General features: G+C 35.3%; 2 protein-coding genes across 3 annotated transcripts; both read left to right on the top strand.

Annotated features, from left to right (window-relative positions):
- Positions 1-37374: 37374 nt before the first annotated feature.
- On the top strand, positions 37375-40912 carry LOC121219794 (vacuolar protein sorting-associated protein 26A). 2 transcript variants are annotated; one of them, XM_041098127.1, is made up of 11 exons: positions 37375-37609; positions 37710-37784; positions 37919-37993; positions 38136-38208; positions 38352-38396; positions 38616-38727; positions 39088-39154; positions 39534-39578; positions 39734-39789; positions 39962-40137; positions 40313-40912. In XM_041098127.1, the coding sequence occupies exons 1-11, from the start codon at positions 37607-37609 to the stop codon at positions 40486-40488; spliced, it is 903 nt and encodes a 300-aa protein (XP_040954061.1). In that variant the 5' UTR covers positions 37375-37606; the 3' UTR covers positions 40489-40912. The 2 variants fall into 2 exon arrangements, with proteins under 2 accessions (XP_040954061.1, XP_040954062.1); XM_041098128.1 differs by lacking the exon at positions 39962-40137 and having other exon boundaries at positions 37387-37609; positions 39487-39578.
- Positions 40913-58756: 17844 nt separating this feature from the next.
- LOC121220326 (uncharacterized) lies at positions 58757-61032 on the top strand. The gene is made up of 2 exons (XM_041100005.1): positions 58757-59207; positions 60857-61032. Exons 1-2 carry the CDS (start codon positions 58757-58759, stop codon positions 61030-61032), a joined length of 627 nt encoding a protein of 208 aa, XP_040955939.1.
- Positions 61033-72089: the final 11057 nt, after the last annotated feature.

Genomic DNA, 72089 nt, shown 5'->3' with positions numbered 1-72089 from the left:
AAATTTCGAGGATAACAACTACGACGAGTGAGTCCATAAATATTATTATTTAATATTTGTGAGTCAAGTATGATGGCATAGTGAATTTTTATTTGATAATTTTATTTAGTTAGGTAATTAGTTAAGTACAAGTAGTTGTCCCTAAAGTCAAGTGGTTTTGGAGAATGAGGTATCAGGATCTCATTTCTGTAAACCAATCCCGTAAATATTTAAAAAAATATTTATGAAGTTACAATACATGTGTATTGAAGTTTGGTCAGGAAATTTTAGCGATTTGAGAGTTAATTAAGAATAAAAGACTAAATCGTAAAAGCTGCAAAAGTTAACCGCTATTAGTTTTTAGGGATTAAATAGTTCTAAATTAATAAGTGGGTGGTTTTAAATGGAAAATATGCCATAACTATTGTTAGTGGATGGTAAATGGTGATTTTTAATTTAAAATAGTGTTTAAATTATAATAATTCACTTAAGTAAAAATAAAAAATATTAGTTAAAAATAAAACAAAGACATCATCTTCATGTTTTTGTTTTCTCCCACTGAAAACCACTATGGAAGGAAAGCTTACAAAAATTTTAGCGTTCGGCCATTGCATTGTAAGGTTTCAGGTTTCCATTTCTTGTAATTTTTATGTTTTTTAAGATCGTTGTAACTAGGTTGTACCTCTGTTTTCAAAACTGTTAAAGATTTTAAAACTTTCCATTGATGAATCTTAGATGTTTTTTTATAGGAATTGTTAGATTTGGAAGCTATAAAATGTTTACAGGCTATTTTATTAAGTAAATTTTGTTAATTTTGTGTTTAGGGAGTAATTTGTTAAAATAGTAAAATTGTATAAAAATCTTGTGAAAATGTGTTAAATATGAGTTGTACAAGGACTATATGATATTTGGTTGGTATGGTTTGGGATAAAATATGTTCAATTTGAAAGTTTCAAGTTTAGTGACTAAATTAAATAAAAGGTAAAAGTGTAAAATATTAATAGATGGCCAAATATGTGAATTTAAGTGCTTTAAAGTATTTGAATTGGTTAATTGAATGAAATATTATATTTAAATCAAGAAACAAATCAATTGGTTGATAATTGTAGGAAAAGAAAAGTCTTCGAGTAGTCGTCATTGAAGTGTTCGTAGCTATTGTGATTAGGTAAGTTCAAAACTTAGTTAAATTAATTAGTTGTTTTTTGATATAATATATATCTATATATATTGTGATTGAGTTCATTTACTGGTTAGCTGGTAAAAGATGAAATGGACTACGTTGAAATGCTAATGAAATTAAAGGTTTTGAAAATGGGAAACTATAAGGATGAATTCTTGTGATGAAATATTGTGTATATGACTAAACGATATAGATATGAACATGGCCCATATGAACCTCGTGAATGCTTAGGATACAAATGACATGTCATTAGGGGTTATTTAAATTTTCAGGTGTTGGTCTTTAATGTCCTAACAATGGTTGGGATCTTGCATTTGTTGTGGATTCTCCACAGCTTGTGTGAGCAGCATTGTGTAGCCTAGCATCCCATCCCACAGCTCGTATGAACAGACTCATTTCATAATTCGTGTGAGCATTTACAGTTACAGTACAGATATAGTAACAGTCACACTTTGTGTGAGCATTGTTCCCAAGTATCAGACGTTATTTCATTTGGTTCATCGAGTGTTAAATGTATAAAACAAAACGACTATAATGAATGAGACATTGAATGGAGAAATTAATTTGAATTATTAAAACGAAATATGGTATACAAAATGATTATGGGCTAAATGTGTAAAATGAAATGGTTATATGAAATAGATATACGGAATGGTATATGAATTAGTTACATGGAAACAAATATACAAAATGATTATAGGCCAAAGCTTCAAGCTTTCAAAAATGGTGGAAACAGGTGGAAGTGAGAAAAGAAATAAGATTATGGTGTTTTGTTCATGTTTTAACTAATATTATTATCATTTTTAACATTATTTTACTTATAATTTAAATAAAAAATACACAGAATAACCATCCACTATAACTAATAGGGATAATTGACTCGTAAAACCCTCCAATCATTATTTTATAATCATTTAGTATATATAAACTAATAGTGATTAAATTTTGCAGCTTTTACAATTTAGTCATTTTTTTCTTAATTAACTAGTCAAACATCAAAATTATTGGTCCAAACTCTAATAGGACACCATAATAACCTCGTAAATATTAAATAAATAATATTTATAGATTCACTGGTTGAAATTGTGATATCAAAACCACTATTTCTAACACCATTAAAAATAGGTTGTTATAGACACTCCAGACAAAACGGGATCATCTAAACGAAATAGTGAGTAGTGTGTGTTTGGTTATTTTCTATTTAAACCCCTGCACGATGGGGTCTATTTTTTATTAATGAAGTAAATAAACTCACTAAGTTCATTCGAATTTACAAGGGTTTGGCTTATGATTGCAGGATTTGCAGGTTAAGGAACTTGAGCAGGGACCAAGCCAGATCGTGTGGGATCAAGGAGTTTCATTAGGAAGGTTTCATGCACATAGGGAGGGGATACCTTTAGATACTTCACAAATGAGACAAATCCGTTGTAACCAAATAGTCCTTTTAGAGTCCGAAGTTGAGACAAATAACTTTTATTTTAGATTTTATAACCTTTGTTGCATAGGTTTTTAAATAATTAGGTAATACAATTTGATATTAAAAATTAGTGAGTTCTAAGTAAGTGCAATTGTAACACCCTTTACCCGAGACCGTTGCCAGAGTCGAGCACGAGGAGTTATCTGACTTAACTTACTAGCTCGGAGCATAAAAATTTGCTTTTAAAATTAATTCGCTCACGTTCATTCAATATATCCCAAAAAAGAACCCTTGAGACCCTAAAACAAGCAACGGAAATGGTTCGGGTCCAAACTAGGAACATTAAAAATTTTCCGAATACTTAAACAAATCAAAATAATTTATTTCACTATTCAGAATAAAACTGTCCATCTACGCAACAATCACTAATTTAACTATAACTCAAGTTATGAAACTCAAAATATAGATCTGTAAATTTTCCCTGAAACTAGACTCATATATCTTCTTATCATAAAATTTCTAAAATTTTTGCTTTAGCCAAATAGTACAGTTTATTCTTTAAATTCTCCCTTGTTTCATTGCTCAACAGTTCTGACCCCTCTTCACTAAAAATAAATTATCTCATTGTACCGGATTCATATGGTGCTTCCGCTTGTTTTTATTCAAAATAGACTCACTAAGGAATCTAGAAATATAAATTATGACTCATAATTCTTTCTGTATAATTTTTAATGATTTTCTAAAGTTAAAATAGGGGACTTCAAAAACCATTTTGACCCTGTCTCACTAAAATTCTACTATCTCATAATATATAATTCCTTTGCCTGCACCGTTTCTTTCATGTGAAAATAGACTCGATAAGTTTTAATTCTATCTCTCATTAGCTCTTTAATTTTATTACTACTATCCTTGGTGATTTTTCAAAATTACGTCAATGCTGCTATCCAAAAACTATTCCATTGCAAATTTTTACTTTTTTATAATTTCTTTGTATTAACTATCATTTAGGAATACATAACATCAAAACATGTTCTTCAATAGCCATTTCAATAGCTATTCGTTAGCAATATCATAAGGAAATACACAAAATGACTAAGTCCCTATACATGCCTTAACTTAAAATGTTTCGATCACAAAATACGGAGAAGGTCTGTTGATAGTGTGAAACGATCTCCGACGTCTTTACGATCCTAGAATTGGCTTGGCGATACTATAATAAAGAAGGAAAATAAAAGGGGGTAAGAATTAAAGCCTAGTAAGTTTACAAGCAAATAAATAACAACATTTATCATAAATAATTATACTCATAAATTATCATCAAGTATCATGATCTTTACATTCTTCTTTACTTACTCTCTTACTTGTTCATTTACTTGCTTACCTAAATAACTCATGATTATAACTTACTCCTCTCTTGCTGAAATTTCTTTCTCAACTGATAACTAAGATATTCTTAACCCTTATAACTCACCTGAATCTATTTGTTATGCTTTTACCTGAACTTTCATGTAACATAGTTTATTTACTAGCCCGTTGAACCACTGGGAATACTAAGGATACTCGGGTCTCCTGTCTGATAATAACATGCCAAAGTCATGTCCCAGACATGATCTTACATGAGATGTTTCAAGTACTGCCAATGCCATATCCCAGATATGGTCTTACATGGGATGTTTCCTATACTGCCAATGCCATATCCCAGATATGGTCTTACATTGGAGTTCTCATATCGGTGTCCATGCCATGTCCCAGACATGGTATTACGGGGGACCTCTCATCTCAGTGCGAATGCCATGTCCCAGACATGGTCTTACATGGGATGTTTCCTATACTGCCAATGCCATATCCTAGATATGGTCTTACATGGGATGTTTCCTATACTGCCAATGCCATATCCCAGATATGGTCTTACATGGGAGTTCTCATATTGGTGCCAATGCCATGTCCCAGACATGGTCTTATGGGGGACCTCTCATCTCGATGCCAACGCCATGTCCTAGACATGGTCTTACGTGGGACTCTCATAACCTCAATAATGCCAATGCCATGTCCCAGACATGGTCTTACATGAGATCTCATTCCCTTAATGTCATGACATTTGTATACGATACATTTCTAATGTTTCAACGAGACTTTTTAACACTGATTCTCTGTCATCTCATACTTGAGTCAACATTAAAAAATCATAATTGCTGGAAAATAACAATATTAATAATAATTATTGAAATATTACATTTATTTACCGTAAACTTACCTCGGTACAAAATACGATCAAATCTAGAAACTTAGTCCTCAACCTTTTTCTTTCCTCGATCTAACTCCGGATTTCGTTCTTCTTGATCTATAATAGAAAATTACGATTTTGCCCCTAAACTTTTGCATATTTACACTTTTGCCCCAAGGCTCAGAAATTAAACTTCATCCCTTATTTTTATGTTTTATGACATGCTAAACATCTTTCCCTTCTATAGCAACATCAAATTCCCACTCTAACATTTACTTATGAACATTAGGTATTTTTACTAATTATGTCGGTTTACTCTTTTCACTTAAAATCGCCTAGCAAAAGTTGTTTAACATAATTTCACCTATGGGTATTTTTCCAAATATGAACCCTAACATGAAATAATGGTAGAATAAGCTAAATCGAGCTACGAGGACTCCAAAAACGTAAAAAAAAATTAAAAATGGGGCTTGGATGCACTTACTATGAGCTTGAGAAAGTGAAGAAACCCTAGCTATGGTGTCCTTGAAGTTTCAGCCCTATGGAAGAAGATGAGCACATTTTGCCATCTTTTTCCCTTTTAATTCTTTTTATTACAAAATGACTAAAATGACCTTCATCAAAACTTTAGTTATTTTTATCTATGCATGCCCATTTTTGTCCATAAAAATATAATGGTCTAATTACCATTTAAGGACCTCTACTTCAATTATGCACTTCAATTAAATCATTTATCATTTAAGACTCATATTTACCCACTTTTGCAATTAAACCCTAATATTCAATTCAGACATGCAATCACTGAACACATGCATCCAATCAATCGGTAAATCATAAAAATTAATCACAATAAACTTTTCTATCTCGGATTCGTGATTTTGCAACCACTGTTCCGTTTAGGCCCTATTTCAGGATGTTACATTTCTCCCGTCCTTTAGGGATTTTCGTCCCCAAAAATCTTACCTGTGAAGAGATTTGGGTACTATTTTCGCATAGCCTCTTCGAGCTCTTATGTAGCCTCGTCCACCCCATGCCTATTCCATAATACTTTCAAAAGTGCAATACTTTGGTTCCTTAGTTGCTTGACCTCTCGAGCTAGAATCTTTACCGGTTCTTCACCGTAAGTCATATTTGGCTGAATCTCAACCTCTTTCTGAGAAATCACATGTGACGGATCTGAACGATAACGGCATAACATAGACACATTGAACACATCATGAATCTTCTCTGACTCAGTCAGCAAAGCTAACCGATATGATAAGGTCCCAAGTCTTTCAGTCACCTCGAACGGTCCAATAAAACATAGACTTAGTTTGCCTTTCTTGCCAAATCTGAGAACTTTCTTCCATGGGGATACTTTCAAAAATACCATGTCATCAACCTGAAACTCAATTTCTTTTCTTTTCAAATCTGCATAGGATTTCTGTCTATCTGAAGCTGCTTTCAAGCAATCTCTAATGACTTTTACTTTGTCTTATGTTTCTTTGACTAGATCAACCCTGTAAATCTAATTTTCGTTAAGCTTTGTCCAATACAAAGGCGTGCGACACTGACGTCCATACAAAGCTTTATAAGGTGCCATCTTTAAACTCGACTGATAACTATTATTATAGGAAAATATTTCTCCCAACTACCTTGAAATTCTAAAACACAACATCTGAGCATATCCTCAAGTATCTGAATAACTCTCTTTGACTGACCATCGGTTTGAGGATGAAAAGCTATACTAAAACTCAACTTTGTGCCTAAAGCTTCCTGCAATTTCTTCCAAAACCGCAAAGTAAATCTCGGATCTCTATCTGAGATAATCGATAACGGTACTCCATGTAGTCTAACTGCCTCTGAAATATACAACTCAGCCAACTTTTCAAGTGACTAATCCATATGAACTGGGATAAAATGAGCCAACTTTGTTAGCTTATCAATCACAACCCATACTGCATATTTCGGTCTTGGTGTCAACGGCAACCCTGTCACAAAATCCATGGTAACTCGGTCCCATTTCTACTTAGGAACTAACACAGGTTGCAATAAATCTAAAGGTATCTGATCTTCGGCCTTTACCTACTGACAAATCAAGCATCTAGAAAAAAATTCTGAAATATGACTTTTCATTCCTGTCCACCAGTACATTTTCTTCAAATCATTATACATCTTTGTACTACCTGGGTGAATAGACAAAGAACTACTATGTGCTTCTTGTAAAATCTTTCGAATAAGCTCATCATTCTTCGATACACATATCCAATTTCTGAACATCAAACAACCATCAGAACTGATTTGAAAATCAGACTCAACACCTGACTCGCACTGAGCACTTTTAGCTTGTAAATCACTGTCATCTTTCTGAGCTTTACAAATTTCTTCAAGAAACATCGAGTTAGCTCTCAACTCAACTAAAATAGAACCGTCATCTGATAAAGCTAAACTAGTATTCAAAGCTCTCAATATAAATAAAGACTTTCTACTCAAAGCATCAGCAACAACGTTTGCGTTTAATGAACTTTAGTCATCTTCTTTGCCTCAAGTTCAAATATTTCTGGGTCATCAAGTATTTCAAACTTTTATGGTTAGTGAATATTCGGCACTTCTCACCGTACAAGTAGTGTCTCCAGATCTTCAACGCAAATACAATGGCAGCTAGCTCTAAATCGTGCATCGGGTAGTTTTTCTCATGTGGCTTTAACTGTCTGGAAGCATATGCTATTACTTTACCTTCCTGCATAAGTACACAACCCTATCCATTCAAGGATGCATCACTATAAATCAAAAATTCTTTACCCGGTTCTGGCTGTACTAAAACAGGAGCTTCAATCAACAATACCTTTAACTTGTCAATACTCTGCTGACACTTCTCGGTCCATTCAAACTTGATATCTTTCTTCAACAACCTTGTCAACGGGGTAGCTATCATAGAAAATCCCTTTACAATTCGTCTGTAATAACCAGCTAATACAAGAAAACTTCTAACCTCTGACACATTTCTAAGTGGTTTCCACTCAACAATTGCTGAAATTTTACTCGGATCAACTTTCATACCATCACTTGAGACAATGTGTCCAAGGAATCTGACTTCTCAGAGCTAGAATTCACTTTTGCTAAACTTGGCATACAACTGATTATCTCTCAAAATCTGTAAAACTATTCTCAAATGTTCGGCATGTTCAATCTCATCAGGAGAGTAAATCAGAATATCATCAATAAACATAACTAAAAACTTGTCCAAGTACGGTTGAAAGATTCGGTTTATTAAATCCATGAATATAGTAGGAGCATTAGTCAAACCAAATGGCATCACAATAAACTCATAGTGACAATACCTAGTCCGAAAAGCAATCTTTGAAACATCTAACTTTTTAACCCGCAACTGATAGTAACTAGATCTCAAATCTATCTTGGAGAACACTATGGCTCCCTTCAATTGGTCAAACAGATTGTGACAGCCCAAAGTTGACCCTAGTCGGGAAGTGGTTTCGGGACCGCTAAACCGAGTCACCAAAATGTTTGAATGTGATACTTATTGTCTAGAATATGTAATTATGAATGTGTGAAAATTTCAAGCTTCAATTTGGTTGATTTCATGTGAATTTAGTCAATAGGACTTATGTGAGAAAATTTTAAAATGTGATAGGTCAATGTGTGAGGACCTATTAGTGCATGTGGACAAAGGGGGGGACTTGCATGTCAAATTTCCCCCCTAATGAGTAGTGGCCGGCCATGACAAAGAATGATGGGCAAAACATGTCATGAAACATGTTTTGTTAGTGGAAGAATAAAATAAGGAGTATGGGTAATAAAGAAATGAAAACAAAAGAAAAAAAAATGTGTGGTTGCCCCCCATTGCCGTGAGCTAAAGAGAAGAAAGGAGAAAATTTTGTGTTCATCCTTTCTCACCTTCATTTTAGCCTAAATTAGAAAGAAAAACAAAGAAAAAAATTTCTCATCCTTTGGTTCATCCTTGGCCAAAAATTTTAAGGAGGAAAGAAGAAGAAAGGTGAAGAGATTCAGCCATGCATGTAGCTAGGCTAAGGTATGTTTGATGATGTTTCATGAGATGCATGCATGATTTAGTTGTTAGCTTGAGTTCTACCTAGCCCATGGTCTAAATCTTGCTATGTGATGGAAATGGCACTTGACCATGGATGCATCATTCTTGGTTGATGTTTGATGTTGTGGTGATGAGGTATGAGGATGAGTTAAGATTCGGCCTAGGTGGAGGTTGTGTTAATGCCATTGCATGCAAAATGTGAAGCTTGTTAATGATGCATGTGATGATGGCTTGTTGATTCTTGAACCCCCTTTTTAGCATTTTTGTGTGAGCACATATGTGCATTGGTTGCTAAATGGAGAAGAATCGGCTAGCAAGATGTGTGCTAAGGCCGAATGTAACTTTGCATGTTAATGAGCAATGCATGTGTTAAATTGATGAAAAGGGGGAGGATGCTTTACTAGTGTGTATATGTGTGTATTAAGTGTTGAAATCGACCCCAAAAATAGACATGCATATTCGGCCAAGGGGAAAGAAATTAGCTAATATGTTGTGTTGATGCATGATTTTTGCATGTATGAGACCTTAATGTCTAATGTATAAATATGGGCTAAGTGCCTTGTGTTCATCTTTTTGATGCCTAAATGACGAAATCAATTTATTTGTTTGATTAAGCTCAAGAGCAAAGGGGAAATAAATCCGATAAAGGGAAGGAAAAAGTGGTTGAATAGCTAGCGGAATCGTTCGACAACACCCGAGGTAAGTTCTTGAGTAAGAGAGCTTAAATTACGATGTGATTAAATCATGCTCTATGTGTGGCTATTGAGCCGAATGTGCAAGGATGATATGTGCCTTGTGTTTGAGTTCGCAAATGAAAATGAAATATGAATGTGCCATGAATTATTGTTAGAGGTGCATGATTAATTGAATGCTGTCCGGGCTAAGTCCCGAAGGCTTTGTGCTAAGTGAATATATCCGGACTAAGATCCGAAGGCCTTTGTGCGAGATACTAAATCCGGGTTAAGTCCCGAAGGCATTCGTGCGAGTTATTAAATCCGGGTTAAGTCCCGAAGGCATTCGTGCGAGTTATTAAATCCGGGTTAAGTCCCGAAGGCATTCGTGCGAGTTATTAAATCCGGGTTAAGTCCCGAAGGCATTCGTGCGAGTTGTTTAATCCGGGTTATGTCCCGAAGGCATTGTGTGAGTTACTAAAACCGGGCTATGTCCCGAAGGCATTTGAACGAGGAGCTATATCCGGTTAAATCCCGAAGGTAATGAATGAGCTTGCTGTAAAATTCCAGCGAATACTCGAAAAACATCCCAATATGGGGATATGTTACGTATGTGTTGAATTTAATCGAGCCCTTACAAATAAATGTTCGCTCAGTTGATAAACGAGCTACCGGCCTTCGGCCAAGTTAGTTTATTGTGTATGTACATAAGGGTTGTTAATGTTGTGAAGCAAGTTTGATATCGGTAAATTGCGTATTATGAAATATTCCGTTTAGCTAAATGTGTGCTATTCTTTGTGCATGCTGGAATTCCTTGCTCAAACTTACTAAGCATAAATTGCTTACTCGTTACATTGCTCCTCTGTTTTATAGATTTTTGGTTCTCCAGCTATCGGACTCGGGATCTTGAAGTCAAAGTCGCCCACACTATCAAAGGCTCTTTTGGGTACTATTTTGGTTGAATCTTGATATGGCATGTATAGGACTACCCATTGTTGTCTTTCGAGTACTTTATGAAATGTATAAGTGTACAGCCATGCGAAAAATGGCTTGTAGAAGTGGAGTATGGCATTAGACCATTCGTATTTATGAATGTATAGATGGTTTCATGATGTAACTATAGTTGGAATGGGAGTGTTGAGCAAATGATCAGCCACTAGAATGGCTAAGTATGATCATATGTGGGCTTATGTATGACAAGGCCCTAGTTGGTCCATGAAACCCCAAATTAGGTAAGGTTTACTTTGAAAACAGAAGCTGATAGCAGCAGTGGTGTGGATTGGAAAAATCACAAGAATTCGTAGGAGTGGAATTAAATAGTGAATAAATTATGTAATCGAACCTTGATGAATCTACTTTCATATGGAAGTAACGAAACAATCATAGGAACAGTACAGTAAGAGTTATTCGGGTTCTTGTGGAACAGGGCCAGAACAGTTTCTGGATTCCCTGTTCTGCCTTTGGAAATTCACTATAAATTTACCAGAGATAATTAGGGGTCATACCATATATGTATGGATTCCTCTCTGAGTCTAGTTTCCATAGAAACAAACGGCATCAGTATTGAAGATCTGTGCAGAGACATATCCCAGTCGTAATGGGAAAAGGTCAGTGTAGTCGACCCCTGTAACATGGGAGACTTTGACTAATAAACTGTACTAATTGGCCCGACCAAAAATTCTTGAAAAAAATACATTGGTGGGAACATGAGTCTAGTTTCAGGGAAAAATCACAAAACTGATTTTCGAATTGTGAAACTCAATATATGATTTTTTAAGCGACTAGTACTCAGACTGGGCAGTGTCTGGAAAAATTTCCAAAGTTTGTTAACATCTCGTGTCCGACTCCGGTGTCAGTCTCGGGTTCGGGGTGTTACATTTTATTGGTATCAGAGCTACGGTTTAGTCGATTCTAGGACTACCGTAATGTTTTGGGTCTAGCTATACATGCCATTTTATGTGATTACTTGATAGTGTGGTGATTTCTGACAATTGTAAATGTGTTTATTTATAGTAATGGATCCCGATCCCGACCGAGCGGTAGCTGATGATCTTGAGAGTGTAGCGCCTGGTCCCGCACAAGGGACAGCGCCGGTGGACTCTCAACCTAATGCGAGTAACCCGAATGATGAAGCTAGACAAGCTTTCTATAGCGTGATGAATGATTGGTTCAACCAATACATTCGAACTAACACGGCTGTTCCACAACCTCCATTCCCGACAAACACCACCCCCGCACCTACAATACCACCGGTAACGGACCAAATGAGGTCAAATAAGCCCCCAGTTGACAGAATCCGAAAACATGGGGCTACTGAATTTAAGGCTATGGATAGCGATGATGCCGAGCAAGCTGAATTTTGGCTGGACAACACTATCCGGGTACTCGATGAGCTATCTTGTACACCCGATGAATGCCTAAAGTGTGCTATCTCCTTGCTACGTGATTCTGCCCACTATTGGTGGAGTACTCTGACTTCTATTGTGCCCCGAGAGCAAGTAACTTGGGAGTTTTTCCAAACTGAGTTTCGGAAAAAGTATATCAGTCAGAGATTTGTTGATCAAAAACGGAAGGAATTTCTTGAGCTTAAGCAAGGCTCCATGTCGGTTACTGATTACGAGCGAAAATTTGTTAGACTTAGCAAATACGCTCGGGAATGTGTTTCGTCCGAAGCTATTATGTGTAAACGCTTCGAGGATGGGCTGAATGAAGATATAAAAATGTTCGTTGGCGTTCTTGAAATACGAGAGTTCAAGGTACTTGTTGAACGAGCTTGTAAAGCCGAAGAGCTTAGAAAAGAAAAGCAAAGAGTTGATGAGGGAACTGGAGAGTTTCGTAAAAGATCCTCGGGAAGGTCTCTTCAACAGACATCGAAGAGATTTCGAGATGATGCGGGCCAGTTTAGAGGCACTTCGGGCCTTTTTGGACGAGATCATGATCGACCCCCTGTGGGTACACGAGGCACTTCGGTCGCCAGTGTTGGGAATGAACGTCGAGACAGGACGAAATGCCGATATTGCGGTAAATGGCATTCGGGGAGTTGTAGATTTCCTGACCGCTCCTGTTACAAATGCGGATCAGTTGACCACTTCATTAAAGATTGCCCGAGGTTGTCGGGACAGAATGCAAATCAGAGTGGGAGACCGGGTGCTACCACTGCTCGAGGTAGACCATCTGGAAATATGGGCAATGTTAGTGGTGGTCAGGGAGGATCTAGAGATGATATAACCAGATCCGAAGCCCGTGCGCCTGCTAGAGCTTATGCTATACGTGCCCGCGAGGATGCTTCTTCGCCTGATGTTATTACCGGTACATTCACTCTCTTTGATACTAATGTAATTGCTTTGATTGACCCCGGTTCTACTCATTCTTACATATGTGAAACCTTAGCCTCCAGTAAGACTTTACCTATTGAGTCTACTGAGTTCGTAATTCGGGTGTCAAATCCCTTGGGTCGTTACGTGCTTGTCGACAAAGTGTGCAAGAAATGTCCCCTGGAAATTCGAGGTTCCTGTTTCCCGGCGAACTTGATGCTTTTGCCGTTTGATGAATTTGATGTTATCCTTGGATTGGATTGGTTGACCGCGCATGATGCGATTGTGAATTGCAAGAGCAAGACTATTGATTTGAGATGCGCAAATAACGAAGTAGTCCGAATTGAGTCTGCGGACTTGGAGGGGATGCCAGCTGTAATATCAGCAATGTTGGCGCAGAAATATGTAAGAAAAGGGTGCGAAGCATACCTTGCGTATGTACTTGGTGACAAAGAATTAGAAAAGAAACCCGAATCTGTGCCGGTGGTTTGTGAATACTCGGATGTTTTTCCGGAAGAATTACCGGGTTTACCACCTGTTCGGAGGTAGAGTTTGGTATTGAGCTTGTACCTGGGACTACGCCGATTTCGATAGCTCCGTATCGTATGGCACCAACCGAGTTAAAGGAGTTGAAAGCTCAGTTGCAAGAACTGACGGATAGAGGTTTCGCTCGACCAAGTTTCTCACCTTGGGGTGCACCAGTATTGTTCGTGAAAAAGAAGGACGGAACCATGAGGTTGTGCATTGACTATCGTCAGCTGAATAAAGTGACGATAAAGAACAAATATCCGTTGCTGCGCATCGATGATTTGTTCGACCAACTGAAGGGAGCCTCAGTGTTCTCAAAAATAGATTTGAGATCGGGCTATTATCAGTTGCGAATCCGAGATTCAGATATTCCCAAAACTGCCTTCAGAACGAGATATGGTCACTACGAATTCTTAGTGATGCCGTTTGGGCTCACTAATGCCCCTGCAGTATTTATGGATTTGATGAATCGGATCTTCAGACCGTATTTGGATCGGTTCGTAGTGGTGTTCATTGATGACATTTTGGTCTATTCAAGAGACGAGACCGAACATGCTGAGCATCTGAGGCTAGTGCTGCAAATTTTGCGGGATAAGCAGTTATATGCTAAGTTCAGTAAGTGTGAGTTCTGGTTAAGAGAGGTTAGCTTCTTGGGTCATGTGGTATCCGCGTCGGGTATTCGAGTTGACCCGAACAAAATTTCAGCCATACTTGACTGGAAACCTCCGAGAAATGTTACTGAAGTTCGGAGCTTTTTGGGGCTCGCCGGTTATTACCGACGATTTGTGAAAGGTTTCTCGATGATAGCCACACCAATGACGAAGCTACTTCAAAAGGATGTTAAGTTCGAGTGGACGGAGAAATGTCAGAAAAGTTTCGACCAACTGAAAACTCATTTGACTGAAGCTCCAATTTTGGTGCAACCCGAATCAGGTAAAGAGTTTGTCATCTATAGTGACGCATCCCTACTTGGGTTGGGTTGCGTATTGATGCAAGAAGGTCGAGTCGTGGCCTATGCGTCGAGACAATTGAAGCCACACGAGAGGAATTATCCGACCCATGATCTCGAACTAGCTGCCATCGTGTTTGCTTTAAAAATATGGCGACATTATCTGTTTGGTGAGAAGTGCCATGTATTTTCGGATCACAAAAGTCTCAAATATTTGATGACTCAACGAGACTTGAATCTGCGACAAAGACGTTGGCTTGAATTGTTGAAAGATTACGAGCTTGTCATTGATTACCACCCGGGAAAGGCTAACGTGGTTGCGGACGCCTTAAGCCGGAAGTCATTGTTTGCTTTACGAGCGATGAACGTGCATTTGTCTGTTCTACCAGACAGTGTGTTGGTAGCTGAATTAAAAGCTAAACCATTATTGACTCACCAAATTCGTGAAGCTCAGAAAGTCGATGATGAATTGGTTGCAAAACGGGCTAAGTGTTTTCCGAACGAGGAATCGGAGTTTCAAATTGATGATGATGATTGTTTGAGGTTCAGAAATCGTTTGTGTGTTCCAAGGAATTCGGAACTCATTTCGATGATTCTGAACGAAGCCCATTGTAGCCGAATGTCAATTCACCCGGGGAGTACAAAAATGTACAACGATTTGAAACGTCAATTTTGGTGGCATGGTATGAAAGCGGAACATCAAGTGCCTTCAGGATTACTCCAGCCGATCATGATACCCGAGTGGAAATGGGATCGAGTCACAATGGACTTTGTGTCCGGACTGCCCTTGTCAGCAAGTAAGAAGGATGCGATATGGGTTATTGTTGATAGACTGACTAAGTCGGCTCATTTCATCCCCGTACGTACGGATTTTTCATTGGATAAACTAGCTGAATTGTACGTTTATCAAATTGTGAGATTACACGGGGTACCTGTTTCTATCGTGTCGGATAGAGATCCGAGATTCACCTCACGATTTTGGAAGAAATTGCAAGAAGCTCTGGGTACCAAGCTGCATTTTAGCACTGCTTTTCACCCCCAAACCGATGGTCAATCCGAGCGGATAATTCAGATACTTGAGGATATGTTGAGATGTTGCATCCTCGAGTTCGGTAGTTCATGGGAACGGTATTTACCTTTGATTGAATTCGCTTACAACAATAGTTTTCAATCAAGTATTAAGATGGCACCTTACGAGGCTTTGTACGGTCGTAAATGCCGTACACCATTGTTTTGGACCGAGCTCGGTGAAAGTAAAATTTTCAGAGTTGATTTGATTAGAGATGCTGAACAGAAAGTAAAAGTAATCCGTGAAAGTCTGAAGGTAGCCACGAATCGTCAGAAATCGTACGCAGATTTGAAACGAAAAGACATCGAGTATCAGGTGGGAGACAAAGTGTTCCTTAAGGTTTCACCTTGGAAAAAGATACTCAGGTTCGGCCGTAAGGGCAAGTTGAGCCCAAGATTCATTGGGCCGTACGAAATCTCCGAACGAGTTGGTCCGGTTGCGTATAGATTGATTTTGCCCCCGGAGCTTGGAAAGATTCATGACGTCTTTCATGTTTCGATGCTTCGACGCTATCGATCTGATCCATCGCACATAATTAGCCCATCAGAGGTTGAAATTCAAGTCGACATGAGCTATGAAGAAGAACCGATGCGTATCCTAGCTCGTGAAGTGAAGGAGTTGCGAAACAAAAGAGTTCCGCTAGTAAAGGTGTTATGGCTCAAACACGGGATCGAGGAAGCTACTTGGGAGACCGAGAGCTCGATGAAAGAACGATACCCAAACCTATTTACCGGTAAGATTTTCGGGGACGAAAATTTCTTAAGTGGGGGAGAGTTGTGACAGCCCAAAGTTGACCCTAGTCGGGAAGTGGTTTCGGGACCGCTAAACCGAGTCACCAAAATGTTTGAATGTGATACTTATTGTCTAGAATATGTAATTATGAATGTGTGAAAATTTCAAGCTTCAATTTGGTTGATTTCATGTGAATTTAGTCAATAGGACTTATGTGAGAAAATTTTAAAATGTGATAGGTCAATGTGTGAGGACCTATTAGTGCATGTGGACAAAGGGGGGGACTTGCATGTCAAATTTCCCCCCCTAATGAGTAGTGGCCGGCCATGACAAAGAATGATGGGCAAAACATGTCATGAAACATGTTTTGTTAGTGGAAGAATAAAATAAGGAGTATGGGTAATAAAGAAATGAAAACAAAAGAAAAAAAAATGTGTGGTTGCCCCCCATTGCCGTGAGCTAAAGAGAAGAAAGGAGAAAATTTTGTGTTCATCCTTTCTCACCTTCATTTTAGCCTAAATTAGAAAGAAAAACAAAGAAAAAAATTTCTCATCCTTTGGTTCATCCTTGGCCAAAAATTTTAAGGAGGAAAGAAGAAGAAAGGTGAAGAGATTCAGCCATGCATGTAGCTAGGCTAAGGTATGTTTGATGATGTTTCATGAGATGCATGCATGATTTAGTTGTTAGCTTGAGTTCTACCTAGCCCATGGTCTAAATCTTGCTATGTGATGGAAATGGCACTTGACCATGGATGCATCATTCTTGGTTGATGTTTGATGTTGTGGTGATGAGGTATGAGGATGAGTTAAGATTCGGCCTAGGTGGAGGTTGTGTTAATGCCATTGCATGCAAAATGTGAAGCTTGTTAATGATGCATGTGATGATGGCTTGTTGATTCTTGAACCCCCTTTTTAGCATTTTTGTGTGAGCACATATGTGCATTGGTTGCTAAATGGAGAAGAATCGGCTAGCAAGATGTGTGCTAAGGCCGAATGTAACTTTGCATGTTAATGAGCAATGCATGTGTTAAATTGATGAAAAGGGGGAGGATGTTTTACTAGTGTGTATATGTGTGTATTAAGTGTTGAAATCGACCCCAAAAATAGACATGCATATTCGGCCAAGGGGAAAGAAATTAGCTAATATGTTGTGTTGATGCATGATTTTTGCATGTATGAGACCTTAATGTCTAATGTATAAATATGGGCTAAGTGCCTTGTGTTCATCTTTTTGATGCCTAAATGACGAAATCAATTTATTTGTTTGATTAAGCTCAAGAGCAAAGGGGAAATAAATCCGATAAAGGGAAGGAAAAAGTGGTTGAATAGCTAGCGGAATCGTTCGACAACACCCGAGGTAAGTTCTTGAGTAAGAGAGCTTAAATTACGATGTGATTAAATCATGCTCTATGTGTGGCTATTGAGCCGAATGTGCAAGGATGATATGTGCCTTGTGTTTGAGTTCGCAAATGAAAATGAAATATGAATGTGCCATGAATTATTGTTAGAGGTGCATGATTAATTGAATGCTGTCCGGGCTAAGTCCCGAAGGCTTTGTGCTAAGTGAATATATCCGGACTAAGATCCGAAGGCCTTTGTGCGAGATACTAAATCTGGGTTAAGTCCCGAAGGCATTCATGCGAGTTATTAAATCCGGGTTAAGTCCCGAAGGCATTCGTGCGAGTTATTAAATCCGGGTTAAGTCCCGAAGGCATTCGTGCGAGTTATTAAATCCGGGTTAAGTCCCGAAGGCATTCGTGCGAGTTGTTTAATCCGGGTTATGTCCCGAAGGCATTGTGTGAGTTACTAAAACTGGGCTATGTCCCGAAGGCATTTGAACGAGGAGCTATATCCGGTTAAATCCCGAAGGTAATGAATGAGCTTGCTGTAAAATTCCAGCGAATACTCGAAAAACATCCCAATATGGGGATATGTTACGTATGTGTTGAATTTAATCGAGCCCTTACAAATAAATGTTCGCTCAGTTGATAAACAAGCTACCGGCCTTCGGCCAAGTTAGTTTATTGTGTATGTACATAAGGGTTGTTAATGTTGTGAAGCAAGTTTGATATCGGTAAATTGCGTATTATGAAATATTCCGTTTAGCTAAATGTGTGCTATTCTTTGTGCATGCTGGAATTCCTTGCTCAAACTTACTAAGCATAAATTGCTTACTCGTTACATTGCTCCTCTGTTTTATAGATTTTTGGTTCTCCAGCTATCGGACTCGGGATCTTGAAGTCGAAGTCGCCCACACTATCAAAGGCTCTTTTGGGTACTATTTTGGTTGAATCTTGATATGGCATGTATAGGACTACCCATTGTTGTCTTTCGAGTACTTTATGAAATGTATAAGTGTACAGCCATGCGAAAATGGCTTGTAGAAGTGGAGTATGGCATTAGACCATTCGTATTTATGAATGTATAGATGGTTTCATGATGTAACTATAGTTGGAATGGGAGTGTTGAGCAAATGATCAGCCACTAGAATGGCTAAGTATGATCATATGTGGGCTTATGTATGACAAGGCCCTAGTTGGTCCATGAAACCCCAAATTAGGTAAGGTTTACTTTGAAACAGAAGCTGATAGCAGCAGTGGTGTGGATTGGAAAAATCACAAGAATTCGTAGGAGTGGAATTAAATAGTGAATAAATTATGTAATCGAACCTTGATGAATCTACTTTCATATGGAAGTAACGAAACAATCATAGGAACAGTACAGTAAGAGATATTCGGGTTCTTGTGGAACAGGGCCAGAACAGTTTCTGGATTCCCTGTTCTGCCTTTGGAAATTCACTATAAATTTACCAGAGATAATTAGGGGTCATACCATATATGTATGGATTCCTCTCTGAGTCTAGTTTCCATAGAAACAAACGGCATCAGTATTGAAGCTCTGTGCAGAGAGATATCCCAGTCGTAATGGGAAAATGGCAGTGTAGTCGACCCCTGTAACATGGGAGACTTTGACTAATAAACTGTACTAATTGGCCCGACCAAAAATTCTTGAAAAAAATACATAGGTGGGGACATGAGTCTAGTTTCAGGGAAAAATCACAAAACTGATTTTCGAATTGCGAAACTCAAGATATGATTTTTTAAGCGACTAGTACTCAGACTGGGCAGTGTCTGGAAAAATTTCCAAAGTTTGTTAACATCTCGTGTCCGACTCCGGTGTCGGTCTCGGGTTCGGGGTGTTACACAGATCATCAATTCTAGGCAGTGGATATGTATTCTTTATTGTTACTTTGTTAAGCTATTGATAATCTATACACAACCTCATCGAACCGTCTTTCTTTTTCACAAAAAGCATTGGTGCGCCCCACGGAGAACAACTAGGCCTTGCAAAACCTTTATTAGTTAATTCCTACAACTGAGCTTTCAATTCTTTCAATTCCAATGGGGCCATTCTATAAGTAGCAATAGAAATGGGAGTGGTACCTAGAACCAACTCAATACCAAACTCAACTTCTCTAATAGGAGACAAACCTGGCAATTCTTCTGGAAACACATCGAAAAACTCACAAACTACTGGCACTAATTCAATTTTCAACTCTGGATCTTTAGTATTCAATACAAAAGCAAGATAAGCTTCATACCTTTTTTCTCAAACATTTCTGAGCAAAGATAACAGAAATCATGGCAAGAGAACTATCCGGCTCATCTTAACTAACCCGGATACTATCACCATTTTTGCATTTCAACACAATGTATTTCTTTCCGCAATTCACTATCACATCATGGGCAGTCAGCCAATCCATACCAAGAATCACATCAAACTCATCAAATGGAAATAGCATAAGATTGGCCGGAAAACAGTGACCTCTAACCATCAAAGGGCAATTTTTACATACTTTGTCTACTAACACATACTGGCTTAATGAATTCGATAGTTTAATCACAAATTCAGTAGATTCAATGGGTATGTTCATATTAGGCATCAATCTTATGCAAACATAGGAGTGGGTCGAACCCGGATCAATCAAAGCAATAACACTAGTATCATAGAGAGAAAATGTACCTGTAATCACATCAGGGGAGGATGCCTCTTCGCGAGCACGAATAGCATAAGTCCTTGAGGGTGCTCTAGCATCTGGTCTAGCTGCTAAGTATCTAGACGTACCCTTGTTACTTGCTCCAACTCCCAGATTCCTCTGTGGTCTGCCTCTAGTGGGAGCATTTCCCGATCTTGCACTCGGTATTACTTCTCTTTTAACTATTTCGTGAAAATCCCAAATAAAATGATCTAGTGCACCACATCTGAAACAGACATTTTCATTTGCTCGGCACTCACCGAGATGACGTCTACCACATTGAGCACACTCTGGTCTAGGTGGTCGAGTACACTTGCCATTGTAGTAGTCTGAGCTCTTGAACCCACAAATCTTCTACCTCTATTTCGGCAAGGATACCCAACTGAAAAATTTGATCTAATAGAGAACTCTCTAGGCCTCTTGGATGTAGACTAAAATGATCTGCTCATCTGGCTTTTCTTCGTGTCTTTAACCTCAATTTCAGCTTTTCCCTTTTCTTTTTCTTTTAACAACTCCTCTGCCTTACAGGCTCTTTCAACTCGAACAACAAACTCTTTTATCTCTAGAACACCAACTGACAGTCGGATATCATCATTGAGCCCATCCTCAAAACTTTTGCACATGATAGTCTCTGTAGACACACACTCTCGAGCATACTTGCTGAATCTAACAAATTCACGTTCATACTCGATTACAGTCATTTTACCCTGCTTTAACTCAAGGAACTTTTTTCTCTTCTAGTCAATAAATCTCTGACTGATATACTTTTTACGGAACTCCTCTTGAAAGAAATCCCAAGTAACTCTCTTGCTCAGTACAATTGACACAAGAGTCTTCCACCAATGATAGGCTGAATCTCTAAGGAGTGAGACAACACACTTCATACATTCCTCAGGTGTACAGGATAACTCATCAAAAATTCTGATAGTATTCTAGAGCCAAAATTATGCTCTCTCTCCATATCTTTAATAGCCCGAAACCCTTTAGCCCATTGTTTACTGATCTTATCAACTGGCGGCTTTTCTCTTATAATTGTACCTGTGACTGGGGGAGCTACATAGGGAATTAGAAAATCTTCAGGTGGTGGAGGTCTAACAGCCAGATTCATACGAACAAACTCGACAAACCATTCATTCATAGCTTGGAAGAAGGCTTCTCGAGCCCCTCATCTCTGACTAACTATAACGGGCCTTTCACTACTATCTGGTGGAACCGTCGCTTCTGCGGGAGCAGGCGTATTACTTTCTACAACATCTGCACCAGATCGTTCGGGATCAATAACTATAAAAGAAAAACATTTTAAAATCGTCAGGAGTCGTCACACTATCAAAATACAAGTATGGCATGTATAGCTAGACTCTTATTCATACTGAATATTCCGAGAACTGACTAAACTCTCACTCTGATACCAATAAATGTAACACCCATTACCCGAGACCATTGTCGGAGTCGAGCACGAGGCATTATCTGACTTAACTTTACTAGCTCGAAACATAAAAATTTGCTTTTAAAATTGATTCGCTCACGTTCATTCAATATATCTCTAAAACGAACCCTTGAGATTTTAAAACATGCAACAAAAATGGTTCGGGTCCAAACCGGAAAAATTAAAAAATTTTCGAATACTTAAATAAATTAAAATAATTTATTTCACTATTCACAATAAAACTATCCATCTACGTAATGATCACTAATTTAATAATAACTCGAGTTACGAAACTCAAAATTTAGATCCGTAAATTTTTCCAGAAACTAGACTCATATATCTTCTTATCATAAAATTTCCAGAATTTTTGACTTAGCCAAATAGTACAGTTTCTTCTTTAAAGTCTCCCCTGTTTCACTGCTCGACAGTTCTACCCCTATTCACTAAAAATCAATTATCTCATTGTACGGGCTTCATATGGTGCTTTCACTTGTTTCTATTCAAAATAGACTCAGTAAGAAATCTATAAATATAAATTAATACTCATAATTCTTTCTGTCCAATTTTTAAAGATTTTCTAAAGTTAGAACAGAGGACTTCAAAAACCATTCTGACCCTATCTCACTAAAATTATAATATCTCATAATATATAATTCTTTTTCCTACACCGTTTCTTTCATGTGAAAATAAACTCGATAAGCTTTAGTTATATCTCTCATTAACTCTCTAATTCCATTTCTACTATCCTTGGTGATTTTTCAAAATCACATCCATGCTGCTGTTCAAAAACTGTTCCATTGCAAATTTTTACTCTTTTATAATTTATTTGTATTAACTATCATTTAGGGATACATAACATCAAAACATGTTCTTAAATAGCCATTTCAATAGCTATTCATTAGTCATATCATAAGGAAATACACAAAATGACTAAGTCCCTATACATGCTATAACTTAAAACGTTTCGATCACAAAATACAGAGAAGGTCTGTTAATAGTGTGAAACGATCTCCGATGTCTTTACGGTCCCCGAATTGGCTTGGCGATACTATAATAAAGAAGGAAAATAAAAGGGGGTAAGCATTAAAGCTTAGTAAGTTTACAAGCAAATAAATAACAACATTTATCATAAATAATTATACTCATAAATTATCATCAAGTATCATGATCTTTACTTTCTTATTTACTTACTCTCTTACTTGTTCACTTACTTGCTTACCTAAATAACTCATGATTATAACTTACTCCTCCCTTGCTGAAATTTCTTTCTCAACTGATAACTGAGATATTCTTAACCCTTATAACTCACCTGAATCTGTTTATTATGCTTTTACCTGAACTTTCATGTGACATAGTTTATTTACTAGCTCGTTGAACCACTGAGAATACTAAGGATACTCGGGTCTCCTGTCTAATAATAACACGCCAAAGCCATGTCCCAAACATGGCCTTACATGGGATATTTCCTGTACTGCCAATGTCATATCCCAGATATGGTCTTACATGGGATGTTTCCTGTACTGCCAATGCCATATCCCAGATATGGTCTTATATGGGAGTTCTCATATCGGTGTCCATGCCATGTCCCAGACATGGTCTTATGGGGGACCTCTCATCTCGGTGCCAACGCCATGTCCCAGACATGGTCTTACGTGGGACCTCTTATAACCTCAATAATGCCAACGCCATGTCCCAGACATGATCTTACATGGGATCTTATTCCCTTAATGTCATGACATTTGTATCCGATACATTCCTAATGTTTCAACGGGACTTTTTAACATTGATTCTCTGTCATCTCATACTTGAGTCAACATTAAATAATCTCATGAAATAAGTATATAATTTCTAGAAAATAACAACATTAATAATAATTATTGAAATATTGCATTTATTTACAATAAACTTACCTCGGTACAAAATACGATCAAATCTAGCAACTTAGTCCTCAACCTTTTTCTTTCCCCGGTCTAACTCCGGATTTCATTCTTCTTGATCTATAATAGTAAATTTAGCTTATTTAATACTCACATTCATCAAAACAGTCCTTGACTCGAACTTTGGAAATAATATAATTTTGCCCCTAAACTTTTGCATATTTACACTTTTACCCCAAAGCTCAGAAGTTAAACTTCATCCTTTATTCTTATGTTTTATGACATGCTGAACATATTTCCCTTCTATAGCATCATCAAATTCCCACTCTAATATTTACTTATGAACATTAGGTATTTTTGCTGATTATGTTGTTTTACTCGTTTTCACTTAAAATCGCCTAGCAAAAGTTGTTTAACATAATTTCAAGCTTCATATTCTACCATAAAACATCAAAATAAACACATTTCACCTATGGGTATTTTTCCAAATATGAACCCTAACATGAAATAACGGTAGAATAAGCTAAATCGAGCTACCAGGACTCCAAAAACCTAAAAAAAATTTTAAAAACGAGGCTTGGTGCATTTACTATGTGCTTGAGAAAGTGAAGAAACCCTAGCTATGGTGTCCTTAAATTTTTTTCCCATATGGAAGAAGATGAGCACATTTTTCCATCTTTTTCCCTTTTAATTCTTTTTATTACCAAATGATTAAAATGCCCTTCATTAAAACTTTAGTTATTTTTATCTATGCATGCCCATTTTTTTCCATGAAAATCTAATGGTATAATTATCATTTAAGGACGTCTACTTCAATTATGCACTTCAATTAAATTCTTTATCATCTAAAACTCATATTTACCCACTTTTGCAATTAAACCCTAATATGCAATTCAAACATGCAATCACTGAACACATGCATCCAATCAATCGGTAAATCATAAAAATTCATCACAATAAACTTTTTTATCTTGGATTCATGATTTCACAACCACTATTCCGTTTAGGCCCTATTTCGAGATGTTACAGCAATAATCGTTTCAGCTGTGACGCCCGTACCCGAATAAGAGATCGGGTCGAGTATGGGTGTTACAATGACCATATTGTATCTCATGGTAACCATTACATCTTCTTTCATGAAAAGTTAATTACTATCAAATATTAATCAATTCATTCATTACAAAGATGAATGACCCATGGCCACGTTTGCTTTTCATCAACCATGTAATGCCAATGAGAGGATATCATTTATCCATATCTTGGGTTATGGATTCCACTGTTGTGAATGACGCTACATACTTTAGAAGTCGTATACCCAATGCACCAGCTTTGAGCTCCTTATCTATTTGATCTCAGTCTTTTACATACATCAAAGCATACGAGTCACGCATACATAAACGGTCATCCATTCAGGATTGAGGTATCCCACACTATTAATGTTACAAGTGAATAAATCCATAAACGAGTTTAGGATCTAATCTTCTTAGGTCTAGTGTGACTTACCGTAAGTCCAGTTAGTCATATCTATGTCTTTGTCATCTGAGAGTTGTAACACCCCTAAGCCCTCTCCGTCATCGGATTAGGGTCACGAGCATTACATACGAATCAAACAATTAATTTAATCATAATCAACATATAAACTAACTAATAACATTATAATATGCAAGGGCAGGTCACGACAATCTAATACTTTCATGCTAGATTCTTATACATTTGAATAATAAATTATGCTATGCATTTTTAAACTTGGTCTTCCACTATATACACTATTAATACTATCTATCCCTTCTAGAATGTCAGAATTCGGATAAATACAAGACTATTCAAATTATTAGAATTAGAGTATTAGTCCATACTCCGTCTACGATTATCTTTTTAATTTATCTTCGATTATGTTATTGGAATGCACTTAATTTAGGTTTGCTAATCCACCCAATTCAAAGTAAAAGTTACTCTTACAGCCCATATTACAAGTCTACAGGACCCAAAAACTAGTTTTAAAATAGGCAGGGACTAATTTGAAACAATTCTAGAATTTTAGGAAATAATTACAAAAAATTTGATTTCATGGGTCATACACCCGTGTGGCCAAGCCGTGTGCACCTAAAACTACCTTAAAACTCAAGTTGACCATTTCCTACTTAATTGGGCACTAAGCAACTCAATTACCAATTATTTAACCTATTCAAAATAGGATTAAACATGTCAAAAACACACCAAATGTATCACCTAATATGACTAACCAATGTACCCTCATTGGTACCTCATTTTATATGTTCAAAAACATCAACAACACATCAAACATTCAAGACTTTCATTCATATCACACTTACCATCTTTGAACTAACTTTCAAACTTTTGAAGTTATCAAATATAAAGCTAAGCACATACCAAGTATTATGCTAAGCTACCAAATGTTAAACAATCACCTACCAAAATATAAACTAGGCTAGCATACCAACATAGCCTCAACCACAACCATATACACATTTAACCATCATTTCACTAGCAACTAAGTTAACCACATCTTATGAACGATATCAACAAAACACTCATTAGGTACATGCCATTAAAAACTGAAATAACACCACATTTGAGCTCGGGATTTGTGAGTTGATGCCGAGTCAGGAATAATTCGAACAGGACCTAGCCTACGCACGGAAAACAAAACCGCACGCTGAGTAAAACTCAGTGGTATTTCTATAATCCAAATAATATAAACTTGATGTAAGTATTTAAAATGCAAAATGCAACAAGTAAGCTATGATCATGTGTTTCAAATCAATAGTATAATTTTTTTCTCATTCCTTATTCACATCTACTAAGATTTTCACACGTTCGAATATATAAGTATATATCAATGGCATTTTATTTAACTTTTGAATACATCATCTCAAGTAATGGCATGATTCATATATTTGATCCATACTTGAATTCATTCAAGTTTCACATCTCAATTCATAATTTCATATTTCATTTCCCATCTCATAATCATTTCTCATATTTGGCATTTTAATATTTTCTCATCTCACGCTCATTTCTCATTTTTTCCATTTCAATATCAATCACATAAATTATTATTTTACTTTCCCCTATTAACACGAAACAGACTCGGACAGATACACGGATCCAACCAACACACCAATTTGGCACCCAGTGCCTCATCGGACAAATCCAAAGTACTAACTGCGCCTAGTGCTATATAAATTGACACGCAATGTCTCATCGGTTAAATTGAAGCAAATTGGCACTGAGTGCCTCATCGACTCGAGGTCGAAGTAATCCCTGAAATCTTCTTATCCTATGGCATGCCATCTATATCCGACTCAGCTCGATACAATTAATAGGGATTCATTTCACTTTTCAATACAACCAATATCTCAATTTAATGAATGTATATCATCACATATAAGCATATATTCAATTTGATAATAATCACATTTTTCTCAATAGATATATATTCATAATCAATATATTTCATAATATACAAAATCAATCCATTTCATTTAAATTATGAATTTAATTCAATCCCAAAGTACCAAAGTACTCACCTCGAATGCTTACCATATGCAAACTTTTATATATGCAATAATCTATTATTTAATTCGGATTTAGAAACACAAATCGTGATTTCTGAGCTATTCGACGTCGATTTTATCCCTCCCCTTTTTACTCGAGGATTCCGGTACAACGTTAGCTACGGAATAAAATAATTAAATCACATTAATATTACACATTTCAACTTCACATGAAATTTTAATTTTCATACTGTATTTTGCTTATTCTTCAATTTAATCCCTGAATCGAGACTAATTTTAACCTTCACAATTAACTTCATATTTTTATACTAATTTCACTCTAGACCATATTTAGCTTCCTTTTTCCAAATCGACCCCTTAATTTCAAATTTTTCACAATTTAGTCCCTATTGTTCAAAATCAACAAATAATTCCATAATTTAGTCCTTTTTCCATTTCTAACTTAAAAATCTATCTATTTAATCCCTAATATTTAAACTATTCGACAATGTCAACATCTAAAATCTTGAACAATACTAAAAATTACAATATGGGTCGGGTAGCTCTAGGTACCGGGATTCTAAAAACGTAGAAATTACAAGTATAGGAACTAAATTGCATTAACCAATTTTAGGTTGAACCTCAAACCCCCTAGGCCGTGTGTCCTTGCTATTTCTTTCTTTATTTCATTTCTTTTTGTTTTCTTAATGTTTGCATGTAATAGTGTAATAGTAATGAAAGAAGAAAAACTTTGGTTGCTTTAATGCACTATTATTACTATTATTATTATTATTATTATTATTATATAAAATACATACATTTTATGCAATTTATTTATTATAACATATATACATATTATATTAACATAATATATAACATATATACATGTCATAAATGTCCATTATAACTATCCAGTTTAAATGAAATAAGGGCATAATTGCTTCTTTAGTCATTTTAATTTATTTTAATCTATAATTCAAACTTTTAACCCTTACTCGATTTAGTCACTGTACCTTAATAACTCCTAATTTCACAAAATTCACTATTCCAAAAATTAATTAGCTACTAAGCTAGCCTCATAAATATTTAATAAAAATATTTACTAGTCTAGTTTACTAAAATGGAGTCCTAGAAATATGTTTTTCGACACCCCTGACTATCAGGTCGTTACAATTCTCCCCCACTAATTAAATTTCGTACCCGAAATTTACTTGAAAAGAGGTGGGGATATGGAGATCTCATCGTCTATTCGGGTTCCCAAGTCGCATCCTCAACACTGTTGGTACGCCATAGAACTTTTACTAACGGAACACGCTTGTTACGTAACTCTTTTACCTCGCGAGCTAAAATCTCGACCGATTCTTTTCCATAAGACAAATTAGGTTAAATCTCAATGTCTTTCGTCGAAATAACATGAGACGGATCCAATCGATATCTTCTAATCATTGAGATGTGGAAAACGTCATGCATTTTTTGGAATATCATAGGCAAAGCTAACCAATACGCAACCGGTCCCACTCTTTCCGTGATTTCATATGGTCCAATAATACGAGGACTCAACTTCCCTTTTCTGCCAAATCGTAGAACTTTCTTCTAGGCTGACACTTTTAGGAACACCTTGTCACCAACAGCAAACTCAATATATCTACGTTTCAAGTTTGTGTATGATTTCTGTCTATCAAAAGCTATTTTCAATCTATCTCGAATCATTTTAACAATATCTTCCGATTCTTGAATCAATTCCGGCCCAAAAACTTTTCTTTCACACAATTCCATCCAACAAACAGGTGTTTGACACCTACGACCATATAAGGCTTCGTATGGGGCCATTTGAATACTCGATTGGAAAATATTGTTGTATATGAATTCGACCAAAGGTAAATAACGTTCCCAACCAATCCAAAATCGATTACACAAGTGCGAAGCATATCTTCCAAAATCTGAATAACACGTTTAGATTGTCTGTCTGTCTGTGGATGAAAGGCTGTACCGAAATTGAGTCTCGTACCGAGAGATTTATGCATCTTTTTCCAAAATCTCGAAGTGAAACATAGATCTCGATTGGAGATAATCGACATAGGAACACTGTGCAATCTCACAATTTCCTGAATGTAAAAGTCAGCAAGTTTTTGAAGTGACCAATCAGTCTTGATTGCAATAAAATGAGCTGATTTTGTAAGTCGATCAACAATCACCCACATAATATTTTTCTTGCTTGGAGATAATGGTAATCCCGTTACAAAATCCATTGTAATGCGTTCCTATTTCCACTCAGGAATAGAAATAGGCTGAAGTAATCCTGTGGAAACCTAATGTTCTACCTTAACTCGTTGACAAGTTAAGCATTTAGCTACGAACTCAACTACATCTCTTTTCATTCCTGGCCACCAATACACTTCTCGCAAGTCGCGATACATTTTCGTTCCTCCAGGATGCAAAGCAGAAGGACTATCATGAGCTTTGTGAAGTATCAACTCTTCTAATTCTGCAACATTTGGAACACAAATTCGATTTTGAAATCTCAAACAATCACAATTATCAATACTGAAACTTTCTAGTGTGCCATTTTGAACCATGTCTCTTTTCTTCGCTAACTTGACATCATCTAACTCTACCACTTTAATCTGATCAAACAACATCGACTTGACCTTCAACTCGGCCAATAAGCTCCCATCATCATTGATACTAAGTTGAGGAAACATCACTCAACTCAATGGCTGTTTTCCTGCTCAACGCATCAGCAATGACGTTAGCTTTACCAGGATGATAATTAATAACACAATCGTAATCTTTTAGAAGCTCGACCCAACGTCATTGTCTCAAATTAAAATCCTTTTGTGATAGGAGGTATTTTAGACACTTGTGGTCGCTATAGATGTGACACTTTTTACTGTACAGATAGTGTCTTCAAATATTTAGAGCAAATACCATAGCAACTAACTCTAAGTCATCCGTCGAATAGTTACATTCATGCGTTTTTAGTTGACGAGACGCATATGTGATCACTTTTCTGTCTTGCATCAAGACACAACCGAGGCCACTCAATGAGGCATCACTGTAGATCACAAAATCTTTTCCCGATTCAGGTAGAGTTAAAACCGACGCCTCAGTTAACATCTGTTTTAACTTCTCAAAACTCTCTTGACATTCATTGCTCCAAATGAATTGAACATTTTTATGCAACAGCTTTGTCATCAGTAAAGCTATCTTGGAAAATCCATTTGCGAATCATCTGTAATAACTGGCTAAACCAAGAAAACTGCGAACCTCTGACACATTTCTCAGTGCTTTCCATTGAAAAATGGCTTCAATTTTTTTTCGAGTCAACTCTAACTCCATCTATTGAGAAAAATAAAACTTTTGGTAACCAAAATTCACTTGTCATCAATACAAGGTAGGAGGTATCGATTCTTAATCATTAACTTATTCAATTGTCGATAGTCTATACAGAGTCGCATTGAGCCATCTTTCTTTTTAACAAATAACACTAGAGCTCCCCAGTGTGATATACTAGGGCGTATGAGGCACGATCCAACAAATCTTACAATTGCACCTTCAATTCTTTCAACTATGTGCGTGTCATACGATAAGGAGACATTGACACCGGAGTCGTACCATGAAACACTTCAATTGTAAATTCAACCTCTCGATCTGGTGGTAATCCTGGTAATTCCTCGGGAAACACATCAAAGAATTCACAAACGGTACAAATCTTACTACTCTGACTATCACCATAATTCGAGTTGATAACATAGGCTAGAAAATCTTCATAACCTTGATTGAGAAGTTTATTAGCTCGAATCCTTGAAAAGATACGAGTTGACCCACTTGTTCGAACATTGTTCTCTTTAATTATGCTATCGTCTTCACTTTGAGCCACAAATTTTTTTACGGCAGTCCAGAATCACTCCATGTTCAATAAGCAAATCCATTCCCAATATTAAATCAAAGTCACCAAATGACATTATCAACAAATCAACAGGGAAGATTTTATTCTGTATCTCTAATGAACATCGCTTACACACATAATCTACTATTACGGACTATCTCAAAGAACTTGACACGACCATTGATACTCTAGATGTCTCGACTTTTAAACTTTTTGATTTAACTAATTCAGTATTAACATATGAGTGTGAAGATCTCGGGTCTATCAAAGCATAAACAGGTTCTGAATGCAATAAAATGATACTTGTCACAATGTCCATAGCATCACCATCCTCATGTGTCAGTACTACATAAGCTCGTGCTAGCACTTTAGCCTCTACCTGGTGAGTAACAGTATTACTTCCCTTTCCAACACCACCTCTAGCAAAAGAACCACTGCGACTTGTTCCACGGCCCCTAGATGCAGCCACAGACCTTATAGAAGGAACAAGAGTAGCATTCTCATTCTTTGGACAATCTCGAGCAAAATGCTCCATAGATTCACAATGAAAACAAGCCCGAGTTAGCTTCCAACATTCACTATGGTGTTTTTTCCCACAATGTTCACAATTTGAAATATTAGTATCCTTGGACAGACCTCGCACACTACCCGTAGACACAGTCGATTGTCGATCACGATTTCTATCAAATCTGTCGAACTTAAAAGCTGATTTCCAGCCACCGCAAAATTCCTTAGTTTGTTTTGATTGTGGATGCGAGCTAGTAGCTCCAAACCGCTTTCCAGAAGTGCGAGTAACCTTAACCTTTTTATCAAGTCCCAAGGTTTGTTCTACCATTTTTGCTCGTTCAACTAGATCGACAAATTCTGTAATTCGATGAGATACCTGTTGTACCCGTAGTTCATTACGTAACCCACGTAGAAATTGCTTACAACTTTTGATTTTATATTATACAAATTTAGTAGTGTACTTACTAAGTCGTACGAACTCCCGTTCATAATCGGCCACTGACATTTTACTCTGCTTTAACAGCAAAAAATCTTGCCTTCTATCTTCTATGTAGAATTCTCCGACGTATTTATTTTGAAATTCCTTTTGAAAGAATTCCCAATTGGCCTATTCAATAGGTACGTGCCATGTTATTGACTGCCACCATGTATACACTTCTCCTTGCAGTAGAGAAATAGCACAAATCATGCTTTCACGCGAGTTGCATTCAAGTTGTTACAAAACGCGTTTAGTGGATTCAACCCAAACTTCCACTGTTGAGGGATCGACCCCTTTCAACCCCAAAAACTCAGTCGCACCATACCTCTGCTGTTCTTTTACCGGAGCTCGTTGAATGGTAGGTGCAGGCGCTATAGTAGATGTAGTTCCCGCAACCCGCTGAAGTGCATCAGCGATAGCTCTAAGTAAATGTGAATCACCTACTCCATCATTATCATCTCGCTCAATATTAGGTCGTTGAGCACCGATTGGGTTAACATTCGGAGTTACCGACTCTGTTGCCTCACAATCATCACTATGCTCATCACAGGGTAGAACACTTGTTCCATTTCATTATCTGATTCATTTGTCATCTTTTAAATATAAAACAAAAACAATTATCATCAGCATCCAAATCCTGACTCAACTCGACTCAACTATGCCATGTAACTTTAGACTCAATTCTAAGCTCGACTTAGTTCGAGAATCGGCTAAACCTATAGCTCTGATACCACTAAATGTAACACCCCTAACCCTTCTCCGTCGTTGGATTAGTGTCACGAGAATTACTAACAAATCAAACAATTAATTCAATCATAACCAACATATAAACTAACTAATAACATTATAATATGTTGGGGCAGGTCACGACAATCTAATACTTTCATGCTAGATTCTTATACATTTGAATAATAAATTATACTATACATTATAATGGCATGATTCATATCTTTGATCCATACTTGAACTCATTCAAGTTTCATATCTCAATTCATCAATTCATATTTCATTTATTATCTCATAATCATTTCTCATATTTTCCATTTCAATATTTTCTCAACTCATACTCATTTCTCATCTTTGCCATTTCAATATCAATCACATAAATTATTATTTTACTTTCCCCTATTAACACGACACAACGCGGACTTGGACAGATACACAGATCCAACCAACACATTAGTTTGGCACCCAGTGCCTCATCGGATAAATCCGAAGTAATAACTACGACCAACACTATATAAATTGACACCCAGTATCTCATCGATTAAACCGAAGCAAATTGGCACCTAGTGCCTCATCGACTCAAGGTCGAAGTAATCCTTGAACTGTTCCTATCCTATGGCATGTCATCTATATCCGACTCAGCCCGATACAGTTAATAGGGATTCATTTCTCTTTCAATACAACCAATGTCTTAATTTCATAAATGTATATCATCACATATAAGCATATATTCAATTTGATAATAATCACATTTTTCTCAATACATATATATTCATAATCAATATATTTCATAATATACAAAATCAATCTCTTTCATTTCAATTATGAATTTAATTCAATCCCAAAGTACCAAAGTACTCACCTCAAAAACTTATCATATGCAAACAATTATATATTCAATAATCTACTATTTAATTCATATTATAGAAACACAAACCGTGATTTTCGAGCTATTCGACGTCGATTTTATCCTTCCCCTTTTTACTCGAGGATTCCTGTACGACGTTACCTGCGGAATAAAACAATTAAATCACATTAATATTACACATTTCAACTTCACATTGAATTTTAATTTTCACACTATATTTTGCTTATTCTTCAATTTAATCCTTAAATCGAGACTAATTTTAACATTCACAATTAACTTCATATTTTTATACTAATTTTAGTCTAGACCACATTTAGCTTCCTCTTTCCAATTCAACCCCTTAATTTCAAATTTTTTACAATTTAGTCCCTATTATTCAATATCAACAAATAATTCCACAATTTAGTCCTTTTTCCATTTCTAACTTAAAAATCTATCTATTTAATCCCTAATACTTAAACTATTCAACAATGTCAACATCTAAAATCTTGAACAATACTAAAAATTACAATATGGGTCGGGTAGCTCTAGGTACTGGATTCCAAAAACATACAAATTACAAGTATAATAACTAAATTGCACTAACCAATTTGAGCTTGAAAACCCCTTTAGGTCGTGCGTCCTTGCTGTTTCTTTCTTTCTTTCATTTCTTTTTGTTTTCTTAATATTTGCATGTGATAGTGTAATAGTAATGAAAGAAGAAAAAATTTGGTTGTTTTAATGCACTATTATTATTATTTTATTATTACTTCTTATATCTTATTATATAATATACATAAATTTTATACAATTTATTTATTATAACATATATACATATTATATTAACATAATATATAATATATATACATGTCATTAATGTCCATTATAGCCGTCCATTTTAAATGAAACAAGGGCATAGTTGCTTCTTTAGTCCTTTTAATTTATTTTAAGCTATAATTCAAACTTTTAACCCTTACGTGATTTAGTCCTTGTACCTTAATAACTTCTAATTTCACAAAATTCACTATTTCAAAAATTAATTAGCTACTAAGCTAGCCTCGTAAATATTTAATAAAAATATTTACGGGTTCTGTTTACAAAAATAGAGTCTTGAAAATACGTTTTCTGACACCCTTGATAATCGGGTCGTTATAAGAGTCATCCACACAGATGCCTAAGACAAGGCATCACCCCAGTTGGACTTGATAGGCGACATGTTAGTATTTCAATCGGTTTGCTCATTTCCGATTAGACTAAGGACATGTTTAGGTTGGTTTACTAATATAAGTTTTTTTTTCCATATTACAATTCGACCAGGTAATACTGCTTAGTATTAGTTTAAATATTAGATAACTAGTGAGCCAATATTTGCTTCTATTTTGCTTTCTATGAAAAAACCACATGAGGACAATATACATAGGGTATTAATATAATTATGAATAATTTTATTAACCAATTTGTTCAAAAAATTACAAATGTACATAAACGAAAAATACATCACTTAGGGCACCAAATCCAACAGCATGTGCTAGGTACCAAGCAAGCCCAAGAGAGTCCTATGTGAAACCTGTGAAGAGGATTATTAGATATGTCCATGGAACTACTGATTTGGGAATTTGGTTTTCAAAGGATAGCACCATGAATCTGGTTGGTTATAGTGATGCTAAATGAGCATGTAACATTGATGATAGGAAGAGTACATCAGATGGTTGTTTCTACCTAGGATTGGATTTAGTGTCATGGTACTATAAGAAACAAGTTCAATCTCACTATCTACTGCAAAGGTTGGGTATGTTGTTGAATGGAGTTACTGTGCTCAATTGCTATAGATGAAGCAAATAATAAAAGATTTTGGTGTTGAATTAGATATGGCCACTGTCTTGTGTGATAACACAAGAGTCACTAATATTTCCAAGAATCTAGTACAACATTAGAGGACTAAACGTATTGACATTAGATATCATTTCATAAGGGAATTGATTGAGAATGGTGTTGTTGAGGTTAAGTAATGTCCACACAAGAATAACTAGTTGATTTGTTCACTAAACCATTGGATGCAACTAGGTTTGACCACTTGAGGTCTTCTATTAGTGTGTGTCACGTCTAAATGACTCACACAAGTTTTTGGAAGGCATCCAAACACAAAAGCTTGATGTTGTTTTGTTAAGGGTTATTTTTGGATTCAAAATTTTGTTATAAAATTATCTTTTTGTGATTTGTTTCTCTCACTAAATCTTGAAGGGAAAATCTATTTTAAAGGAGTGGCGATTGTCATGCTTTTTCATCATTAATGTGGGATTTGAAATTGATTTGATTGTTTCCAAAAAGTATCCTTAAAGGGGTTGTGCAATTACCCTAATTGATTTATATTTTCCTTAAGCTGCTATTACTCAAGTTTGTTATTCTCTCTTAATTGTTCATCATTTTTATCTTCTTATATTCACAATGGCAAGAACGATAATCACTTCTTAAGATGAATTTGAAAAGGCTAAAAAAAACCTAGAGCGGAAGGGAAAGGTACATTTTAAACACAACTTGAGAGCCATGAAAGGAGGCTCAATGGAGACTACAGTGCCCACTACCATTAGCCTTTTAAAGGCCTAGGGCCTAAGGAAGTGGAGATACCTCTATTTAGGATGTCATTACAGAGATTGAAGATATTTTGAAAGAGGATGAAGATTCGCAACAGAAGGTAAAGGCTACCTAAATTGAGGTGGTAGTGGATTGTGCAGAATAGTTGGTGTTGGTGCAAAGGGTGAACAATTAAGAGAATAGTTGGCTCAATATTTTCAGAGTTTTACTTTATATTATCTGCCCATATAAATTATTTTTAAGGGAATGTACCCATATAAATATTAATCTATCAGTTTTTTAAAAAGAAATCTATTTGTTCCTTTAATAATTTATTACTATATAATGAATTATATAGCCCACGCGTAGCACAGCATACATACTAGTAGGGGTGAGCAAAATTCGATTCGACTTGAAAAAATCGAAAAAAATTTAAATTTTGAGTTAAACGAATCGAGTTATTCGAATCAACTCGAATTTTTTTTTTCAAATTTCGAGTTCGAATCGAGTTGAGTTTTCGAATTCAAATAACTCGAATATCAAACTATAATATTTTACATTTTTAGCCCAAACTCCTAAACCTTTTTACTTTTCCCTTAAAACTTTTACTCCTTCCCACTTTCTTCCCAAAACTTTTACTCCCCTCGCCTCCCAACCCCCTAATCTACCCAAAATTCATTTCCCACCAAAATTTTACTCTCCCATTTACTTTTTCTCAAAATTTTACTCTCAAAAACCCTAAAAACCTTTTATTTTTCTCCAAAATTTTTACTCCCTCCCACTTTTTCCCTAAAACTTTTATTCCCTTCCCATCCCACCTCTCATCTACCCCAAACCCTCCCCCCTCCAATTTTTTTTTAATATTTTCCCTCCAAAATTTTACTCCCCTTATTTACTTTCCCTCAAACTTTTATTCCCAAAATTTTTTATTTTCCCCCTAAACTTTTACTTCTCACCCTTTACTCTCAAATAAAAAATCAAAATTATTCAAAAAAAATCACTAAACATAAATAGTAATAATTTTATTTATATCTACTATTTATATTATTAAATTAAATTTCACATTTTATATTATTTATATTATTGAATTGTTTAGTCATATTGAATATTTATATTAAAATTGAATTATTAATTATGCCATAAAATATTCGTGTTAAAATTTTATATTTGTATCAATTTCACATTTTATTTTTAAAATAACTTTTATTAAAAAATTATATTTTTATATTTAATATATTTTTTAATTCTAAAATACATAATGACAAGAATCTAAAAATAAAAAAATAACTAAGTAAGCAAAGAAGATAACCAATATATAAAAAATTAATAAATAAATTATTAGCTTATGAAAGTTAATAAAAATTTTAATTAAAGTGGAAAAATTGTATTACGATAACAGTGAAGACGAGCTTGGTACTACTGGATAGAATAGACGCCAGTCTTTGCTTCTGATTCCTAGCTGTCAAAACTCAAACTGGTTGGTTGGTTTCCTCTTCTTCGCCAATTTCAATTCCCTCTGCCGTCTAGGGTTTTTCGTTTCTTCCTTCCTTCGCTTTCCGATCTCAATAATTGCTTTCACAATATATTTAACACATCCTCAATTTCATTGCAACGTAACAGCATGGTAATATCTCACTTTCATTGGAATTTGCTTTTCTTAATTCTAATGGATTTCCAATTTGACTGTTTATTGAATGTAATTCGGATTTGTTCTTTTTAAAAAGAATTTCCTGATTGGAGCTTTCAAGCCTGCATGTAATATCTCGATCACATTTTCCGACGGAAAATCTCGGAAGCAGGTATTCTTCTCGATCCTCTCAGGTGTAGAATCGTTCAAAAAGAAAATTAAAACTAGACTTTTATTTTTATTGTGATTATTAGTTAATTTTTCACGATTCATGTTGTGGAATCTGGATTATTGCGGTTTGATTAGGTCCCGATGAAAAAGGAAAATGGCAAAACGATTATGGTTTCGCTTTTCCAAAGTAAAGAAAGTATTGCTGGGAAGGTATTTATTAACTTATTTACTTTTAGAAAGATTTTAACAGATTAGGATCAGATCATTGAAGTCGTATTATATTCATAGCTTTGATGATTCATTTATCAACCCTAAACCTTTTGAAGAACTTCCTATTATCTGCCGCCTTCAGGTTTCCATAGAACCACTTCAAGGAAAGAAAATTGAACATCTTGGTGTTAAAGTTGAGCTCCTTGGTCAAATAGGTTCGTCCTTGCTCTTTGTTCACTGATTCAGTCCAAGCTTTAAATATCATTCTGACATGGTAACTGAATAAGACTGAACTTTTACGTGTATTCCTATTTCTTGTTGAAATGAAGTTAATGCTAACTTTGTTTTTTCTTTCCAGAGATGTATTTTGACAGAGGCAACTTTTATGATTTTACCTCCCTTGGTGCGTATATTTGTTTGCTCTGCCTGGAAACTGTTAGATGTTCTTTTAAATAAATTTCAGTGATTAGTTTTCATTAGATGCATGTGACAGAGATGCACAAAAGTTTATGATTTAGTTTTCTTGTTTATGATGTGCACAAAAATTTGGTTTATGCTAAGTTTTTGTAGATTGTTGATTGGTTTGTTTTGTTTGCCACTTTTATATTCTTGATATTTGCAGTACGTGAATTGGATGTTCCTGGGGATATATATGAAAGAAAAACGTATCCATTTGAATTTTCAACAGTTGAAATGCCATATGAAACTTATAACGGTGCAAATCTGCGGCTTAGGTATGGTACCCCCTGCACTAAATCTTTAAAGATAAAATTTTATCCACATCACTTTTAGTCAATTTGATTTGAGTATTTCCTTGATCACTTGATGTATGTTTGTTATGGGTTGTTAAGGCTTATAAATCAGTCGATTATCATAATAATAGTTCTTGGTACTTACCTCAGTAAAGCTTAGAAATCATTGAACAAAAAAATAAATAAAGCTTACAAATCACTCTGTTATTTATGTATTATTAAAAGATGTTTATTGTGGAGTTCTAAATAAAATTTTGTTTTGTTGGTCCGCATTTGAGGTTGATGATTTTGAGACTATAATTGGACTACCCATGTTAGAATTTGATTCGTTTCTTTTCTCAGGTATGTCCTGAAAGTGACAGTTAGTCGTAATTATGGTGGAAGCATAGTGGAATACCAGGACTTTATGGTAAGTGTTTTCATCTGCATCCTCTTCCTTTCATTATTTTTCTTTGCAAAATGAGTTTTATCTCCATTTCATTTCTCTTTTTCTTGCGCATTATGGAACCTCACTCTCAAATGCACTAGCAGGATTGTACAAATAAGTGTATCTAAGGTGTGCCATATAAGGGAGAACTTTAAACACTGCCTTACTGTGAAGAGTTGCTTTTCCCTTTTATTCCTGACATTATACTCATATACAAGAAAGCCAACATCAATCTATTTGGCCTTTCATTATGGTTTCAGGACATTTACTATATTGATCATTGTATATTGTTCACCATTGAGTTTCTTTTTCAGTGTTGTGATTGTAGCAACTTATCTTTTGCTTGGTTAATGTGTATGAGGTTCGAAATTATTCTCCACCTCCGTCAATCAACAATAGCATCAAAGTGAGTGCTTGTCATAATGTTAAGATAGTGCTTTTCATTGGTATCTTAACTGATTCTTATTAACATTAAATTTGTTCATTTTGAGATTTGTAATGAGTTCACACGGCTTATTTATTGATAATACTTAATTTTAACAAAACTCAATCCATTTGCAGATGGAAGTTGGAATTGAAGATTGCCTGCACATTGAGTTTGAGTATAATAAAAGCAAGTAAGATTAACATCTATGGATTGTGCTTAAACCTGGCATCATAAGTTGGCTTAGGTTTGTGTGGATTTAGGATTTAAGCTCGTCAGCTTAAACTATTATAAGTAGCAATTTTCCTAGTCGCTTTTTATCACGTAGGTTTTGATTAGACATTGTTGGAATCCAAATTGCTCAGGTATCATCTGAAAGATGTTATTATTGGTAAGATATATTTTCTTCTTGTGAGGATCAAAATTAAGAATATGGATCTTGAGATCAGGCGTCGAGAGTCAACTGGATCAGGAGCAAATACTCATGTTGAAACAGAAACGCTAGCTAAGTTTGAGTTGATGGATGGTGCTCCAGTCCGAGGTTTGCTTGTAACTTAAGATTTCTTGCATATTATAAGATCTGAGTTGTGTTTTCTTTTGGAAGGATATGTAGTTAGGCAAACTTTTAGTTTTGATGCCTCAGATACTTCAATTGCTACAGATATATATCATTTTCCTTTAGCATAGTGCTCACAATCATGTGCTTGGTATTGAAGGTGAATCAATTCCAATCAGGCTGTTTCTTAGTCCATATGAACTGACTCCAACTTATCGCAACATCAACAACAAATTCAGTGTGAAGTATTACTTGAATCTTGTTCTGGTGGACGAAGAAGATCGTCGATATTTCAAACAGCAGGAAATTGCGATATATAGGCAGCAGGATTCCTGATTAAGCATCATACATATGTAAACTTGGAATTCCATCAGTAAAGGAGAACAAATGATTAACTGCCTTGCGACACCTCCATAAAGCGTTGAAGCTTAGGGTTAAAACTATCTGAACATAGGGTTGTTTCTTTTGAAGGGCTATAGTGTTTCTTTTCTTTTTTGTGTAGACTATGATTTATTGCAGCTTTGACTCGGAAATGGTCAATGGTGTACATGATTCATGTGTTATTCAGGGGAATATAGTTGCTGTTTCCTACAGTCGTCACTAGGCATGAATCATGATCAATTTTGTTTCCCTTGTTGATTTTTTTGTGTGATTCCAATGTTGATGAGCGCTTGTCATCAATGATTCAGTGATTTCCTTATTCTGAATTATATACATTATGGTTCATTTATTATAACCTAGCTGTCCATGGTTGCTGTTATTCCTAAGCGATTTCTATTCTGTTCATATAATAATGCTGGTGTAGTGTTTTTCTTCGTGAAACTGGCTCAAGCTATCTGATTTACCGCCTTGACTTCTCAATTTCAAGATAAACCGCCTCTTCCCTTCTCAAAGGAGGCTATATTGACTCTGAATAAAATACAATTATTATCATTTATTAAAGATAACTTCATCGATCATGTGAGAGAGAGAGCAAACAGTAATGGTATTCTACTGAAGCTACTGTGAAGTCACTTAGCTATACATGGGAGATGTAGGCGATCGTGGGTGAAGCATGGTGGGTGCTCATGGCAGAAGTTTCCACTGCAACGATTCCCTGATCTGTTCTATAATTCATCTCACCTTCAAATTCTTTAATGCCTGAATTGTTCGTACCAGAGATTCCTTGGTAGGTGGCATTTCTTTTTATTGTTTGTTTCATTCTCATTTTCATATCATGAATGTGGTTAACGTCGTGAATGTTTGCAAAGGTGGTGGAGAATCTTGATACCGTCGATGTTTGGGGAGAATTTATGTTAATTTTCAAGACTTGAAACAATGGAAAGATAGGGAAAATACGTCTTCAGTATGAGAAAAAAAAACCCATTAGAACATTATTTTTAGTTCGGTAGCATAAATACGAAAGAAACCAACAGCTGGTACAATGGTCAACCTCTACAAATCCAGCAAGTAAACTTCAAAAACATTACAATACCTAATCTGATACAAGCTGGCTGGCAAAATACATCATGGTTCACAGTTTGCAGGTTCATTGCCAACCTACTAAACATTAAAAAAAAATACCACCAACTATTCTTTGAGTTCTTAGGTATAAATCTCAGACATCTAACACTCGAGTTTTTTCTTGGAGAGTCAGAGCTTTCTTCTCAGGAATTCAAATCTAGTCCTTGAGACCACGTTAGTCCAAAACCCAACCATTTGCTTTTTAGATTTGCAATACATAATGTTAGCTAGCAAACAAGCGGACTCAGATTAGGCTTACTTTGGATTCGGATTTTTTCGAGTTTGAATTTTTTCAGGTTTGGATTAGCTTAGGCTTGAGTTTTTTTGGGCTCAAGACCTTTTAGACTCGGATTTTTCGAATTCGGGCTCGGATCAAGCCAGGGGCTCTGACGGATTCAAATAATATTGAATTTTATAAGTTAAAAATAATTCAATTTTGAATGTAATAATTCATGTTACTTTTATACGATATTTCTAATTCAAAAGCAAAAAGAGCTCTATCATATATAATGAACTGCTACTCTAGGTTCTCACAAAAGAGAATCGTTTCTTTCAATATTCACTCACTGTTCGTTAATAACCCTAGTGATTGTATCTAGTATGCGTATTCTGATAGAAAATAAAATATTCAATTGATTTTTCATCGAATGACTATTCATCTATTGTACTTTCATGGAAATACAAGCAAAAAAGCTCTATGGAAAAATCATGGTTCAATTTGGTCTTGTCTAAGGGAGAATTAGAATACAGATGTGGGCTAAGTAAATCAATGGATAGCCGCCTTGGTCCTGTTGAAAATACTACTGTAAACGAAGACCCTATTAGAAATGATACGGATAAAAGCATTCATGATTACTGCTACTCTAGGTTCTCACAAAAGAGAATCGTTTCTTTCAATATTCACTCACTGTTCATTAATAACCCTAGTGATTGTATCTAGTATGCGTATTCTGATAGAAAATAAAATATTCAATTGATTTTTCATCGAATGACTATTCATCTACTGCACTTTCATGAAAATACAAGCAAAAAAGCTCTATGGAAAAATCATGGTTCAATTTGGTCTTGTCTAAGGGAGAATTAGAATACAGATGTGGGCTAAGTAAATCAACGGATAGCCGCCTTGGTCCTGTTGAAAATACTACTATAAACGAAGACCCGATTAGAAATGATACAGATAAAAACATTCATGATTGTAGTGACAGCTCTAGTTATTATAGTAAGGTTGATCATTTAGTTGACGTCAAAGACATTCGAAATTTCATTTCTAATGATACCTTTTAAATTAGGGATAGTAACCGGGACCGTTATTCCATATATTTTGATAGTGAAAATCAAATTTTTGAGCTTAACAATGATCATTCTTTTTTGAGTGAACTAGAAAGTTTTTTTTTTATAGTTATCATAATTCTAGTTATATGAATAATAGACAACACAATTCAAATTTGTCTTGTAAAAAACATAAATTAGATATATTTAATAAATTTATTTTATTTAAAATAATTAAAGTGCTTATTGTATGTAAATTTTGTCATTCTATGATATTATATGAATTAACAAAAATATCTGTTATTGTTCACTATTATATTATATTAACCATTGAATAAGTTTTAGCTTTCTTATTAAATTTATAAAATATTCTAAAATATTTATTCCAAAACTCAAATATATTATACTAAACTCAAACCCAAACAATATACTCCTTATTACCCAAACTCAAAATAAAATAATTATAACCAAAACTATCTCTAAGTGTGACTATAACAACCCATTTTCAGTGAAATCGGAACAGTGGTTTCGGGACCACAAATCTGATGAGTAAATTATTATTTTATTTTATTTTAATCTTACAGGATTATATTTGGGTCATATTAAAATTTTGTTAAGAAATTTTGATGTTTGCATGATAAATTAAGTGAAAAGAACTAAATTGTAAAAAGTGTAAAAGTGGAATTCTATTAGTTAAAAGGGCTAAATGACTATGAAAATGAAATAAAATGGACTGAAATGGTAATTAGACCATTTGTATGGTTAGTGGATGTTTATGGTATGGCTTTGATGAAATTAATAAAGTTTTTAAAGGTTAAAAAGGTAATTAAGTAATTAAAACCTAAAACAAAAGAAAGAAAAATAAGTATCATCTTCATTTCTTCTTCCTCAACTGAATTTCCCCATTAAAGATAGGGCTAGTTTTGTCCAAGCTTCCTTTAGTGTATGTAAGTGTTTTCAAGCCCCGTTTTTAATGATTTTTATGTTTTTGAGGTCGTTTTAGCTTAATCTAGCTAGTCCGGGGGTCAATTAGTAAAGTTGTTAAAGGTTGAGGGTTATGTCATGAATGTTCTTAAATGCTTTTTGATGTTAATTGATAGATTATGAATCTTTGTTGAGAAATAAAAAAGTTTTGTAAAGTGATTTTTGATGAAATTTGCATTTAGGGATTGATTTGTAAAAATGGTAAAAATTGATGTTAAATTTATGAAATGATGGTTTATTTGGGTTGATATAAGTCCCTAACAAATTATTTTAGCTTGAATGAGGGATTAAAATGCTTAGATTCCAATTTATGAGCTTAAGGACTAAATTGTGAAAAGTTAAAATATTAGGGGCAAAATAGTAATTTTGCATAAATATGAAATGTGGACTAAATTGTATACTATAAGTATTAAGTGGATTGAAATTGTCTATTTAGATCAAGATAAACCACATACGGACCTAGATCTAGGCGAAACAAAAGCTTCGGATTAGCTCGATTTACCTTCACATCCCTAATAGTCGAGGTAAGTTCGTATAAACAATTATCGTATTAATGTTGTTTAATTTGAATGTTTACTATGTTATTTTAATGTAAATGGATCGATGTATAATCATATTAATGCTATGATGAATTGTTGAATGCTGAGTCCCAATTGAACCTTAGGAATTCGTAAGATACAAATGACTTGTCATTAGGGATTTCATGTTTCGGGTGCTCGTCTTAAATGTCCTATCGATGACTAAGGTCCTACATTTTTTTCAGATACTCCACAGATTGTGTTAGCAGCTTCATGTAGCTTACATTCTAACCCATAGCTCGTGTGAGCAGACCCATTCACAGCTCGTGTGAGCAATGATGTAAAGGAAAGGAAATGAAATGGTAAGTGTTCAAATGAAATGGTAAGTGTTCTAACCCATATCATGAACTTATGAAAGGGAATGTTGATTTAAATGATGTGAATAAATGTGTATATTACTTGTTATGGATGAATTCATTGGAACCATGTATAAATGAACTAACTTGTGTATTTTATGATGTTGTATAGGCATTATGCCAAGCTTATGGTTTAGTTGGTATTACAATTGTGCTATTTACATTATGAAATTGAAATGGTAATTTTATTTAAGTTATACGAGCTTACTAAGCATTAATTCTTACGTAGTTATTTCCCATGTCTTATAGATTAACGGAAGCTTAATCGATTTGGAAGCTCGTCACACTATCAAGCATAAATATCGGTAGTTTTTGAATGTTTTGGCCAAGGTTATAATTGCATGTATAGGTGGACTTGTAGTGGTATTTAGTTGAATGTTTAGTTGATGGTTTGGTATGTATAAGTTGTGTAAGTTAACTTTGTTGGTACATTTGATGCCTTGCTAGTTTGTGTCATTGTGGCTATCTTATGTTGCATGTTTTGAATTGGTATGATTATGGTCAAGTTATGGTATGTTTTGGAAAGTATTGAACTAGATATTGATGTTTGAAATTAGGTAAAGTTTATATGTTTAGGTAAGTTTTGATGACTGCATTTGAGGTGCCTTTGAATGGCATATTGGTTAGTTGAATTAGGACTTTTGGAATGGCAAATAAATGTATGTTTTGGCATGGTTTGGTGCCTTGAAAATATGCACAAATGACCTAAGTGTTCATGCATGAAATGGTATAGGAAATGGCTTGATTTTAGGAAAATTTAAGTCCACACAGCCTGAGACACAGACGTGTGACTCAGCCGTGTGTTATGGCCTGGCGACACGGCCTTGTGTCATATAAGAGTTCCTTTGTATGTAAGTCAGTGAGTTACACGACCTGGCACACGGGCATCTGGGGCAAATTAGAGAGTTACGCAGCCTGACATACGGGTGTGTGGGGTAACTCAGAGAGTAACACGGCCTGGCATATGGGCGTGCGACCTTACTCAGAGAGTTACATGGGCGAGGACATGGACTGAGACATGCCGGTGTGTCCCTAGTTTAAAGGTTACATGACTTGAGACACAGGCGTGTGTCTCAACTGTGTGGGGCACACAGTCGTGTGACCCCTATTTCCAAAGTTTTGTAACTTTTTCTTAGACTTTTCAAATAATTTCAATTTGGTCCCGAATTATTTTTAAAGTATTTCTAAGGTCTCGAGGGCTCAATTTAGGGACAAAATGTGCATGCATGATTGGTTTATGATATGTTTATGATAGTGTATGAAATTTATGTTTAAATGTTCCGTTTGTACGGTAATACTCTGCAACCCTAATCCAAAGACGGATACATGTTAAGGGTGTTACAGTGAGTTTAGGCAACTCCATATCGTTTAAAACACCAGATAAAGAACGCATTTGTGGCAACACTTTGGACAAGAAAGCCTTTATGGAAAAAATCTGGACAAGAAAGCCTTTGTGAGTACTGAATGTTAAGGAACACTTTTGTGGCAAAAATCTAGGCAGGAAAGCCTTTGCGGCGAGTATTGAATGTTAAGGAATGTTTTTGTGGAAAACCTCTAGATAGGAAAGCCTTTGTGGCGAGTACTGAATGTTAAGGAACGCCTTTGTGGCAAAACTCTGGACATGAAAGCCTTTGTGGTGAGTATTGAATGTTAAGGAACACCTTTATGGAAAAACTTAGGGAAGGTAAGCCTATTTTGGCGAACCTTTGCAAGGAAATGCCTCTATGACAAATCTCTGAGCATAGAAGCCCTTGTAGCTATCTTTGAAAAGGATCGCCTTAATGGCGTAGTCTAAAAAATAATTGTTGTGCTAACCATTTGAAAGAAAGGCCTTTGTGGCAGACTCTGAACGAAGAGAAAGGAATCCATGGAAAATTTTAAAGGAAAAGTTTTGTATAAAGTGTTAAGGTGAACCCCGTATGGTATCAAGGTAAGGACAGAGAAGCTTGAGTCTGCCAGTGTAAGTGGCGAGCCAAGAGTATCCTATCTGTAAGGTCCTCTAAAGTGGGAATGGTTAAAGGAGTCATGAAAGGTAAGTTATGATCTTAGCATTTAATGTGACACCTATGGCAAGATGAATGGAACCTTAGAGATGTATCTGTCAAAGATAAATCGAAGAAAGGATACAAGAAGATAGAAGAAAATAGAGTTTTCGAACATGATTCAGGTAAAAGAAGGTTTACTCACTAAGTTCGCATGAACTTACTTCTGTGCTTTTATATCATAGGTAAGCAAAGATGGGACTATGCTAGGAGAGACAATGCCAGGGCTATGCCAAGGGTGTGGCGAGTTGGGCTGTTATGCATACACAGCGAGCTTGGGCTGGCGTGATCAAGTCTGATGGGAATAATGTAAGCAACTGAGAGAATCATTTATAAGGCTTAGGATTATATATAGTCCATGTCAGTGATATGGTCAAGCTAGTGATAGAACCTAGAAATAAATTATTAGAATTATGTAACTAAGTCATACTATCATTATGTAAAGCCAATCATGGTTAATGTAATTATATATTGTGCCTTATATGCAAATTCAGTTAAAAGATCTGCCAATTGAGTTGTAAAATTTATGAGTCAGCAAAAATTCTAAAATGGAAAATGTAACACTCGAGATTCATATCCAGTGAATCGGATCGGGTTTAGGGCGTTACACACCCACCATTTTCTTGCATTGTTTTTTCACTTTCATGTAAAACTACCTTATAGAAACCATATTTAAACCAAAACTCATCTCTATTCTCTTTATCCACATACCTAGGGTTTGAGCTTTAGTGTGGGAAGGTTGAGCTAGAGAGAGAAGATAGAGCTTTTGGTAAGAGTTCATGATATCTTAGCATTCCATCATCTTAATTCATGTTTAAATGCTTTGGAATGGTTCTTGAGCCATTATTATGATTAATAAATGTTATTTTAATATTTTCTGAAAATTGTTGATTTTGGTTTCTAAAAAGGGAAAGGAAAAAAGTGATGGATTGAAGGCCTTAGAGAAGCCCCAATCCATTTTGTTACTTTTGGGAAAGGCAAGTTATCATGGAACTTATTATACTTTCATGTTTTTGTGTATACTAATTATTTTAATGTATTTACTGTATTATTTGAATGTGAAATTATGGTAGGAAGATCAATATAGTTAATATGATAGGCAAGATAGCATGAAAACATGGTTATTACTTTAAAAGGTATATTTATTGGTTTTGATAATAAGAAATTTGAAATAGGATTTTACATGTGTACAATAACATGGTTGACAAGCATAATGTGAATAAATGTTGGGATCATGAGCTATGTAAAGTGGAAAACATGAATGCCTAGGAACGTTCTAAATTTAGACAAATGAACTTGTTGTAAATTTTGACTAGATATTTGTGACCATGTAAACTTGGTAGAAATGTTAGGATATAGTTGACATGCCAATTTGGGTCATACGCACATTTATTGTAACAGTCCGTTTTCAGTGAAATCGGAACAGTGGTTTTGGGACCACAAATTTGAAATTGAAAAAAAATATTTATTATTATTTTATTGCCTACAGTATAACAGTATCACCGTATAAAAAATTTCGTTAAGAAATTTTACCATTTACATGCTTAATTTGATAAAAAGGACTAAATCGCGTAAAGTGAAAAAGTTGAGTTCTAATAGCTAAAGGTATTAAATAGCTATATAATTATAAAGTGAAGGTCCTTATATGGTAATTAGACCATTAGAGTTGATAGTGGATTTTAATGGTTTGGCATTATTGAAATTTGAATGAATTATTAAGGTTAATTTTGGGAATTAGTAATTAAAGTTATAATTAATTAAATAAAACAAACTATTATCATCCATTATCATCATCTTCCACCGAATTTGAAGAGAAAACCTAGCCATAGAAGCTTGAAGTTTCGGCAAGCTTATTTTGCTCAATTAGGTATGCATTTTTGTCCCATTTTTTTATGATTTCTATTTCCGGGATCATTATAGCTTAATCTAGCTAGCCCGGGGACTAATTTGTGAAATTGTTAAACTATTAGCGTTTTACCATTGATGCATGTATATGAGTTTTGAAGTTTGATGTTAGAAATTGAATGGTTGTTGTTAGATAAACAACTTTTGTAAAGAGATTTTTGATGAAATTGTCAATTAGGGGTTAAATTGAAAAATGTGATAAATTCATGGTATAATTTGTGAATTTATGAAATATGTGGGCTACTATAAGTTTTTATAATAATCGGCTAGGCTTGGGTAGGGGTAAAATTGCATGAATTTAATTTTCCGAGCCTAGGGATTAAATTGCAAGGAAATTAAAAGTATAGGGGTAAAATGGTAATTTTTCCAAAAATATGTTTTGGATTAAATTGAATTAATTATATGTTGAATTGAATTAAATTTATCCGTATAGATCCAGTTAGACCTCGTACGGAGTTAGATCGGGGCAAAGAGAAAGTCTCAGATTAATCGACTTCGTATCTACGTATACTCGCCGAGGATTGAAATATATATAATGTTATAAAATGTCCTACATAATTATCGAGCCCCGTTTGAACCATAGGAATTCGTAGGATACAAATGACATGTCATTATTGTTACATGATTTGGTTGAGGTCCCACATGTGTTGCGGATACTCCACAGCTCGTGAGAGCATACTGATTTATAACTCGTAAGAGCATACCGATTTATAGCTTATGAGAGCATACCAATCTACAACTCGAGTCAGCATACCAATTCATAGCTCGTATGACGATACATGTACATGAATTGACGGATTACAGTTAATGAGCTAGCACACTATGTGTAAGCTATCCCGAGTATCCAACGGTATTCTAAATGGTTCAATGGGAAAAAATCTGATATGAAATGATATGAGTTCGATATGAATTATTATAGGTATACACATGAAATACTTGGAAATTATGTTACATGATATATAGAAATATGAAATGGATGATATTTGTATATGGAACTTGATTAATTGTTGAGCTCATCCATCATTATTGGTTCAGATATGTATTTACATGGCTAATATGGTTGGTGAATATGTTCTTAGGCATTTGGCCAAAATGTGTTGGGATATGCCTTGTACTTACCTATTACTTAATTAAATGGTAAGTTAAATTCTAAGTTATACGAACTTACTAAGTTTAAATGCTTACTCTATGTTATTATCCGTGTTTTATAGTAAATTAGAAGCTCATTCGGGTTGGAAGCTTTTCGAGCTTTATCACACTATCCACCGGCTCTTTTGGTACTTTTGGATATTTAATTTTTGTTATTATGGCATGTATAGGTATATTGGCTAATGTTGGCCTATATGTTTAGTTTTTGGAATGGCCATTTGTTTGACTTGTGTTTTGGTATTTTGATGATGGTATGAGTTTGGTTTTGGCATGTAAATATTAGATTTAATAAGGTTGATGGTTTGATCAATGTGGTTGAATGATGGAAGATGAAATGATAGATAAATATGCATAATTAATATGGCTTGTGACTTGTTGAGAATTGGTACTTTGTTTGAATAGCTTAAATGACTATTGATGTTAATTATAGAATGGCATTTTGGTACCAAATGGTTGTGTTTTGGTAAGTAAATTATTTGGTATGTATTGGTGCAAATGTGCATGTAAGTTAGTTGAGTATTTTGGACAAATAGAGTGCCTGATTGAACATATTTACATGTTGTCATTGAGGTGCCTAAGGGCATATTGGTTGTATGAAACTATACCATATGTATATGTCTTGTTTATGCTTGATTTGGATTCTTTATTATGGCTTGGTTATATATGCAAAGTTGGTTATAGGTACATGGCAAATTGGGTGAGAAAAATGGCTTGTAAAATTACCTATTTTTGTCCACACGGGTAGAGATACGGGCGTGTGTCTCAGCCGTGTGTGACACACAGCCAGGTGACACGGCCATGTGTCCCCTGTAGCTTTTAAAGGGTTGCAAGTCAGGCTGTTACATGGCCTAGCACACGGCCTGGCACACAGGCGTGTGAGGTTATTTCGAAGGGTACACGGCCTAGCACACGGGCGTGTGGCTTGGCTGTGTGACTAAGTCAGAGAGTTACACGGGGTGGGACACGGCCGTGTGTCCCTATTTTGAATGCCCATACAGCCTGAGACACGGGCGTGTTTCTTGACCGTGTGAGTCACACGGCCTAGCCATACGACCGTGTGGCCTCTGCAGTGTTGCAAATTTTTACTCTTTTTTGAAACATTGCCTGAGTTTCTGATTTAGTCCCGACTTGTTTCTATTGCGTATTTAGGGCCTCAAAGGCTCGTATAAGGGACAATATGTATGATTTGACTTGGTTTTAATATGCTTATTGATATGTTATGAAATGTTTGAAATTTTCTATCCGTTTGAATTGCAAACTCTGGTAATGCTCCGTAACTCTATTTCGGTGACGGATACGATTTAAGGGTGTTACATTTATGTAGGGTTATTATAGAGTTGAACTTACTAAGAAGTATTTGCTTATGCATTTTTTTGTGCATAGATTGTTGGTTCGGGGAGACTTGAAGCCTAGCTCAATTTGGGACATCACACTATCATTGTAACACCCTTAGTTTGTCCCAATCATCAGGAATGAGCTACATAATGCCATAGTACAAAACAAAACAATTACAAACCTTTAACAGATAATTAGAATCGAGAATCATTAAATATTATTATATTAGTCATTCAAAACAAATTTAAACCTTTTTCGAGCTTAATACGAGCTTTTGTGAGCTCTAAAGTTGACCCTAGAACGAGCAAGAACTAAATAGAAAAGTTTGAAACATATAGGCTTGACGTCGTAACGGGATGTTATCCACGTCATGACATCACTAAAATAGTATGTCACATCACGACGTTGGACCACTTGATGTCGGGATGTCACATTTTGTTGGCCGAAATTGCGACAAGAGACGATGAACGTCAGGACGCCACAATTTGTTTTGGCAAAAGTTTACCATTTGATGCTTGCTTCAGTTCCAAACTTTCAAATAGGCTAAAGAATGATTTTGGAAACATTTACACATGTTAAAAACCTATCAATTCCATACCAAAATACTTCCAATACATAACTTAAAATCACCTAATCAATCCACAAAACTAATATGCCACATTTGGCACCAAATCACAACAAAGCTAGGTATACCATTACATGTAATCAACCTTTCAATACCTCAATTCATATCATGCTCATTCTTGCATCCATAGATACTAAACATACATATTCCATTCACAACTTCCATACCATTCATTTAAAAACTAGTTCATACACACTTCACTTGCTTTAATTTCCAAACCATACATGTGAACCAAATGGCACCCAATTTGTAAACATAAGCAATTTGGAATAAGTGTTGATAACAAGTATGTCTCAAAACATACCTAACATTACAAATAACATGACACTACTACACACATGCCATATATAACCAAACTCAAATGATTTAAAGCCTACCGAATCAGGAGATGGATAGAGTGAACTCTTCGAGGATCTGATCGATACGTTCCGTAAGTCAAAATCTAAAAAAGAAGGAAAAGCGATAGAATAAGCATTACGAGATGCTTAGTAAGCTCATATAAATATAAACGGTTAACTTACCTCATATAACAAGTACATAGGCTAAATTGATGCATATAACAAAAATTACATAACATATCAAAGCACAATCACATTAAGGTGAGTTTAACTCACATTAGAACACATATAATTAAACTACTAATCATAGCAATTCATTTATTTAAAACCCACTTAATCCATCATTCAATCACATATGTATACTTAATCTCATTTTATTTATTGAATAAGTAACCATACTTATATACCTAGTCTATATTTAGATCATTCATTACTATCATATTTGAACATCAAATACATTTCATGTCTGAGCTAAATGTTTAAAAGGACCTCAGGTTGCTCATTCGAGATGAATATAGATATTAGTGTCAGGTTACTTGTCCGGGCTAAACCTTTATCAGCACATCAGATATTTGGCCACAGTTGTTTATACATGTAAAGTTACCTATCCGAGCTAAACCTATAAAACGACATTAGGTTACTTGCCCAAGCTAAACCCATGTCACATGTGTCTTCGAGTCCGCAACAAATGATGGATCTTGGAATCATCGAAAATCAACTTGTAACCATGTGTACAATACGTTTACAAAGTTTCATCAGAGTAATTCCATCGTGTAAGTTTATATTTAACCTTTTTTTTCAATTTAATCCAAATATCACCATTTAGTACTAAATTGTAACAATCCAAAGTTCAGTAGAATTTATATACATTCTCATAATATAAAATACATAAGAATCCAAACATCATTATGCCATATGAACTTACCTGACAAAAATAACAACTAACAATTTCCCCTTGTACGTAATTTCCCCTTTTTCACGAATATCTTCCGACTGGTTTAAATCCTGATCAATTAAAGGATTAACTGTTGAAACCCTAAAATTATTCTCTCCCTTGTTGGTCTTAAGAGGTTTTGGTGTTGGAAAGAAATGAGAAAGGTGATCTTTCTCTTTCCAAACAATAAAGGTTTTATTATTAATTTTATTTTAATCCCTTTTACAATTTTAATTATAAAATTATAATCTTATCAGAATAATAACATTAACCATCTAGTTACCACATTTAAAAGTTGTTAATTTACCTCATTAGAACTTAATTAATTACTAAATCAGACCATAAACAAATAAAAATAAATAACGATGAACTTTGACCACTTTTATGATTTAGTCCTTGTACCTCAATTAATCACTGATTCAATAAATTTTCCTATCCAAAATTTAATTAATCTATATAATAAATCCATAATTTTTAAAAAAAAATCATTTAAGAGTTTGTTTTACTGAAACGAGGTCCTGATACATCATTTTTCCACACAATTGACTTTAAGGTCAAAACACTCGTACCTTAACTACTATTCAGTTAATAAATTTGTCAAACCAAAATTCAAAATAATACTAAAATAGACTCGTAAGTATTAATTAATAATATTTACTAACTCGATCATCGAAAAATGGGGTTCTTAAACAACCATTTTTGGCACCACTAAAAAATGAGCTGTTACAACTCTCCCTTGTCGAAAATTTTGTACTCAAAATTTTTACCTAAAAATAGATTAGGGGATTGAAGTTTCATGGTTTTTTCAAGTTCCCACATAGCTTCCTTAATACCATGTCGAGGCCACAACACTTTCACTAGCAATATTCTTTTAACTCTGAGTTCTTTCACTTCCCAAGCTAAAATCTTTACTGGTTCCTCACCATATGAAAAATCAAGCTGTAACTCAACCTCATTGGGAGAAATCACATTTGAGGGATCAAAACGATAACAACACAACATCAACACATAAAAAACATTGTGTATCTTTTCTAATTCTAGTGGCAGAGTGATTGGTCGCAGAGCTAATCAATACGTTTGATGTATCGTAATTTGGTGTAGTATATTAAACTAGTTTTTACACTTTAAGAGCTCGAACATTTAAACTAGTTTGCACACTTTAAGAGCTTGAACATAAGCATTTTAGTTATATTTTATTTATTTTTTAGCAAGTTTAGTTAAGAGTAAGAAAATATGTTATTCGAGTCTTTTATTGACCTTAGAGGTCGAAGGAGGCCTAAGGGTGAGCTAATACACTTTGTGAGTGTGCAGGAGACCATTAGAAGGCATAATAACTCAATATTGATCACTAAGTTGCGATACCTAGGGAGCAGAATTGAAGAAGTCCAAGACTGCCTTCAATGTCGCGACATAGCCTAAGGATGTCGCGACATACCCCTAAAGATACTCTAAAACTTAATATACTGCCCTCAATGTTGCGACACAGGACCTGGTGTGTCGCGACATTACCTTTGTATAGGAAATTAATACGAACTAAGGGTGTTTTGGTCTGCACAATCCAACTTTAAGCTCAAGAATGTCAGTTAACCTAAGGTTAAGGATGACAACCATCCTAAGCCTATAAATAGGCTAAGCTAACACATGTTAAAAATAACCATTTTCCTTTGTATAATTTTCTTTTTAGTTTTAGATTGTAGATTTCTTTTCTTCTAGGGTTTAGATTTATTTCCATTATTGTTATTTATTTTCAGGAAGAAACCAGATTCTGAAAAGATTCTCAAACTCTATCAGGACTTTGTGTTTTAATTCAGTTCAATCAAGCTTCTTCTAAACTCTATTCCTGAAATTGTTCTGTATGTTCATTCTTTTATTCAAGTTCATATTTTTTATTAGATCGATCCATGAGGAACTATTCCTCCCGTGGGGGATTAGCGAGTGGAGGTATTCATAATTAACTATTTTGTAGGGAATTCTTAACAGATCAGCTGTTCAAGATAGGAAGAACCTAAACCCTAGGCCTGACAATCTTAGGAAGTCATCAAGGTAGGAATTAATCGAAAATTGATATGGCCTATCCGTGAATACCTTAACCATAAACCAGTCTGGACTGTGAGGTCAGAAGATAAGTAGTCCTTGGTGACTTAGTATTTCAGTGGATGTATCGGAAGATCCTACTAGTTGATTGAACAAGAAAACCCAAGATGACAGTTATTTAAGATTACCGAAGCGAGCTAATCACCCATGTCTAGATTTGATATATATATTTCCTTATTTGATCTCTTTCCTTTTGTTTTTTTAATTTCCTTTTATGTTTTTAGGATAGTTTATTAAACTATTCCCTTTTTGATCTTTTGTACTATAATCTGATTAGAATATTAATTAGATCTATTTATGTTTATGTTAAGATTAATTTAGTACTCGCCTTCCTTGGGTACAATCCTTAGAGTACTGACTTACTCCGTTGTAAACTATATTACAACCTGAACTGTACACTTATGGATACCGTTTTCTTATATCTTTTGTGTAGGATTTCTACTCTCGGTGTTGCTAAGTCCAGAGCCAGTCAAGTTGTTGGCGCCACTAACGGGGAGGTAACGTCATTGTACTAGTTTTAACTTTTGCATGTTAATAGAATAGTTAGGAAATTTTTAGATTATAGATACGAAACTTAAATTCATAGACTGTTAGTATTGTATCATTTCTTCTCAGCTTTAAAGTTTAAGAGGTGTGATGCAAACACTAGGGACATTCTTTGATATAGATTGGTTGTGATCTAGTATCACTCGACCTATTATTTATGATTCGCATTTTGAGTTAAATCCTTCCTTACTAACGTGGATTACTAATAATGTCACATTTGGTGAGCCTAAAAAAGAGGACCCTATAATATTTCTATGATAATTTGAATATATATGTAGTACTATTATTTACGCTAGAGTACCACCAAACAGTATCAAATTATTACTAATTTCGTTTGCATTGAATGGAAAAGCAAAAACTTGGTTTGATGTGCTCCCGCCTGACACTATTGCTACTTGGATAGATTTTGTGCAACTTTTCCTTCATCAGGTTCTTTCCATGACTCAGGTACTTAGTGTGTGTGAGAATATATTTCAATTCAAACAATTCATAACTAAAAAATTGGGACAAGCTTGGGAAAGATTTCGAACCATTATTAGATTAGTGTTGGGTGGAGGTTTACATTTTGCAGTGCAAATTCAACATTTTTATGATGGATTGAATAGTCAAAATAGGAAAAAGTTTGATATCATGACTGGAGGAAGCATCTGGAATAAAACTAGGAAAGAAGTAATGGGAATATTAGAAAGATTTAGTGAAAACGAATTTTCCTGGGGAACACATAAAAAATTAGAACCAGGGTAAATGAAAACAAAGGACCAAAAGTGTAATAAACTGGAGTCCATTAAAATAGAATTGGCTAATTATGAATATGAATGAGAGGAAGAAAAATGGGATGATAGTGAACGAGTGAATGTTGAGACAACGATTCAACTAGATTGGTGGAGGCAAAGTAAAAGGCAAGTGGAACATATTGCTTTATGCACAACAAAAATGATACTACCCATTGTTAAACCTCTAGGATTAGATCTAAAACCATTGTCGAAGCACATGAAATACGGACATCTGGAAACCAAATTACACTACCAATAATTATGGCTACTAGGCTAAGTTTAGAATAAGAAGAGGCTTTATTAAGTGTTTTAAGGACAGAAAAAAACCATATGATGGACAATCACTGATATTAAGGGGATTAATCCTGCATTATGTCAACATAAGATTTGATTAGAAGAATGGAAAAATAGTAGTGGATGCACAATGTCGACTTAATCCAGCCATGAAGGAGGTGGTAAAACAAGAGTTACTTAAGTGGTTAGATGCAGAAATTGTTTACACCATTTTCGATAGTGAATAGGTTAGTCCTATGTAGCGTGCGCCAAAGAAAGGTGGATTGAAAATGGTTGAAAATGATAAGTATGAATTAATTCTATAAAGAACAATTACTGGTTTGAGAGTATATATTGATTACCAAAAATTAAATGATGCAACAAAAAAGATCATTTTTCACTTCCTTCTATTGATCAAATGCTTGATAGATTAGCAGGAAAGGATTATTATTGTTTCTTTGAGGAATACTCAGGATACCATCCAATCCCAATACGTTTGAATGATCAAGAAAATACTACCTTCACATGTCCTTTTGGTACTTACGCTTTCATATGAATGCCATTAGGGCTTTGTAATGCCCCAACAACCTTTATGAGATGTATGACGATTATTTTTGCTGACATACTAGAAGAGTGTTTGGATGTATTCATGGTCTATTTCTCAGTATATGGGGACTCATTTCAAGAATGTTTGGAAAATCTTAAAAATGTTTTAGATAGATGCAAAAAGACCAACCTTGTATTAATCTGAGAAAAATACCATTTCATGGTTAAGAAAGGATTGGTTTTAGGGCATCAAATATTGAGGAAGGGGTTAGAAGTTGACAAGGCTAAGATTGAGGTTATTAAAACTCTTCCAAATCCTACAACAGTCTGGGGAGTAAGAAATTTTCTGGGACATTCGGATTCTATAGATGATTTATCAAAGACTTTGTTCATATCTCTAAGCTGTTGAATCAATTATTGCAAAAAGGTTCATATTTAACCAAGAATGCATCAACGTTTTCTAGGTAATAAAAGAAAAACTTATTTTTGCTCCTATAATTATTACTCCTAATTAGCTAGAACCTTTTATTATAATGTGCGATGCTAGTGACTATGTTGTAAGGGCAATGCTAGGACAAAAAAAGAATAACCTATTTGGAGCTATTCATTATGCAAGCAAAACATTAATTCAACACAGTGTAATTACACTACAAATGAAAAGGAAATGCTTGCAGTCATTTTTTCTTGTGAAAAATTCTGGCTGTATTTGATGGCAAATAGAGTTTATGTGTACGCTGATCACTTAGCATTAAAGTATGTTACGAAGAAAAAGGAAAAAAAAAGCTAGGTTAATGAGGTAGGGATTATTGCTTTAAGAATTTGATATATGGATAATGAACAGAAAATGAACAAAAAATCAAATTGCAGACCATTCATCCAGAATAGTGAATGACATAGAACAACTGGAATCAGAAGAAATTAAAGAAACTTTTGTTGACGAGCAGTTGTTTAGGGTGGATATCCATAAAGTAAGGGTAAAAAATAATGTTCCCCCATGGTATGTTGATTATGTAAACTATATAGGTTTGTCTTCTAACCAAAATTGTCATGACAACAAAAGAAAATGATCCTGCATGAAGTGAAAAATTATATATAGGAGGATTCATATGTTTTCCGACAATGTGTTGACTAGTTAGTAAGAAGATATGCAGCCAAAGAAGAAGTAGTTGATATTCTATAGGAATGTCACACATCTCCATGTGGAGGAAATTTTTGCAGAAAAAGGATCACCCAAAAAGTACTTCAATCGGGATTCTACTGGCCAACCATGAACAAGGACACATACGAGTTTGTACAAAAGTGTGACATATGTCAAAGAACTGGGGGTATATCAAGAAGGGATGAAATGCCATAAATGGGGATACTTGAAGTAGAGATATTTGATGTTTGGGGGATTGACTTCATGGGCCCATTTCCAAGTTCTTTTGGGAATCAATACATTCTAGTAGCTGTTGACTATGTCGCAAAGTGGGTCGAGGCTGTGGCTCTACCCACTAATGACAGGAAATCAATAGTTAAGTTCTTGCGAAAAAATATCTTCGCCAAATTTGGAGCTTCATGTGCATTGCTAAATGACGAAAGATCTCATTTTTGCAGTAAACAGTCTGAGGTTGTTTTGGCTAAGTACAGTGTACGTCATCGAATGACAACAGCGTACCATCCTAAGGCTAATGGTTATGTAGAGGTCTCTAACCATGAGATCAAACAAATTTTAGAAAAAATAGTAAACCCAAATAGGAAAGATTGGGCAGCAAGTTTGGATAATGCATTATGGGCTTACAAGACAGCATATAAGACACCACTAGGTATGTCCCCTTACAAATTAGTTTACAGAAAATTATCATTTACCAATTGAACTAGAGAAAAAAAGCATATTGGGTGAAAAAAGCATATTGGGTGATAAAAGAACTAAATTTTGATCTAGAATTGGCAAAGAAAGAAAGATTATTCTAAGTACAAGAGTTGGAAAATTTTCATTTTTTTGGCTTATGAGAATGCCAATATGTACAAAGAAAGGAGCAAGATTTGACATGATGCTAGAATTCGAAGACAAGAATTCTTACCAGGGCAAAAAGTTTTATTGTTAAATTCAAGGTTGAAATTTTTTCTTGGTAAACTTAAATCAAGATGGGCTGGTTCATATTCTATAAACTAGGTAACGCTTCACGAAGCAATAGAACTCATCGAAAGAGAGGGGAAACATTTCCTCGTAAATTGGCAATGTATAAAACATTATTTTGGGGTAACAATGAATATAGTTGTCGATACATATTTTCGACAATATAAATCCATATAGCGTTCCGAGGGAACTGAAGGGCTAAATGAAAAGGACGACGATGAAGAAGGTGACAAAAATGAGGATTTTAATACAAAAAGGGAAACATTTAGACCTGACTCACATGTCACACAACAGAACCTTATGTTGTGACATTGAACAATCTTCAAAACAGGTAAACTATTCTCGACGTCACGACACCGCTAAGGGATGTCGCAACACCACTGCGTAAATTCGGCTATCCAAGTTTAAACTAACCACTAATGTTTGTTTAGTTTAGTTCCATTAGGATTATAACTTTTTAAATCTCTATTAAATAGGATTTTATTATAACTATTTATTATGCTATTATTTTCTTTATAAATAGATTATTCAACATCTACAACATGTGAAAAACTCATTATTTTATCTATAGAAAACTCATTAATTTTCAGAACAAAAGACTATAGTAGAAGAGTAGATCTAAAGAATGGTAAGTTTTTGTTAAAGTTTTCAAGTCCATCTATTGAATTCTAGGAAAGCTACATAGATAAATACCTTCAACGGTTACAACCTTATACTTTATTCAGGAACAAGGTTTCAATCCTTTAATGAGGAATTGTAAAGGCATATGGGAAGTCACAACAAAAAAGGAGTGGACTAACTTTTGTTTGCTACTTGAAGAACCCATAGTAATTTTTGTAGTGCAGGAATTCTATCTAGAATTAAAAGAGAGGGAAGCAAAAAGACCATTCTATGAGATATGTTTTTCTGTCAAGGTTAGAGGGGTTAATGTCCTGGTAATCGAAAGAATTATTTGTCAATTTTATGATGCACTATATTATTATCACGATTACCTGTATAAAATATATTTCAAGGAGTTAAAAAACGTCGATATAGAGGACATATTGAGGTTTTTGATAGAAGGAAAAGAGATGTGGACATATCAAAATGGCACAACAATGCCGGAAACATTCAACCAAGCGTTAATGACACCAAAAGCCAAAATTTAGATTACGTTCGTATGCTAAAAAATTTGGCTGACGATTGACATTTCCAACATCAATCCAATCCATGCTATCATAACATATGGAATATTGCAAAAGAAAAAAATATGTATCGATACCTGGATATATAGGAACATGGTTGAATGCGTAAGAAATCTGGAAAGAGGAATATTCTTTCCTTATCTGATAACAGAGCTATGTAAGAAAGTAGGAGTACCTATGGAGCAAATGGACAAAACGGTGAATCCTCCTAAGAAAATGCTCCAAGATGATGTTTATAAACAATTTGATATTTTGCAGAAAACACAAGAGGAAAGGAAGAGAAGGGGACTTCAAGAAGATGATGAATATATCAAGTTAATATATTAGTTCTATTTTAGTAGACAGAATTAGGAAAATTAATTAGTTTTTTAGTATTTTATTTGTTTTCATTAATTTAGGGCATTGTAGTTCGTTATAATTAATGAACTTAAATTATTTATAAAATATCCATGCAAAGTAGATGCACAATAATTAGACTTGTCAACGAGCAATGAAGGAAGCACCCACCATTAGCTAATGGAACTATCGCAATCAATCGGGTAACTTCTTTCCTTATCTATTTTGGGACTATACATTGAGGACAATGTCTTATCTAAAGTGTGAGAGGGTAACATAGAAAATTTTTGTTTTAAATTTTTATGCTTTTTCTTGATTTTTCTTGTCATTTGTGTGCTTGAGCTTGTAGAAATACAAGTGATTGGTTAGGAGCATGTACATAGGTTGCTTGTTTTTACAAATAAATTTTGTATGAGGATAGGTGATTTTAAATTTTTTATTATTAGACTACTGACTTCTATATATCACACTGTAAATAGGCATTAAAGAAATTAAATGTACCAAATGATATAGAGAATATAAGGAAACGAGCATGCTAGTATGAATGACAAATTGTGAATTTGTGGTTGTTTGATTAAATAGAGTTATGAATATTACGATACCTAGGGATGACCTAAGGCATTGTTTGTATTACACCCAAAGCCAGAAAGCTAAACCTGTTATTTATACTTAGTACCTATTTTTGAGCCAGAAAACACTTTTTAATGAAATTTTATAAAAAAACCCAAGACAAAATATAAATTTGTACTTATCATTTTTCTGTTGGTCTTGAACTACACTACTATAGATATCTAGCCATACTTATTAAGGGCTAAGTAGATACATTATGACAGATTTTGTAAAAATAGAGTGAAATAGAAGGGTTTAGTGTGATATAGTGATTATAGGTTAACTCAAATGTGCAACAAAAGAAAGATTCAAAAAGAAAATCAAAACAAGTGGAAAAAGTACTTGAAAAGAAAGAAAAATGTTTGCGAGTGAGATGTATTGAAAAGAAAAAAATGTGACAATGTCACAAAAGTAGAAAAAATTACTTATCAGTGTACAAAAACTTGTGAGCTAACTGTAATTGTTATATTAGACTGTTATTTCCTATGTGAAGAAATAAGGAAGGTGAGAGAAGGAGATATAAGGCAGTGAGTGGGAAAGGATTAATAAGAGACAATATGATGTGCCAAACTATCTTCGTCTTTGAAATTATTTGATGCTTGCCATTCATGAAATCCATACCTGTCCTAAGCCTTAGACCGTTACAAGCCAAAAAGTCCTATGTGATCTAGGTAGATTTATTCACAATTCGAAATCACACTGAATAATTACATTTATAACCTTTTGTATTTTGCTAGGATAATCAAATTATTTGTAATTGATGGATTCATACATTTGAAACCCTTAATGCTTGTATGTTTTGTAATGTACAGAAATTAGGTGTCTAATATAAAAAGTTGTAAGTCAATTAAATCTCATGCCAAGATTATATGTGAATATGAAATGCCTATTCATGTGCCCCAAAGCTAACATTTGTACCATACTTGCTCAGGTGTTGTCATTTGATTTATTGTTTTTGTTTGTGTTGCTTGAGGACAAGCAATGACATAAGTGTGGGGAGTTTGATCTACTATAATTTGGTGTAACAAATTAAACTATTTTTTGCACTTTAATAGCTTGAACATAAGCATTTTTGTTATGTTTTAATTACTTTTCAGAAAGTTCAGTTAAGTGTAATAAAATGTGTTATTTGAGTATTTTATTGACCTTAGGGGCCAAAAGAGGCCTAAGGGTGAGCTAATACACTTTGTGAGTATGCAGAAGACCATTAAAAGACATAATAACTCAATACTGGTTGCTAGGTTGCAACACAAAGCATTAGATGTCGCAACATAGGGAGTAGAACTGAAGGAGTCCAAGACGACCTTCGGTGTCGCGACATACCCCTGAAGATGCCCTTAAGCTGAAAATATTGCCCTTAATGTCGCTACACAGGACCTATTGTGTCACGAAATTGCCTCTGTACGAGAAATGAATACGAGCCAAGGGTAGTTAAAAATAACACAGTCCAACTTTAAGCTTGGGAACATCAGCTGACCTAAGGTTAAAGACAACGACCATCATATGTCTATAAATAGGCTCAGCTAACACATGTTAAAAATAACCTTTCTCCTTTGTATAATTTTCTCTTTAGTTTTAGATTGTAGATTTTATTTTCTTCTAGGGTAAAGACTTGATTTCCATTATTGTTATTTATTTTCGGGAAAAAAATAGATTTCTTAAACTATTCTTAAACTCTGTGAGGATTCTGTGCTTTAATTCAATACAATCAGGCTTTTTCTAAACTTTATTCTTGAAATATTTCTTTATGTTAATTATTTTATTCCAGTTCATATTGTTTAGATCTATGAGGAACTAATCCTCCTCTTAGGGATTAGTGAATCGAGGTATGAAGAATTAATTGTTTTATAGGGATTTTTTAACGGATTAGCTGTTCAGGACAAGAAGAACCTAAACTCTAGGCCTGACAACCCTAAAAAGTCATCAAGGTGGGAATAAACCCAAAATTAGTATGTCCAATCTGTAAACACCTTAAACCTATATCGGCCTAGATTGTGAGGTCAGAAGATAAGTGGTTCTTGCCCACTCAGTATTTCAGTGGACGTATCAGAAGATCCTATTGGGGTACTAACTAGTTGATTAAACAAGAAAACTCGAGATGACAGTTACTTAAGATTACAATAGTGAGCTAATCAACCATGCCCAGATTTGATATATATATTTCCTTATTTGATCTCTTGCCTTTCGTTTGTTTAATTTCTTTTTTTGTTTCTAAGATAGTTTATTAAACCCTTCTCTTTTTGATCTTTAGTACTATAATCTGATTAGAATATTAAATAGATCTGTTTATGTTTAATTTAAGATCAATTTAGTACTCGCCTCCCTTGGATACGATTCTCGAAGTACTCTTACTCTGTTGTAAACTATATTACAACCTGACATGTACACTTGTGGATACCATTTTCTTATATCTTTTGTGAACGATTTCTACTCTGGATGCTGGTGTGTCCGGAGGCGGTCAACTCTACATGTCTAATTCTTTCAAGAATCTCATACAACCTAATAAATCTCGAATTGAGCTTCCCTTTTCTGCCGAACTGTAGAACTTTTCTCCAGGGCGAGACTTTTAAAATACTTTATCACCAATATGAAATTCAATGTCTTTTTTCTTTTCAAATCGGTATACGATTTTTGATGATCTGATGCAACTTTTAGATAGTCTCGAATGACCCTGACTTTATCCTCAGTTTCGTCAATAAGATCGGTCCCAACTATTTTTCTTTTGTTTAGCTTGGATTAATATAACGAAGTTCTAAATTTATGTTTGTATAAAGCCTCATACGGTGCCATTTTAATACCTGCCTAATAGTTTTTATTCTAAGCAAACTCAGCCAATAGTAAGAATTTCTTCTAGCTGCCTTCAAACTCAATAATACAACATCGCAACATATCTTCTAGAATTTGTATTACTTATTCTGATTGACCTTTTATCTAAGGATGAAACGCAATACTAAAATTTAGTTTCGTACCCAAAGCATCATGTAATTTACCTCAAAATCTGAAGGTAAATCTCAGGACTCAATCAGAAATGATAAAGAGTGGCACCTTGTGCAATCTTACAATCTTGGAAAAATATAGCTAAACTAATTTCTCAAGTGTGTAATATGTTCTAACTGATCATACTGAGATTGGATCCATTCGGCCTCATCCAACTTTAGCTCAGCCAATACCCGGAAAGAAGGAATTTCAACCTCAATAGGTAAAACTGCCTCCATTCCATAAACCAAAGAAAAAGGTGTTGCCCCAGTAGAAGTCCTGACAGATGTTCGGTAAGCCAGAAGAGTAAATGGTAACTTCTCATGCCAATCCTTGTAAGTTTCAACCATTTTCGCCACAATCTTCTTAATATTTTTGTTGGCCGCCTCTATTGCACCATTCATTTTTGGACGATATAGTGACGAATTATGGTGTCTGATATTGAACTATTTACAGGCTTCTGCTATTGTGCTGTTGTTCAAATTCAGCGCATTGTCAGATATGATCCTTTCAGGCATTCCATATCGACATATGATCTCTTTCTTCAAAAACTTACTGACTGCTGACTTCGTGACATTAGTATATGAGACTGCTTCTACCCACTTAGTGGAGTAGTCAATAATGACAAAAATGAAATGATGTCCATTAGAAGCTTTCGACGATATTGGCCCAATGACATCCATCCCCCACATGGAGAAAGGCGATGGAGAGGTCATAAAATGAAGATGTGAGGGAGGCGCATGCATTTTATCCCCATAAATTTGGCATTTATGACACTTCTTGGCATAATTGATGCAATCTCCTTTCATAGTGGACCAGTAATATCCAAACCTCATGATCTGTCTAGCCATGGTGAATCCATTGGCGTGTGTTCCACAAATACCCTCATGGACTTCTTCTAAAATTTCCTTAGCCTCCATAGCATCCACGCATCTCAATAGTACTCGATCCTTTCCTTTTTTGTATAGAATCTCTCCATCTAGGACATAGTCAATAGCTAATCTCCTCAATGTCCCCTTATCATTCTCTGTTGCCTGATCAGGATATTCGCGATTCTTCACATATAGCAATATATCTTGGTACCAGGGACGATTATCATTCTCCACTTCTTCAATGCTGTAACATGGGTCGGGATCTCATAAATACTAATTTGAATGGGCTTCATGTCCTCTAATTGATTCACTTTAATCATGGAAGCTAAAGTAGCAAGAGCATCAGCCATCTGATTTTCTTCCTGTGGGAGATAACAAAAGGTAATGTTGTCAAACTCTTCAATCAATTCTAGAACCAATCTCCGATAACGGATAAACTTGGGATCTCTCGTTTCCCATTCCCCTTTTAATTGGTATATTACCAATGCTGAGTCTCCATACACTTCTAGTATCTTAATTTTCCGTTCTATGGCTGCTCGAATCCCCATGATGCAAGCTTCATACTCAGCCATATTATTAGTACAATCGAAGTCCAATTTACTGGTGAAAGGATAATAATCTCCGTTTGGAGATACCAAGATTGCCCCAATCCCATTGCCTAATACATTCGAGGCTCCATCAAAGTTTAACCTCCAAGAATGATTTTCTTGAGGATCCTCTTCAACATTTGCCACACGCATCAAGTCTTCATTCGGGAAATCAAAGTTCAGAGGTCCATAATCTTCAACATATGGCCTTTTGACTTACATATACCATATCAAACTCGGAGAGCAAGATTTGACATCTAGCCATTCTCCCAGTCAACCCCGTTGACTTCATCATATACTTTAAAGGGTCTAATTTTGAAATTAGCCAAGTCGTATGATAGAGTAAGTATTACCCCAACCTCCTTTTCGTCCAAATCAAAGCACAACATAATTTTTCTATAGGCGAATATCTCATTTCACAATCAGTGAATTTCTTACTGAGATAATATATCGCCTTTTCCTTCTTTCCAGTTGCATCATGTTGACCCAGCACGCATCCCATGGAGTTGTCGAACACTATTAAATATAAAATCAAGGGTCTATCTGGGCTAGGTGGTGACAGCACTGGAGTATTGGATAAGTATTGCTTTATCTTCTCAAAAGCTCCCTGGAATTCTTCATTCCAAACCCCTGGATTATGTTTCTGCAAAAGACAAAATATACGGTCACATTTCTCGGTCAACTGTGAAATAAACCAAGCAATATAATTCAGTCTTCCTAAGAAACCTCAAACTTCTTTCTGAATACATGGTGGTGGTAGATCTCGTATTGCCTTGACTTTTTTTGGGTCAATCTCGATTCCTCTTTCACTGGCTATGAAGCCTAATAACTTTCCTAACCTGGTTCCAAAAGTGCATTTTGTCGGATTGAGCTTGAGCTAAAACTTCCTTAGTCTTAAGAACAATTTTCTTAGGACCTGTACATGCTTCTCCGCTGTTCTGGATTTGGCGATTATATCATCAACATACACCTCAATTTCTTTGTGCATCATGTCATGAAACAAGGCTACCATGGCTCTCTGATATGTTGCTCCCGCATTATTTAATCCGAATGGCATCACTTTATAGCAAAATATTCCCCAAAAAGTAATAAATGTAGTCTTTCCCATATCTTTCGGATGCATATTTATCTGATTATATCCTGAGAACCCATCCATGAACAAAAAAAATGAATATCCCGTCATATTATCCACCAGAGTATCAATATGTGGCAATGGGAAATTGTCATTTGGGCTTGCTTTGTTCAAATCTCTGTAATCCACGTACATTCGCACTTTTCCATCTTTTTTAAGGACTGAAATGATGTTTGCTACCCATTCAGAATATTTGACCTCCTGTAAAAACCCAGCATCAAACTACTTCTTGACCTCTTCTTTTATTTTAAGCACAATATCAGGCATCATTCTTCTGAGCTTCTGTTGAACTGGCTTGCAATCTTCCCTTATAGCTAAGCGATGCACTACAATGTCAGTACTCAATCCGGGCATATCCTGGTATGACCACGCGAAGACATCTTTGAATTCTTGAAGTAATTCAATGAGGTCTCATCTTGTCTTTGCGGAAATCTCAGTTCCAATTCTCACCTCTTTTCCTTCTTCCAAGCTCACAATTTCTACTGATTCTTTGTGAGGTAGGATTTTTTTTCTTCTTGTTCTACCATCCTAAAAAAATCCAGAGATAAACCACAATCTTCATCACCTTCAAAGTCGTGCGTTCCCTCTAAACACATGTTTCCTTCAAAAGGACACTCTGAGTTCGTAGCGGCGTCATTCACGTCGTTGATATACAGGGACCTAATATGGTTACAAAAGAATGTATGAATTTATGTACAATTACTTGTGCAATGTGATTATAAATGAAAGAATATATTTACTTGTATGGAAAGAATGAAAGAATATTTGCTCGAAACAATTGCAAAGATGTTTTTTATTAAAATAATGATATTCAAACATAAGCCTATTTCACAAAAGAGTTTTTGTTATTTCTAGGCTAAAACAACAAGTTTGTTCTGAATATTACTCTGAGACAGTTCTAAAGACTTTAGGTATTTCTTCCGCAGTCCAATTGTCTAGAACACTCCTAGGCTCATAAGGACGAATGTCTAACCAGCTCCTCTCTTCATTCACATGCTCATGAATAGCATTGATGTGCATATTTCCCAACGTCTCTTCAATGCTTTCCTCAACCGGTATCTTTCTCTCAGCATGAATAACTCCTCCAGATACAAAGGTTTTGGATACGTGTGGAATTATCATTGGCTCCCATTTGGTGTCCTCCCCACTTAGACGCGCCTTTCTTCTTTCCTGTCTTTTTTCTAACTCCTTCTTTCTATGTCCTCTGTCTGGCTTGTATCCTAAGCCAAAGTGATCTTGCTTTTCTTTCAGCACTGGAACCTCAATCCTCCCTTGAAGATATCTCCCCAGCCCTTTTCCAGGTAAAGCTCTTTTCCCTACCAACAACTGCAAACTCATCTCTGTAGTTTTGGATAATTTAGGCACCAAAATTTTGCTTCCTTCAGGAACAAATGCTACATTTACAAACTCCAAAGATCGAAATGAGCATTCTACTAACTCATCATTAGTCTCCACGTATGGCATCTCATTGGGTACAGCTGCTATTATATCCTCTTCGGTGTTTATTGTCACTAGCCGACCTTCTGACACTAACTTTAGCTTCTGATGTAATGATGACGGTATTGCCCTCGCCGAATGTATCCATGGTCTTCCTAATAAAAAATTGTAGGAAGGTTTGATATCCATCACAATAAAATCTACCTCATAAACTATTGGGCCAATCAGTAGGGGTATCTCAATTCTTCCCATGACCTTTCTTTCTATACCATCAAATGCCCTCACTATATTTTGGCATGTTTTCATGTGCGAACCGTCTATGGGAAGCCTATTAAGTGTGAATAATGGCAACACGTTCAAAGCTGATCCATTGTCAGTCAACACTCCTGGCAAAATATGCCCCTTGCATCGTGCAGTGATATGCAAAGCCTGAGTAGATCCCACACCCCTAGGAGGTGTTTCATCATCATTGAAGAATATGAAATTATCAACACTGATATTATTGACCAACCGATCTAACTTCCTGACAGAAATATCATTGGCCACATAGGTCTCATTTAGCATCTTCATCAACGCATTTCGATGTACTTCTGAGTTCAAGAGTAGGGCTAGTACAGATATACGAGCCGGTTATTTATGCAACTGCTTGATGACATTATACTCACTATGCTTCAAAAATTTGAGGAATTCCACAGCTTCTTGCTCCTTCAATGGCTTATTGATAGATAGCACAGGCTCGACTATTTTCCCTTTTTGTTCCACTATTACGGCCTTTTTCACAGGTTCTGGATTGACACTCACATCCTGGTCCTTTGTATTTTCCTTTCCAGGGACAGTTGTATTGCACTCGTAGTTCCACGGAACCCTCCTACTATCTTAGTAAGAAAAGGATGCAGGTTTCTTTATTATGATCCATGGCATTACTGGCGTTCTCGCTTCATCATTCTTCGGTCGCGAGATGATGGCCACAGGCTGCGCTACTCTTGGAATCTTCGCAGATTTGGATGTGCAGATACTCCCCTCCTCTTTAATTTCTTCATAAAATTCCATTTCCTTGTTATCCATCAGGCCTTGCACCAAGGCTCTGAATTCAGTGTATTCTTGAATTTCATGTGCTTCCTCATGATGGAACTCACAGTAATTTTCCACCCTTTCAAAGCTTCTCTCTGAATCTAAAACAAACAACCCTCTTTCTACCATCTTCTTCCAGACCCATCTCAAAGGAATCTTCACTTCTGTAATATTTTCCTTGATTTTTCTACCCATATTCCCTCATATCATATTCACTCCATTTTCATTATGATTAGGTAACGGATTCTCTGTACTGGGTGAATCATCCACTTTAACTACGCCCATGCTTATAAGTCTTTCTACCAGCTTCTTGAACGCCGTACAATGTTCTATAGAATGCCCCACAAATCCCACGTGATAATCGCACTGTGCGTTTGCATCGTACCACTTGGGGTATGGAGGCTGCAGAAGTTTCAAGTGGTAAGGGGAAACCACGTGTGCATTGAATAGATTCTGATATAGCTCCCTATACGACATTGGAATTGGCGTAAATTGAAGCTTCTCTGTATTTTGTCTTGTGTCAGATCTCTGCTTTGATGATCCTTGCTGGTTAACAGCCATTTTTCCCGGTTGGTTCACCGTAAATGTCTTTGAATATGAACTTGTGTTGTTGACCTTGTTCTCTTTCTTCTTCGAGGCCGTCCTTCTGCTACTTTCTCCAGCATTAATTGTCCTGCTTCTGATAGTATTTTCTATCATTTCACCATCCATAACTATGTCAGAAAAGCTTTAGAAGCACTTCCTAACATATGTGTAATAAATGGGGCCTTCAATGTGTTAACAAAAAGCATCGTCATTTCTCTTTCAAGAAGAGATGGATGAACTTGGACGGCAACCTCCCTCCATCTCTGTGCGTATTACCTAAAACTTTCATCGGGTTTATTTTCTATGTTCTTCAGAGTGATTCTATCAGGTATCATGTCAGTCACGTGGCTGTACTATTTTATAAATGCCTGTGCTAGATCTCTCCATGAATTAATCTTGATACGGCTCATTTGATTGTACCACTTGGATGCTGCCCCTGTGAGGCTATCCTGGAAACAATGTATTAGCAGTTGGTCATTATTAACATACCCAGTCATCCGTCTACAAAACATAGTAATATGAGCTTCGGGGCTACTAGTTTCATTTTACTTCTCAAATTCTGGCATTTTGAAATTATATGGGAGTACTAAATCCGGAACCAGGCTCAATTCTTTAGCATCCATCCCATAGTAGCTCTCCGCACATTCCATCGCTCTAAATTTCTCTTCCAGCCATTTGTACTTTTCCTCTAACTGTTTTGGAAAATCATCATTCATTTTCTCCTTCTTAGCTATCTCATCGAAGTCAAGGATAGCAGGATTAACAAGATTAGCTTCGGAGTTAGAGCCTGATCCAGCCTGAAGATTTATTAGTGTCGCAGCGTCGTCCTGAATTGCTGAGGCTTAATGGTAACAGAGGACCTGCGTGGGTATATCTCAACTTGCTGGGGGTAAAGTCTGGATGATAGACAGGTCCCTCATTGTCTCCTTCTTTAACATTAAGCACTGAGCCTTTTCCTTTATCAGTCCCCTTGTTCAACCATTGAGTTAACTGGGCCATCATACTCCCTTGAGATCCATCATTTTGTCTATCATTTTTTACTGAATCTTCTCAAACTGCTCATTCATTTGCTATTGAAGCTGCTCCTGCATTTCCTTTTGGAACTGTTCTAAACTTTGGTCCATGTCTTTAGTTTTCGATCGAGTACCGTAGCGGTGTCTAGTAGGTTGGTTGGTTTCCAGATTATCTGAGGAATTAATTAAAATCTTTTAGTATTTATTATTATTTATTTTTTAATGCATGCAATGCATGAAATGAATGCAAAAACGCGTCAATTTTGATTCAATTCCATTTAAGAAAACTTTACTAGAAAGCAAATTTCTTTACATAAACTGAATTACAAATAAAGCTTTGCCCTATTACTCAGCATTCTAATCTTCCTAAGTAACACAGCTAACTCTTGCCCCCGATCTGATTCTAATTCATACTTCACACTCAACATGTCTGCTTGTACTGCCAAAGTTTGTACGTGATCAGCTACTTCTCGGATCTAGGCCACAACTTCCTCCATAATATAATCTCTGCTCCTAACTTGGTTCTGAAAGTAGTTAGCTGTTCCTTATTACGATTTTCATTTGCTTCCAAGTGCTTGATCTGAATTTCACAATTTTGCAACGCCGTTTCTAACTCTTCGATTCTTTGCTTCATTTCCTCAATCTTGCTCAAGCTTGCTTTCAACTGTGACAGCCCTAAATTGACCCTAGTCGGGAAGTGGTTTCGGGACCACAAAACCGAGTTAAGAAAATAATTAAAAGTTATATTCTGTGTTTATGAAGTGAG

The sequence above is a fragment of the Gossypium hirsutum genome, chromosome D08 (assembly GCF_007990345.1).
Source record: "Gossypium hirsutum isolate 1008001.06 chromosome D08, Gossypium_hirsutum_v2.1, whole genome shotgun sequence".
In the NCBI taxonomy this organism is placed as follows: Eukaryota; Viridiplantae; Streptophyta; class Magnoliopsida; order Malvales; family Malvaceae; genus Gossypium; species Gossypium hirsutum.
Note: the sequence above shows the minus strand (reverse complement) of the source record. Positions and strands in the feature narration are given on the sequence as shown.

Bases quoted from the DNA above. Each gene is read 5' to 3' on its own strand.
- LOC121220326 (XM_041100005.1), top strand. From the start codon at position 58,757: ATGGGGATACTTGAAGTAGAGATATTTGATGTTTGGGGGATTGACTTC. The intron at 59,208-60,856 runs GTATGTCCCCTT...ATCTGATAACAG, and splicing joins AGCATATAAGACACCACTAG to AGCTATGTAAGAAAGTAGGA.
- LOC121219794 (XM_041098127.1), top strand. The intron at 38,209-38,351 runs GTTCGTCCTTGC...TTTTCTTTCCAG, and splicing joins TGAGCTCCTTGGTCAAATAG to AGATGTATTTTGACAGAGGC. The intron at 38,397-38,615 runs GTGCGTATATTT...TGATATTTGCAG, and splicing joins TTATGATTTTACCTCCCTTG to TACGTGAATTGGATGTTCCT.